Source organism: Salvelinus namaycush, chromosome 26, assembly GCF_016432855.1.
Source record: "Salvelinus namaycush isolate Seneca chromosome 26, SaNama_1.0, whole genome shotgun sequence".
In the NCBI taxonomy this organism is placed as follows: domain Eukaryota; kingdom Metazoa; phylum Chordata; class Actinopteri; order Salmoniformes; family Salmonidae; genus Salvelinus; species Salvelinus namaycush.
The window spans coordinates 6369521-6441609 of NC_052332.1; the positions used below are offsets into that span (position 1 = coordinate 6369521).

Sequence of the window (72089 nt, forward strand, 5' to 3'; positions counted from 1 at the left end):
TACGTAAGTATCAAAAGTAAAAAATCTTTTCAAATTCCTTATATTAAGCAAAGCAGATGGCATCATTTTCTTGTTTGAAAAATGTACTGATAGCCAGGTGCAGACTCCAATTCTCAGACATAATTTACAAAATATGTATTTGTGTTTAGTGAGTCCAATAGATCAGAGGCAGCAGGGATGACATGTTCTCTTTTGATAAGTGCGTGAATTTGACAATTTTCCTGTCCTGCTAAGCATTCAAAATGTTAAGAGTACTTTTGGGTGTCAGGGAAAATGTATGGAGTAAAAAGTAGATTATTTTCATTAGGAATGTAGTGAAGTAAAAAATGACAAAAATACAAATAGTAAAGAACAGATACCAAAGAAAACTTCTTAGGTAGTACTCTAAAGTATTTTTACTTAAGTACTTTACAACACTGCATGTACTCAAACAAAAGTAAAACAAACACACATTTTTCCTATATAAAAACATTTGACTGACAAATAGTGAACCTTCCTTCCTGTAATAATTTTTTGTGCATTGTTTAGATCGGAACAGTAACTGTAAGGCACAGTATACAATTGTACAAAAAAAAACATAATTGTTTCATTGTGATTAAGCTACATATATATAAAAATACATTAGATTAGACAGACACAGGGCAGTTGGGCTACTCAATTAAATGATTTAGGACAAATCTGGATCAATCTTGAAATAAGTGAAAAATGAAAAAATGTGTGGACTGCACACTAAATACTTGTATACCCACAAAGCTAAACTGACAACAGATGTTGAAATGTACACAATGCTTCTGGTGAATGAGTAAGGATTAAAAACAAAGGCAAAATAGATGTACGTTTTAAGGTGGATTTTTCCATGTCTAGATATATCTGTATTGACGACAGATATAAAATACACAATTTATGGGTATCCCGTGCACCACAAATGCACAATATTTCAGTGCTACGTTTTTAATGACAATTAAAAAAGGTGCAATCTGCAAGTTACAGCTGTTCAATTCTTATTTCAATTAACAATATTTACACATTGATTCTTGAAGAATATAACTATCACGTTGATCTCATGGACTGTGTGAGCTCTTGCATCCATAGCACCCTCTCATTTGGAGAGAGTGGCTACACTTCTCTGGCCCTGGCATCCCTAAGATTAACAGCAAACCAAGTGGCAGGGCTGCCGTTTGGTTTCACAAATTATTACAGATTGTAGCCTTAAACCACATTTGTTTCTAATATACAACTAGTTTTCAATTGCCACTGAGTTCATGTGCAGCAGAATTCCCTGAAAAAAATATATATCGTTTTTGTAGATTCTCATTTATAGAATATATAAATTACGATCAAGCACCTTGATTGGATAAAATGTTAACTTTAACACTTCCCTGTTATTTTTTATTTTTTATCTCCTTCAATTCAACCTCCTCTCTCTCAGTAGTCCATTGGTTCATCTTCAGGGAGTGCCATCAGAGAGACCATTGATGTCCTCCACATGGTTGTGTTGACATTGGGAGACCTGAGGGGCAGGTCATCATTCCCTTTCTGGGTTCAGTCACTGACTTCCTCACTCCGACTGGCGGAGATGTTCTCATTAAGAAAGAGCACACAGTAGAGTAGGAGGTAGATAGATACAGTAGCTGTTCCCTCTGAGATCGTCTACATTACCGTCAGCAACTGCAGACCGACTGATCAGACCTACAAACCACCTTTCTTCCTAAATTACCACTCATTATGATTAGATCGATCAGTCTGCAGCCGCCGGCAGCAACGTAGTCGATCTCAAACACGCACTATGTGTAGTAATCTAGCTTGCTGCCGATGGTCTTGCAGCCATTGACGGAGAAGATCTTATCGCTCTTGGGGAAATAGACCAATTCTCTGGCCATCTGGTCGACCACGTCCTGGTCAGGCTCCAGGCCCTTGGCGGACATCTCTGCCATGCCACACAGCAGCACGTGTCTGTACTCCAGAGGCAGGAAAGGGATGAAGAAGTCAACTAGGTTCTTGTCTATCAGACTGGTGTGCCACAACCCACCTGCACAGAAAGGGAGGGAGGGACACAGTCATAAGATGAGCAAGAAGACGCTACCACCAATTCCTCTCAGATGTACACAAGTGCCTCGGGGGTAAGGATAGCCATAAGATAGGCAGGGGCAAGAAAGGCAGATGGACAGAATAGAGAGATGCAACACAGGTCATCTTTGTACTGAAGGACTGAAAATTCTCCAATAACATACCACGTCTTCTAACCCCAGGCTTAGTAACAAAGAGAAAAATCCGAACCTAAGAGAAACATACACTACATGACCAAAAGTATGTGGACACCTGCTCGTCAAACATCTCATTCCAAAAATATGGGCATTAATATGGAGTTGATCCTCCCTTTGCTGCTATAAGAGCCTCCACTCTTCTGGGAAGGCGTTCCATTAGATGTTGGAACCTTGCAGCGGGGACTTGCTTCCAGTCAGCCATGAGCATTAGTGAGGTCGGGCACTGATGTTGGGAGATTAGGCCTGGCTCGCAGCCGGCGTTCCAATTCATCCCAAATGTGTTCGATGGAGTTGAGGTCAGGGCTCTGTGCAGCCCAGTCAAGTTCTTCCACACCAATCTCGACAAACCATTTCTGTATGGACATCGCTTTGTGCACGGGGGCATTGTCATGCTGAAACAGGAAAGGGCCTTCCCCAAACTGATGCCACAAAGTTGGAAGCACACAATCGTCTAGAATGTCATTGTATGCTGTAACGTTACGATTTCCCTATAGTGGAACTAAGGGGCCTAGCCCGAACCATGAAAAACAGCCCCAGACAATTATTCCTCCTCCACAAAACTTTACAGTTGGCACTATGCATTCGGCCAGGTAGCGTTCTCCTGGCATCCGCCAAACCCAGATTCGTCCGTCGCACTGCCAGATGGTGAAGCGTGATTCATCACTCCAGAGAACACTGCTCCAGTGTCCAATGGTGGTGAGCTTTACACCACTCCAGCTGATACTTGGCATTGCGCATGGTGATCTTAGGCTTGTGTGCGGCTGCTCGGCCATGGAAACCCATTTCATGAAGCTTCCGACGAAGTGTTCTTGTGCTGACGTTGCTCCAGAGGCAGTTTGGAACTCGGTAGTGAGTGTTGCAACCGAGGACAAACTATTTTTACGCGCTACGCACTTCAGCATTCGGCGGTCCCGTTCTGTGTGGCCTACCACTTCGCAGCTGAGCCGTTCTTGCTCCTAAGCGTTTCCACTTCACAATAACAGCACTTACAGTTGAACAGGGCATCTCTTGCAGGGCAGAAATTTGACGAACTGACTTGTTGAAAAGGTGGCATCCTATGACAATGCCAGGTTGAAAGTCACTGAGCTCTTCAGTAAGGCCATTTTCCTGCCAATGTTTGTCTATGGAGGATGCATGGCTGTGTGCTCGATTGTATACACCGGTCAGCAACGGGTGTGGCTGAAATGTCCAAATCCAATTATTTGAAGGGGTGTCTACATACTTTTGTACATATAGTGTATGATTTGTTAAATATGGAAAAGGGTTACCAAAAGTGCATAAGTTCGGCTTCAGCCCTAAAGGATGGCAAAGAGGTGGCTTACTCTGCTTGCTGTTGAACACGGACAGGGAGAGAGCTTGTTCTAAGTGTTGCAGCTTGATCTCCTCTCGGTCTCGACCTGCTTTCCAGAAGTCCAGGGCCACCTGCGTGATGTGCTCTCCTCCAGCGTTGCTATGGAGATGAGCAAAACAAACTAATAGATATTAAACGTGGTCCAAAGTGGGGGTTTCTCTTCTTCTCACTGGCCCGGTCGGACCTGTTGGCCAAATATCTACTAGTCCGAACAGAATTTACACTGGTCCGGATATTGGGTAGTTTATAAATGCATTAGGGTCATGTCGGGCCTAGGTCAGGGTTCCCCAATAGGCTTTTATTTGCAAAATCTGAAGTAACTGAACTTTAGTTTTGGGGGGCAGTATCTGATTGACAGCTGACGTTTAGGTAAGTAAAACCATGGTTACTACAACGAGTCGTTAAGTTGTGGGAAAGATGATGGATGACTACTATATTGTATTTGAATGTAAATCCAGTTTAAAAAAATACAAAAGTCTCCAAAAACAACACATGAATTCTTATCACACACTGCTGGTCTGTCTGGCCTACCTGAGGAAGATGAAGATGGCTTGGCGGTACGAGACCCCGTCCAGATTGTCGTAGAAATCCAGGTAGGGCTTTATACAGTCGATCAGGCCAGGGTGCATCTTGTCCATCTCGTCAAAGATGAACATGGAACGTGGGCAGTTGGTGACGTTGCCTTTGACCCACTGCTGCAGCTGAGACTGAGGGATGGTCACAACAGTTTAAAAACATACTTATCTACAGCAGTGAAGACAGTTTACAGCATAGCCGCAAAATACATTGAAAAATTATTTTCAGCTATACATTCTGTATCATATATAATTCAAATCTGGACCTTGAAGCCAGTTCAAATGTCTTTTTCCATTCTTCCCATCTAACCAGGGACTGATTTAGACCTGGGACACCAGGTGGGTGCAATTCATTATCAGGTAGAACAGAAAACCATCAGTACTCTGGAACTCGTAGGGTAAGATTTGAATACCCCAATATAGAATATGCATAATAGTGATTTTATTTTTTAACAGCCTAATTCTCCATTGAAAATTTCCCTGCCACGGTTACAAGGTATTATATTGTATTTCAATATAACAAAATACTTGTTTTACCTTGTAGTTCTCAATCTGACTCGGATGAAGGAAGTGAGCTGTAGACACAAACTGATGGACGAAACTGCTGGCCATGCCCTCCTTGTAGATGTTTTCAGCTATCAACTGGCTGACTAAGTTCTTCCCTGTGCCAGTCCAGCCATGTAGAGAGAGCACCAGGGGCTTTTTAGGATTTTTATTGTTCATGAAACCCGTTACAGCTTTCTGGATGACTCTGGAGGCAACATGTTGACCAAACAGCTTCTGATTTAGGGCCACTTCCAAACCTGATGACAGGGTAGGAGTTGATTATTAAGTGTCAATGAATGGGACGTGCTACGAATACACCACCATTACTTCCATACTAATTATAGGTGGTTATCTTCATAACATGTGATTAGTTATGCATGTAGGGTACAACTGCTAAGTAGTCTAGTGGTGCACGGGTCAGCTGTTTGTTCACCCCCACCCGCCCGCAATTGCTAATAAACGATCAGAAACCGCCAGACTATATGTGATAAAGTGAAAATCTGTGGCCAGCACCCGATCCTAACCTGCTAATATTGAAAATCCGAGAGATGGTGGAAGGATCTTTTGACTGATTTAGGCTTAATTTCTGCTTATAATTTCAGACATTTTGGTAGGCGATTTGTTGATAAACTCCTACAATTAGATAGATGCAGCTTCTCTTCTGTCATATGTTGCCCTGGAAGAATAAACAAACCCTTGCTCACCAGAATGAATGCTTCAATCTAGTTGACATCAGCTAAGTTCTCTCTGTCATCTCTGCCTCTTTCGCGAAGGAAAGGCGTTTAGCTGTGAAAATGACCCAAAATGTTTCTGATACGATTTCAGTTGGGCTTGGATGCATATTTTGTGTGGTTGAAATAGCTTATGATGGCTAATAAAGATAGATACCATCGGTAGAGGTGCTAACTATGCATTCGCATTCTCTCAAGATGCTGAAAGAAATCATTTTTCTCCACTCCTGTTCCCGAGTCAAAACTGTGCCTACATTTGGTGTATAATTTTACTGCAAGCAATGCTTAATTCTGCAGGAGTTACTATTAAGGCTATGTCAGTGGTTATAGACTTACAGTCAGTGTCCAGATTTCAGTTTCCATTCAACCCATCTGAACAGTAGCCTAGGTTACAGTTCCCTTCACGTGCATAGGCCCATTTGAAGTCCCTTTCTTGTAACTGTCAAATTTGTATAGCGCCTCACAATCATCACACATAATAGCCGGCACTACTATCATCCTTTTTTACCACTTCACCAAATATTTCCCAAATATTACTTCTCAGGCCCTCCCTTCCCATTTCACAGTTTTTCTCTTAAGTGAATTAAACTTCGACGTTGTCCTTCTTGCCTCAGTGGATCGATTTTTCTGCCTGTTACCATTTGGCGATTGGCGTGTAGGCTATAGTAGAATAAGTGTGTAAAATAAGGGCTGTGTTTCAGTGAAGGCTTACCCTGGCGTGACGTTTTGATAACCATGTAAATCTCTCTAGGACAAGGTGACTTTTATCAATATATTCACCTGTATACCACCCCCCCCCCCCCCCCCACAAAATGAAATGCTAATTTGCTGCTAATGTGGATATCATAAAGAACTACAAATGCCATGATGATATGGCCAAGACTGCCAAATCAAGGCAAAAGTTAGAATCCCTGGATTAACTATCTAATGTTAGCTTAATGTAGTAATGAATAAATTGGCTAAATTTCTTTAAATAGACAATTCTGTTAACTGTCTTGTGTGGGTTTGAAATTGACAACAGCTGATAGCAAAGGTGTCAGCTAGAGATAATGTGCAGGAGCTTGCAGGGATTTTTTTGTCTGTGTACTTTGATGCTAATTAGCATTTTTGGATCTGTGAGTAAATAGAGCCAATTATATTGATAAGTCACCTTGTCCGAAAGAGATTTACATGGTTATCAAAACGTCACGCCAGGGTAAGCCTACACGAAACACAGTCCTTATTTTCAGTGTTTCTAAAATCCCTTATGGGGAAGAAATGGTAGAAAAACGATTGGAACCATTTCCCTGTTTGACCACTAACTTTAATGGGTATTATGACACCTCCACTTTGGGGCTCTTATTTGGAGCGTGTACAGTTACATGCTGACCAGACCGCTCGTGCGCATGTTGATTTTGCCAAGCATTAAAACATTAAATGGCAAATTAGCTAGCGGTTGCTAGCTAATTTGTCCTGGGATATAAACATTGGGTTGTTATATTACCGGAAATGCACAAGGTCCTCTATCCCAACAATTAATCCACAGATAAAAGGGTAAAAATGTGTTTCTAGTAATCTCTCCTCCTTCAGGCCTCTTCTTTGGACTTTATATGGCAGTTGGCAACCAACTTTAAGGTGCATTACCACTGCCACTGTAGTTGCCAAGCGGCATATAACGTCCAAAGAAGCCTGAAGGAGAGATTACTAGAAACAAACTCTGTTTACCATTTTATCTTTGGAATTAATTGTCGAGTAGAGGACCTTGTGCATTTCAGGCAAAATAACAACCCAATGTTTATAGCAACAGCAAGCTAGATAGCTAAATTGCAATAAATGTTTAATACTTTTCAACCTGTCCCCAAATTAATATAGTTGGTTCAGAGTTCGGTTTGATATTTCAACCTGTGTCCTGATCGCATCTGGTGTGGATGGCAAAATCAACATGCGCAGTGGCTTCAAACGGTCTGGTCATCATGTAATGGTGCGTTCAAAACAACTGGGAACTCTGAAAAGTACGAGGTCAAATCATGACGTCGGTGATCTTCAGGTGGGAAAGTCGAAGTTCTAGAAATAGGCCCGAGTTGGAATTCCGAATTGGATGACCATTAAAATCGACTTTTCCCAGTCTGAGCTAGTTTTTTCCCCCTGAGTTCCCAGTTGTTTTAAACGTACTGAAGTTGGAGCTTTCCGAGTTCCCAGTTGTTTTGAATGCGGCATTAGACCCAAAAGCTTACACACTGACGTCAGAGCCTAAACAAATTAAATACAAACCTCAAAATAGCCTATAGATATACAGTACTAGTCAAAACTTTGGACACACCTACTCATTCAAGGGTTTTTCTTTATTTTTATTATTTTCTACATTGTAGAACAATAGTGAAGACATCAAAACTATGAAATAACACATATGGAATCATGTAGTAACCAAAACAATGTTAAATAAATCTAAATATATTGTATATTTGAGATTCTTCAAAGTAGCCACCCTTTGCCTTGATGACAGCTTTGCACACTTTTGGCATTCTCTCAACCAGCTTCACCTGGAATGCTTTCCCAACTGTCTTAAAGTAGTTCCCACATATGCTGAGCACTTGTTGGCTGCTTTTCCTTCACTCTGCGGTCCAACTCATCCCAAACCATCTCAATTGGGTTGAGGTCGGGTGATTGTGGAGGCCAGGTAATCTGACGCAGCACTCCATCACTCTCCTTCTTGGTCAAATAGCCATTATACAGCCTGGAGGTGTCCCACTAAGCGCAAACCAGATGGGATGGCGTATCAATGGAAAGAATGCTGTGGTAGCCATGCTGGTTAAGTGTGCCTTGAATTCTAAATAAATCGCTGACAGTGTCACCAGCAAAGCACCCCCACACCATCACCACCTCCTCCTCCGTGTTTCACGGTGAGAACTATACATGCGGAGATCATCCGTTCACCTACTCTGCGTCTCAAAGACACGGCGGTTGCAACCAAAAATCTCAAATTTGGACTCATCAGACCAAAGGACAGATTTCCACTGGTCTAATGTCCATTGCTCATGTTTCTTGGCCCAAGTAAGCAAGTCGCCTGAGGTAGAGTATCTCATGATAAGCTGTAGACCACACTATCTACCTGGAGAATTTATATCTATATTCTTCGTAGCTATCTATCTACCACCACACACCGATGCTGGCACTAAGACCGCACTCAATGAGCTGTATACGGTCATAAGCAAACAGGAAAACGCTCATCCAGAGGCAGCGCTCATAGTGGCCGGGGACTTTAATGCAGGGGAACTTAAATCCATTTGACCTAATATCTACCTGCATGTTAATTGTGCAACCAGAAGGGAAAAAGTCTACACCACCTTTACTCCAAACACAGAGATGTGTACAAAGCTCTCCATCCATTTGGCAAATCTGACCATAATACTATCCTCCTGATTCCTGCTTACAAACAAAAACTAAAGCAGGAAACACCAGTGACTCGTTCAATAAAAAAGTGGTAAGATGAAGCAGATGCTAAGCTACAGGACTGTTTTGCTAGCACAGACTGGAATATGTTCCAGGATTATTCCGATGGCTTTGAGGAGTACACCACATCAGTCACTGGCTTCATCAACAAGTGCATCGATGAGGTCATCCCCACAGTGACTGTACGTACATACCCCAACCAGAAACCATGGATTACAGGCAACATCTGCACTGAGCTAAAGGGTAGAGCTGCCAGTTTCAAGGAGCGGGACTCTAACCCGGAAGCTTATAAGAATTCCCGCTATGTCCTCCGACAAACCATCAAACAGGCAAAGCATCAATACAGGACTAAGATCGAATCGTACTACACCGGCTCCGACGCTCGTCGGATATAGCAGGGCTTGCAAACTATTACAGACTACAAAGGGAAGCACAGCCTGAGAACTGCCCAGTGACACAAGCCTACCAGATGAGCTAAATTACTTCTATGCTCGCTTCGAGGCACGTAACACTGAAACATGCATGAGAGCATCAGCTGTTCCAGACGACCGTGTGATCTTGCTAATGTAAGACCTTTAAACAGGTCAACATTCATAAGGCCGCAGGGCCAGACGGATTACCAGGACGTGTACTCCGAACATGCGCTGACCAACTGGCATGTGTCTTCACTGACATTATCAACCTCTCCCTGTCTGAGTCTGTAATACCAACATGTTTCAAGCAGACCACAATAGTCCCTGTACCCAATAACACTAAGGTAATCTGCCAAAATGACCACCGATCCGTAGCACTCACATCTGTAGCCATGAAGTGCTTTGAAAGGCTGGTCATGGCTCACAACACTATTATCCCAGAAACCACCCGAACAGATCCACAGATGATGCAATCTCTATTGAACTCCACAGTGCCCTTTCCCACCTGGACAAAAGGAACACCTATGTGAGAATGCTATTCATTGATTACAGCTCAGCGTTCAACACCATAGTGCCCTCAAAGCTCATCACTAAGCTAAGGACCCTGGGACTAAACACCTCCCTCTGCAACTGGATTCTGGACTTCCTAACGAGCCACCCCAGGTAACAACACATCCGCCACGCTGAACCTCAACAAGGGGCCCCTCAGGGGTGCGTGCTCAGTCCCCTCCTGTACTCCCTGTTCACTCACGGCCAAGCACGACTAAAACGCCATCGTTAAGTTTACCGATGACACAATAGTGGTAGGCCTGATCACCGACAATGACAAGAATGCCTATAGGAAGGAGGTCAGAGACTTGGCAGTGTGGTGCCAGGACAACAACCTCTCCCTCAACGTGATCAAGACAAAGATGATGACATGACGTTTTTATGCTCTAAAGTAGCGGATCGGACTAACACGTAGATCAAGTTGTAGGGTTTTGTTAATATTTGCTGTGTTCTGTGCATGAAAATGTTTAAAATGTGTATTTTGACACGTTTGCCTAATCACTTATACTAGTCTTGATATGTATTATGGATAGTTTTAATGATCTAAGGAAAATAGTTGTATTGAACAAGTGCACCGGTTACTTATCTACCGACTACAGGAAGAGGAGGACCGAGCACGCCCCCATTCTCATGGACGGGGCTGTAGTGAGAGCTTCAAGTTCCTTGGTGTCCACATCACCAACAAACTAACATGGTCCAAGTACACCAAGACAGTCATGAGGACCAAACCTATTTCCCCTCAGGACACTGAAAAGATTTGACATGGGTCCTCAGATCCTCAAAAGGTTCTACAGCTGACTGGTTGCATCACTGCCTGGTATGGCAACTGCTCGGCCTCTGACCGCAAGGCACTAGAGGGTAGTGTGTACGGCCCAGTACATCACTGAGGCCAAGCTTCCTGCCATCCTGGACCTGTATACCAGGCGATGTCAGAGGAAGGCCCTAAAAATAGTCAAAGACTCCAGCCACCCTAGTCATAGACTGTTCTCTCTGCTAGCGCACAGCAAGTGGTACCTGCACGCCAAGTCTAGGTCCAAGAGGCTTCTAAACAGCTTCTACCCCCAAGCCATAAGACTCCTGAAATCTAATCAAATGGCTACCCAGACTATTTGCATTGCTCCCCCCCCCCCCCCCCCCCCCCCCCCGCCCTCTTTTACACTGCTGCTAATCTTTTATTATCTATGCATAGTCACTTTAATAACTCTACCTACATGTACATATTACCTGAAGTACCGCCCTCTGAACAGTTGTTCAGATGTCTCTGTTACTTGAACTCTGATGCATTTATATGGCCTGCAATTTCTGAGGCTGGTAACTCTAATCAACTTATCTTCTGCAGAGGTAACACTAGGTCTTCCTTTCCTGTGGCGGTCCTTATGAGAGCCAGTTTCATCATAGTGAGTGATGGTTTTTTTAGACTGCACTTGAAGAAATTTTAAAAGTTTTTGAAATTTTAAGGATTGACTGAACTTAATGTCAAAGTAATGATGGACTGTCGTATCTCTTTGCTTATTTGAGCTGTTCTTGCCATAATATGGCCTTGGTCTTTTACCAAATAGGGCTATCTTCTGTATACCACCACTACCTTGTCGTAACACAACACAAGAAATTCCACAAATGAACTTTTAACAAGGCACACCTGTGAATTGAAATGCATTCCAGGTGACTACCTCAAGAAGCTGGTTGAGAAAATGCCAAGAGGGTGCAAAGCTGTCATCAAGGCAAAGGGTGGCTACTTTGAAGAATCTCAAATATAAAATACATTTTTATTTGTTTAACACTTTTTCGGTTACTGAATGATTCCATATGCGTTATTTCATAGTTTTGATGTCTTCACTATTATTTTACAATGGAGAAAATAGTAAAATAAAGAAAAACCCTTGAATGACTAGGTGTGTCCAAAATGTTGACTGGTACTGTACATTTCACAAGAATTATACATTTATAGATTTTAGGTATTGTTTTCTTTTTTTAAGCTGCCCGTCACCTTTCCGCCCTTTATCCACACAATATTTCATGACCCACTAAAGTAGGCCAATGGTATATTGGTGGAGATCAATAAGCAATTGGAAGACTAAAACGCAAAAGGACTGACTGTGTCTACATGATCAAATAGCCTAAGTAAACCACGTTAACACAACCATTTAATATGTAGCTGTAGTGTACACATACCTGTTGAATTAAAAGCAACCCATTTTGGCTCGCAACTTTCATGTAAATGATTGTACATTTTCTGCCCCACTGCTGCTAGGCCTAACGTTACTCCCGCACCGACAATTGTGGTTGAGATTGGTTCGAACGCATTCACAAGAACACTCGATATCAAAACATAATATCCGAACAAGATGTATGTTACTCTCATGTTCTCTTAAAATGAAAATGTAGCTACCTAGCTTATCATTTAGGAGTGTTAAAACGGGAGTGCAAATCAGCTACGGTCCTTCCTCCTACGTAATCATTATGCGACAGCAAAAGTCGCGTTCAAACAACTTTATTTTTTGTTTATTATTTTTTATTAAACAGTAACATGCAAAACACAAGAAACACTCGAACATCTACGACTTGAGACTTCATTACGTTCAAGATAACTGGGAACTCGTGGGAAAAAACAAACTCAGACTGGAAAAAATATATTTGAATCAAATCAAATTCTATTTGTCGCATGCGCCGAATACAACAGGTGTAGACTTAACCGTGAAATGCTTACTTACAAGCACTTAACCAACAATTCAGTTGAAGAAATAGAGTTAAGAAAACATTTACTAAATTAACTAAAGTAAAAAAAAAAAAAAAAAAAGTAACACAATGAAATAACAATAACGAGGCTATATACAGGGGGTACAGGTTAGTCGAGGACGGTCATCCAACTCTGGAATTCGGGCCTCTTTCTTGAGCTCCGACCTGAAGATCAATGCCGTCATGATTTGACCTCGTATTTTCCCTAGTTCCCAGTTGTTTTGAACAGGCAACGACTTCCCGACCTGAAGCTCAATGACGTCATGATTTGACGTCGTTTGTTCCCCTTTTTCTTTAAAGTTTTATGGCTACACCTATTGGTGTATTGACGCCACCTACTGCATGGGTCATTGAAACAAAAAATATTCCATTGCGCGATCCCTAAACAGACAGGATTCCTTGTAATGTCTCTGCTGTAAAATCTTTGAGTCCCAAATAACGCTCAGCCGCACTCACAATGATGCCTATTTTCTCTGATTTCCCCTCTGTTTGCGCAGTGCAGTTGATAACCAATGCAATAAATGCTACAAAGTCCACCTTCTTAACATGCAACCCTCTGTTGACAAAAAATATTATCTGGTGTCTCTATGTGTCTCTATTCCTACTACCATTATTTCTTCAACTTCACTCCTTTATTCCTCTCTTCTCAATGCCTCTGCATAGGAGACGTGCTGGACAGCCCTTATTCTTACTGCCTCGGTCTCCTTCGCCCAAACAGGACACTTCAGAAGTTCGGGTGCATGTTCACCACCACAATTGCAGAATTTAGGCTCAGCTGGCATAGATACCCCTCCCGTCATACACTTGACACATGACCAAATATTTTGCATTTATCACACTGCAGGAAGGCTTTTTCCACCACTACTTAAGTACATTTTAACACTCCTGCTCTGTTCCGGTCGAATTGGACCGATTTACAAGTTCTCTCTCTGAAAAATGTAGTTCATTTAATCTGATTGTCATAAGGATCCATGACTTTGTCCACACAGGGCATCTGAACACACAAAATACATTTTGATGATTTTCTTTACATTTTGGGTGTTTTATTTCACTTTTGTACAACTGTGGTGTTCCCGGTCAAAAATGACTGGTCATTAGAAATGAATGGGCGAGACTACAATTAGTGTATAAAATTGAGTTCAGGCACATGCACATTCATCAGAAGGACACACTTCCTCTCCCAGACCCCCACATGCATGTGTATTTGAGCGTGCACACACACACACACACACCTCACTCCCCTTCTTGGCTTCCATGCTAACCCCCACGGGAACTTTTCCCCTATAGAATCTTTCCCCCACAGGAACCACACCTGTTGGCATTCTCATTAACAATCACAATGTTGTTTCAATAAAATATAGAACTTTTCTCACAGCGCTGGTATATAAAGCTTTTTTGAGGCCTTTTCATTCTGTGGCAGCACAATGACCAAACGATATAGCGTATGTGAGGCTCTTGATCATACCTTTAAACATGACACTGGTGAGGAAGAGAGGCCAGGAAACAGACAGTGAAGATGCATTAGAGGAGAAAGTAGTCTGTGATAAATAGCACAATATGTTTCATCTGAGTATTTGTTATAGTCAAAATAATCCTTTGCTTTTACTTCTAGCGACACCCCAAAGATAACACCCTTGATAGGTGCCCTGCTTCGAAGATCCACACACAACACATTCCATTCCGATATATTCTTTTGGCACATAACACGCTCTTTCCGTTCCATAGATACACAACTAAATAAACCCATTTGTCGTTATTTTCATCGGCGCCACCTCATCCTCAATTTTTACAGAGACTTCAATCGGATTTCCCAGTTAACATCTATCCAAAACCCTTACTCTGACCAAAAAAGAATCAGAACTAGGCTTGAATTTACTACATTCCACTACCACTTTACTTCTATGTCCTTTTGTATTCGCCAATGTAATCCAATTCTTCTCACTCTCATCTCCACTTGACATGCCATCTTATTGAAACTTCACTGCCATTTTCTCCTTTCCCAGAGTTCCTTGTTGTCTTGAAAGCACCACATGAGCTAAAACTAGCATGGCTGACTTGTGACCCATGTGACTACACAGCAAGCTAGAGAGGCTGGTGTTAGCAAGACTAGGCTAAAACCACAGGGTTTCTAAACCCAAAGGCGCAACATCACAAGACTTTAAGGAACACTTGCGAAACAGACCAAACAGACCAGGCCGGGGTTTGGGAAGTCAATAAAAGAAGTGAAAAATTCTTCCTTAGTTGTTCATTCTCTCGAAATCTAAAGGCAAACTACACGACCAAAGGTATGCGGACACCTGCTCGTCGAACATTTAATTCCAAAATCATGGGCATTAAAATGGAGTTGGTCGCCCCTTTGCTGCTATTACAGCCCCCACTCTTCTGGGAAGGCTTTCCACTAGACGTTGGAACATTGCTGAGGGGACTTGCTTCCATTCAGCCACAATAGCATTAGTGAGGTCTGGCATTGATGTTGAGCGATTAGGCCTGGCTCAAAGTCGGCGTTCCAATTCATCCCAAAGGTGCTCGATGGGGTTGAGGTCAAGGCTCTGTGCAGGCCAGTCAACTTTTTCCACACCGATCTCGACAAACCATTTCTGTAAACCCAGATTCGTCTGTTGGACCGCCAGATCGTGACGTGTGATTCATCATCTGCCTAGCAGTGTCGTGTTTCGGAGGACGCATGGCTCTCGACATTCGCCTCTCCTGAGTCCGTATACCAATTGGATATCACGAAATTATGGAGAAAAAGGGGTAAAAATGAAAAAATAAAAGGAATGCTTCTCCAATAGAAATCCCAGATCACACTTGTAGGCGATGTTATGGCGACGTTGGCTAGCTAAGTTCATGTATAGAAACACATAATCGGGTCTAACGGTTGTCTTGCACCGAACTGCACATTTGCAGGTCATCAAATCAAAGGCACCCCTTCATTATAAAGTTGTTTTTGACAAAAATGAAAACATGTTAGCTTGTCACTTTCACAAGGTTGGAGTAATAACATGTTGAACTACTGAAGACATTGGCTCGAATCTAGGTTGTGCCTTTTGATTTCGAGAAATTTAACAACTAAGGAAGAATTCTTCACTGGGTTTAGAAACTCTGAGGTAACTGCATACATGGAGTGTGTCGGAAAGTGGTTGTGTCAACAGAAGTGGGTGTATGGAAAGCAAATCAGATAATTGGGCCGATTTTTATCCACTCAAGATCATTTTGCGTGGCTGATTGGGCTGCACGATGAGTCCATTGTCGACAACCATAGCATTTTAGCTAAACCTAAACCTAACCCATAACGCATTTCCTAACCTTAAACTCATTCTCCTAATCTCCTCCTACGTTTGTTCTCTTAACCTGCCGAGTTAATTCTCTTCTATGTTAGTTCTCTTAACCTGCTATATAAACATTAAGCTGACCGCGGGGCACCCCGGCTATGGCTGTCAAGTAATGAAGCACTGATGTTACACCCATCCCTGTTGATCCACCCACTTCTTTTGCAACGCTCACTTTCAGATACACTCCAAGTATGCAGTTACCTGTACCTGCCAAATTGGGCTACTTTGAAAACAATGTATTGGTCAATGTTCTTTTTTTTGTTGGGCTACTTCTAAATTGCACCACAGCCGCCATGGCATTTCTCTTTTGTACAGATGTGAGTGCTAGCGATAGTTATTTAGACAGGGTACCATGGCGTTCTTGTGCACAGGGATTAGAGTGGTCTGCTTGAAACATGTAGGTATTACAGACCATTGGGTTGGGAAGTGAAATTATTTTCCAATCGTTTCATTCTGAACAGAAGCGTAATTTTTTTCATTCCATTCCGCTGTTTGACCAGCAAAATAAAGTTCTGTACTGGTTTGAACACAAAAGAAGTAATGGTTTATATTGTTCCTTTTTAAATCTACTTAAAAAAAAAATATATATTTAGCTCAACATTAAATGAACAATGGATAGAGCAGCTTGCTATGGAGTGGGCAAGCTACAAACATGCATTGGACAGACAAGTGTGGTGTAGTATGCGGGTGAGGAGAGCGTGGGCATGAAGCACTGGGCATCTTGTTTTAATGACATGCATTATCTGAATTAGGTCCACATAATTTTACCTACGGAGTAGCGGCTTCAATGAAGGAACTTTGAATGTCTTTGAAATTCAGAGAGTTGGCTTAACTAACGTTGGTCCACAGCTAGCCGTTGATCCCACTCCTTGAAAGAGGCAGCTCTAGCCTTTAGCTCAGTGCAGATGTTGCCTGTAATCCTTGGCTTCTGGTTGGTCACTGTGGGGATGACATCGTCGATGCACTTATTGATGAAGCCGGTGACTCTTCCATGACATCGGATGGGTCCCGGAACATATTCCAATATGTGCTAGCAAAACAGTTCTGTAGCTTAGCACCCACCTCATCTGACCCATTCTGTATTGTGATCGTACATACAGTGCATTCGGAAAGTATTCAGACCCCTTGACCTTTTCCACATTTTGTTACATTACAGCCTCATTCTAAAATGTATTGAATTCTTTTTTTCTCATCAATCTACACACAATACCCCGAAATGACAAAGCAAAAACAAGTTGTTTTCTTGACATTTTTGCAAATATTAAATTAAAAACGGAAATTTTACATTTACATAAGTACTCAGACCCTTTACTCAGTACTTTGTTGAAGCACCTTAGGCGGCAATTACAGCCTCGAGTCTTCTTGGGTATGACACTACAAGTTTGGCACACCTGTACTTGGGAGTTTCCCCCATTCTTCTCTGCAGATTCTCTCAAGCTCTGTCAGGTTGGATGAGGAGCGTCGCAGCACAGCTATTTTCAGGTCTCTCCAGAAATGTTTGATCGGGTTCAAGTCTGGGCTCTGGCTGGGCCACTCAAGGACATTCAGACACTTGTCCCGAAGCCACTCCTGTGTTGTCTTGGCTGTGTGCTTAGGGTCGTTGTCCTGTTGGAAGGTGACCCTTCGCCCCAGTCCGAGGTCCTGAGTGCTCTGGAGCAGGTTTTCATCAAGTATCTCTCTGTACTCTGCTCCGTTCATCTTTCCCTCAATCCTGACTAGTCTCCCAGTTCTTGCTGCTGAAAAACATCCCCAGAGCACGATGCTGCCACCACCATGCTTAACCGTATTGGTGGCAGGTTTCTTCCAGACGTGACGCTTGGTATTCAGGCCAAAGAAAATTAAATCTTAGTTTCATCAGACCAGAGAATTTTGTTTCTCATGGTCCGAATCCTTGAGGTGCCTTTTGGCAAACTCCAAACAGGCTGTCCTGTGCCTTTTACCGAGGAGTGGCTTCCGTCTGACCGCTCTACCATAAAGGCCTGATTGGTGGAGTGCTGCAGAGATGGTTGTCCTTCTGAAAGGTTCTCCCATCTCCACAGAGGAACTCAGGAGCTCATTGGGTTCTTGGTCACTTCCCTGACCAAGGCCCTTCTCCAATTGCTCAGTTTTACCAGGCTGCCAGCTCTAGGAAGAGTCTTGGTGGTTCCAAATGTCTTCCATTTAAGAATGATGAAGGCCACTGTGTTCTTGGGATCCTTTAACGCTGCAGACATTTTCTGGTACCCTTCCCCAGATCTGTGCCTGACACAATCCTGTCTCGGAGCTCTACGGACAATTCCTTCGACCTCATGGCTTGGTTTTTGCTCTGACATGCACTGTCAACTGTGGGACCTTATATAAACAGATGTGTGCCTTTCCAAATCATGTCCAGTCAATTGAATTTACATCAGGTGGACTCCAATCAAGTTATAGAAACATCTCAAGGATGATCAATGGAAAAAGAATGCACTCGACTTCAATTTCATGTCTCACAGCAAAGGGTCTGAATACTTAGGTAAATAAGGTATTTCTGTTTTTTAATATTAATAGATTTGTTCAAATTTCTAAAAACCTGTTTGCGCTTTGTCATTGTGGGGTATTGTGTAGATTGCCCCAATGGCGGGGGGGGGGGGGGGGTCTCCAGGAGACAGAGGTGTTATGGGGCTACAGCTTCACCATCACAGTACCCAGGAGGCTCCTTCCTTCTCACGTTCACCGGCTCCAACAGAACGCACTCAGCCAGCTGTCAATCACTCTGCTGCCTTCCTCTTCCCTGCTACAGATTACTTCCACCAAAGGAACTACACCTGTGTTCATAAGAAGTACTTTTTCCTGTCAACTTCACTGAGTGAGTTCCACTCCCTCATTGACACAGGTAAACTGAACATGGAACTAACTTTTTGACTTTGTCAATATTGACAGCTTTCCACAGATGCTTAGATTTGGGCCCGTTTTCTTAGTGTCTAAGAGTAGGAGACTGCTAATCTAAGATTAGGTCTCCACTGTCCATGTAATCTTATTCAACACGGTCAAAAAAGCAAAACTGATCCTAGATCAGATTTGCTGATGATCAATCCCCTCATTTTGTGTTTCTATTGAAGCCAATCCTGACAGCTTTCACCATCAGACTAGTCGTAGTGCTGCTGATGTTAGTGATGACCAACGTTATGACGGCCCTCGATCTGATCAAGATCACCAGGAGGCAGAAGAGATAAGGGGTGAAGAGCGTGGAGCTGACCTCCCTGCAGGCCAGGATCCGGGGAGGTGAGAAGAGATGAGAAAGATATTTCACTTCTGGACTAGATCAGATAAGCCTACAACCTGTCCCATTGACTAAAATCCCGGCTAAATTATGGTCTCGCATGAATATAACACCCCAAAAAAGGCTTAAATGAGCAAGCTAGAATGCTTTGAGTGTAAAATGTACAAATATGCCTCCTTTGATGTCCTGACCTAAACGTAGTAGTTCTTACATTATACCTTCAAAAATGTTTGATATTTAATTTACTCAAACGAAACAGATTTTTCCCATGTAAAAACTTTTTAATGAAAAATTGTGAAACTTCCTTCCTGTAATTATTTTGTGCATTGTTTAGACCGGGAACAGTATGCCAACTAAGGCATGGTATACATTTATACATAAAACATACAATTGTTTCATTGTGGTCAAGTTAAATTAAAACAAATTACAATTGGATTTACTTCGTTGCAGACATTTAATCAAGATGGAATGTTGGACTACTCAATTAAATGATTTAGGACAAATCTGGATCAACCTTGAAAAATGTGTCATAAAATTGGTGAACTGAACGAAATACTTGTATACCCACAAAGATAAACTTATAGATTTTGAAATGTATACAATACTTCTGGTGAATGAGTTAGGATTAAAAACAAAGGCAAAATAGATGCAAGTTAAGGCAGATTTTTCTATGTTTAGGTATTGGTAAACTGGGTACTAACAACAGAAACAAAATACACAATTAATGGGTATCCAGTGAACCACATACACAATATTTCAGGTGCTAGATTTTCAATGACAATTAAAGGGGCAAGCTGAAATAGTTACAGCCGTCCAATTTTTATTTCCATTAACAATATGTACTCATTGTTTCTTGAAGAATATAACCGTCACGTTGATCTCATCATGGAATGAGAGTCCTTGCATCCATAGCTCCATCTGCCGTTTGGAGAGTTGTTACATTTGTCGGGCCCCAGCACCCCTCAGATTGAAAGCAAACCAAGTGGCAGGGCTGCCGTTTGGCTGAAAAATGATTTAGAGATTGTAACTTTAAACCACATTTGTTTCTAATACACAACTAATTTTCACTTGCCATAGTTCATGTGCAGCAGAATTCCATGAAAAAGGAAATCATTATTTGGAGATATTCATTCACAGAATACATGTCAGGACCAAGCACCTTGATTGGTTAAAAATTGCATTTCCCCTCAGTGTTTTTTCTCTCTCTCCTTTTAAAATTTGCCCTGCTCTCTCTCAGTAGTCCATCTTCAGGGAGAAGTGACAACAGAAAGAGACCATTGATGTCTTCCACATGGTTGTGTTGACATTGGGAGACCTGATGGGCGGGTCATCATCCTCTTTGAGTTCAGTCACTGACTTCCTCACTCCGACTGGCAGAGATGTTCTCATTAAGAAAGTGCACACAGTAGAGCAGGAGGTAGCTAGACGAAGTAGCTGTTCCCTCTGAGATAGTCTACATTGCCGTCAACAATGCAAACCAACTGATCAGACCTGCGAACCACCTTTCATCCTAAATTACCACTCATTATGATTAGATCAGTCAGTCTGCAGCCGCCGGCAGCAACGTAGTCGATCTCAAACACGCACTACGTGTAGTAATCTAGCTTGCCACCGATGGTCTTGCAGCCCTTGCCGGAGAAGATTTTCTCGCTCTTGGGGAAATAGACCAAGTCTCTGGCCATCTGGTCGACCACGTCCTGGTCAGGCTCCAGGCCCTTGGCGGCCATCTCTGCCATGCCACACAGCAGCACGTGTCTGAACTCCAGAGGCAGGAAGGGGACAAAGAAGTCAACTAGGTTCTTGTCTATCAGACTGGTGTGCCACAACCCACCTACACAGGGAAAGGGAGGGAGGGACACAGTCATGAGATGGGCAAGAAGAAGCTACCACCATTTGCTTACCCAATCCTCTCAGATGTACACAAGTGCCTAGGGAGTAAGGATAGTCATAAAATGGGCAGGGGCAAGAAAGGCAGATGGACAGAATATAGATATCACAGGTAATCTTTGTATTGAAGGTCTGAAAAGTCTCCAATTGCATCCCCAGTCTTCAAACCCCAGCTGTAGTAACAAAGTAGAAAATCCTGACCTTAGAGAAACATGTGATCCGTTTCAGGAAACTAGGCGTATGTCGCAGGTCACTACTTCACATCAGAGCCATTTGAAAGTAATATATTTTTTATTTTATTTATCAAAATGCATTTTTGGGCAGAAATGCCTTCTGGAACATGTGAACTTTCATGTGCCTTAATACATTTTTTTATGCCATCTGTAAATATGAATAAAATTGTTAAATTACGAGTCTAGTTGGTTTAGCCACAGAAAGTGGCAACCTTCCCACTAGCCATGATTGTGTTGCTCTCCACTCTGGAGGACAGAGTTTTGAAATCAATGGAATTAGATTATGATAGCTAAGGAGATGCAGAAAACACCTGTCTCCGGATTACATCTTCTAACTAAGGGCAACCATGGCATCCGTGACAGGGAGAAGTGTCCAACCATGATGTATAAAGGTAAGATAGTCTAGCTAGCTACATTTTCAGACATTGCACGTTTCTAATTTTGACAAAGTCGTTTTCATTTCAAGTTAGTGTACTGTTAGCTAGCTAGCCAACGTTAGCTGGCTGGCTCGCTAGCTAACATGTATGATCTTATTATTTCGTATTTCAGAGCCATTTGCTTGGTTAGTTAGAGCCCAATGTTAGCTAGCTAACATTGAACCTGGTTGGTTAGCTGCCTGCAGATTCATTCAGGATAGTAACGTCATGAGTTGGGATTATGGTTCATTGTTTAGCTAGCTAGCTACATGTCCTAACAAAATAGTCCACTATGCATGTGCCCATTTTAATAAAATGTCACAACTGTTAGCCAGTTAGCTTGGATGCTTGACCGCTGTTAGGACAGAATGCTCAGATCAAACCTTAAAGAGATTGGTGGAGCTAAAGCTTAAGAGGGTGTGAACAATGCTGAATGGGTGTAGACAAAGAAGAACTCTCCAGTATGTACCAAAACATTCCAAGGCCATTTTCTCAAAAGTGAGGTTACAAGTTTATCAACTTTCAAAGCAAAACTACTTTCCCATTGTTCCTCAAATGCAGTGTATGATATACCGTTTTGCAGCTCTGTGTCTCTGCTTTTATCCAATGTAAAAAACACCATGAATAGAGTTACCAAAGTGCATAAGTTAGACTTCAGCCCTAAAGAAGGATGGCAAAGAGGTGGCTTACTCTTCTTGTTGTTGAACACGGACAGGGAGAGAGCTGGTTCTAAGTCATGCAATTGTATCTCCTCTCGGTCTCGACCTGCTTTCCAGAAGTCCAGGGCCACCTGCGTGATGTGCTCTCCTCCAGCGTTGCTATGGACATGAGCAAAACAAACTAGTAGATATTAAAGTTGCCATTTCCTGGTTGCTAAAACGAATAGTTTGCCTAATTTCAGTTGGTCTACACTATACTAGCTTATTTTGTCACAATCATTGTACCCTCTAAACCGCTGTGAAATATATTTTCTACAACTAATAATATTGTAGTTTCAGCTGCTCGAAGCTGGTGTACAAAACCGAAAGTAAGAAACAAAAACAAAACTTGTGAATTGGAAGCATAGAAAGTAATCACATAACAGATCTACTACTTCTTAGACTCGCTTTCAAGTAGAATTATAGGTCTATAACTCACATTTCTATGGATTTGGTCAGGTCGCCCATAAAAGTTGCATATTGCCACTTTAAGCTGGGTCCAACGTTCTTTTTCTTCCTCACTGGTCCGGACATGGGGTAGTTTATAAATGCATTAGGTTCATGTGTGGTGATTTTATTTGCAAAATAAAAAAATCTGAAGTAACTGAAGTTTAGTTTTGGGAGCCGTATCTGATTGACAGCTGACGTTTAGGTAAGTAAAACCATGGTTACTACAACGAGTCGTTAAGTTGTGGGAAAGATAGGATGATGGATGTCTAATATATTTGGACTGTAAATCCAGTTTAAAAAAATACAAAAGTCTCCAAAAACAACACATGAATTCTTATCACACACTGCTGGTCTGTCTGGCCTACCTGAGGAAGATGAAGATGGCTTGGCGGTACGAGACCCCGTCGAGATTTTCGTAGTAATCCAAGTAGGGCTTTATACAGTCGATCAGGCCAGGGTGCATCTTGTCCATCTCGTCAAAGATGAACATGGAACGTGGGCAGTTGGTGACGTTGCCTTTGACCCACTGCTGCAGCTGAGACTGGGGGATGGTCACAACAGTTTGAACAGACTTATCTACAGCAGTGAAGATATATTTTGCAGCTACGCTGTAAGCTATTTCTAAAACATTTTTTTTTTTAAACACAGACATGCAGTACCAGTCAAAAGTTTAGACACACCTACTCATTCAAGACTTTTCTTTATTTTTTACTGTTTCCTATATTGTAGAATAATAGTGAAGACATCAAAACTATGAATTAACAGATATGGAATCATGCAGTAACCAAAAAAAGTGTTTTAAAAAAAAGTTTAAATATAGTTTATATATTTGAGATTCTTCAAAGTAGCCACCCTTCGCCTTGATGACAGCTTTGCACACTCTTGGAATTATCTCGACCAGCTTCTTGAGGTAGTTACCTGGAATGCATTTCAATTAACCTGTTTGGGCTGCAAGCCCGACACCGCCCACACTATGACAACATCCAGCTCAAAGTGCAGGGCGCGACATTCAAAAGCTAGTTTTTAAAAATATTTAACTTTCACACATTAACAAGTCCAAGACACCAGATGAAAGATAAACTTCTTGTGAATCAAACCAACATGTCCGATTTTTAAAATGTTTTACAGGGAAGACAAAATATGTAAATCTATTAGCTAACCACGTTAGCAAATGACACCACTTTTCTAACTGCATCAGTTTCTTACTCCATCAGGTGCTATCACAAATTCGACCAAATAAAGATATAAATAGCCACTAACCAAGAAACAAATTCATCAGATGACAGTCTGATAACATATTTATTGTATAGCATATTTTTTTTCGAAAAATGTGCATATTTCAGGTATAAATCATATTTTACATTTCAGCTACAAATCAGAAAGTGCACCGAAAGCAGCCATAATATTTACAGACACCAACAGACACCAACGTCAAATAGCTTATTACTCATCATAAAACATTTCCGAAAAATATATAGTTTGCAGCAATTGAAAGATAGGCAACTTGTGATTCCAAACAAAATTTCCGATTTATTAAATGTTTTACAGCGAAAACAAAATGTATCGCTATATTAGCGTAGCCACAATAGAGAGACACATTTGGGCGCCCACGACCCGTTCACATGCACGACAGATATATGAAATTACATCATAAAATGAGTCTTACTTTGGCTGATCTTTCATCAGAATGTTGAAACAGGCGTCCTCTGTCCAGATGAGTCGTTGTTTCGTTTCAGAATGAGAAATATCCCTGTTAATTTACCATTTCCAGTAGCCGTGGCCCAACGTAAACACTGTCATACGACGGAACACAGCAAAACTCCCGAATAAAGTTTCAATAATCTGATTAAACTATATTGAAAAAACATACATTACGATGATATGGTCACATATATCCAAAAAAATTCGAGCCGGAGACGTTAGCCGTTCGTTAGGAAGGCAAAACAGAAGTCCATCCCACTTCCTTCAGAATACCGGAAGTTGGCGCTCAGGTCAAAGAAATAGGTTTTTTTCCACCACAGACCAAGAGGAGCAAAAAAATTTCTTCTCTGACATCCTCTTTACACCAATAGGAAGGCGTATAGACTGTCAGCAGACTCGTAGGTGTTAAGACCATGTATAGGCATCAGATTGAAAAGAGCATAGATTTCTGACATTTCACTTCCTGGTCAGGAAAAGTGCTGCAGAAGGACTTGTGTTTCACTCAGAGAAATAATTCCAACTGTTTTAGAAACTAGAAAGTGTTTTCTATCCAAAAAGAATAATAATATTCATATTGTAGAAGCAAGATTTGAGTAGGAGGCCGTTTGAAATGGGCACGATTTCACTGGCTACTCAACACTTTGCCTTGCAGCCATAAGAAGTTTTTTAACAGGTGTGCCTTGATAAAAGTAAATGTCTTTCCTTCTTAATGTGTTTGACCCAATCAGTTGTGTTGTGACAAGGTAGGGGTGGTATACAGAAGATGGTCTTTTACCAAATTGGGCTAAGTCCATATTATGGCAAGAACAGCTCAAATACGAAAAGAGAAACAGTCCATCATTAGTTAAAGACATGAAGGTCAGTAAATCCGGAAAATGTCAAGAACTTTGAAAGTTTCTTCAAGTGCGGTCGCAAAAACCATCAAGCGCTATGATGGAACTGGCTCTCATAAAGACCGCCACAGGAAAGGAAGACCCAGAGTTACCTCTGCTGCAGAGGATCATTTCATTATAGTTACTAGCCTCAGAAATTGCAGCCCAAATAAATGCATCAAACTTCAAGTAACCGACACATCAACAGTTCAGAGGACACTGCGTGAATCAGGCCTTCATGGTCGATTTGCTGCAAAGAAACCACTACTAAAGGACACCAATAATAATAAGAGACTTGCTTGGTCTAAGAAACACGAGCAATAGACATTAGGCCGGTGGAAATCTGTCCTTTGGTCTGCTGAATCGAAATTAGAGATTTTTGGTTCCAACCGCCGTGTCTTTGTGAGACGCAGTGGGTGAACGGATGATCTCTGCATGTGCGGTTCCCACCGTGAAGCATGGAGATGGTGGTGTGGGGGTGCTTTTCTGGTGACACTGTCAGTGAGGGCTATTTGACCAAAGAGAGTGATGAAATGATGCATTAGATGACCTGGCCTCCACAATAATCTGACCTCAACCCAAATGAGATGGTTTGGGAAGAGTTAGACCGCAGAGTGAAGAAAAAGTAGCCAACAAGTGCTCAGGATATGTGGGAACTCCTTCAAGACTGTTGAAAAATCATTCCAGGTGAAGCTGGTTGAGAGGATGCCAAGTGTGCAAAGCATGCCAAGTGTGCAAAGCTGTCAAATGCAAATGGTGTCTACTTTGAAGAATCTAAAATATGTTTAGATTTTCTTAACACTTTTTTGGTTACTACATGATTCCATGTGTAATTTCATAGTTTTTATGTCTTTACTATTATTCTACAACGTAGAAAATAGTAAAAAATAAAGTAAAACCCTTGAAAGAGTAGGTAGCCCAACTTTTGAATGGTACTGTACATCCTGTATCATATAGAACCCTCCTTCATTCTTCCCATCTAACCAGGGACCGATTTAGACCTGGGACACCAGGTGGGTGCAATTCATTATCAGGTAGAACAGAAAACCAGTAGTATTCCGGACCTCGTAGGGTAAGATTTGAATACCACTTATATAGAATATGCATTAGAGCGATTTTTTTTTTTTACAGCCTAATTCTCCATTGATAACTTCCCTGCCACGGTTACTGGGGATTACATTTCAATATAACAAAATACTTGTCTTACCTTGTAGTCCTCAATCTGACTCAGATGAGGGAAATGAGCTGTAGAAACAAACTGATGGATGAAACTGCTGGCCATGCCCTCCTTGTAGACGTTTTCAGCTATCAACTGGCTGACGAAGTTCTTCCCTGTGCCAGTCCAGCCATGTAGAGAGAGCACCAGGGGCTTTTTAGGGTTTTTATTGTTCATGAAACCCGTTACAGCTTTCTGGACGACTCTGGAGGCAACATGTTGACCAAACAGCTTCCGATCTAGGGCCACTTCCAAACCTGATGACAGGGAAGGAGTTGATTATTAAGTGTCAATGAATGGGATGTGCTACGAATACACTACCATTAATTCTATACAAATTATAGGTGGTTATCTTAATAACATGATTAGTTACACATGTAGGACACAGCTGCTAAGCAGGCTAGTGGTGCACGGGTCAGCTGCTTGTTGTAGGCTACAGTCAGATGACGGAACGATCTTTTGTCAGGTGTTGTAGGATATTTTTTTGCCTGATTTAGATGGGCTGTTTCTACTTATGATTTCCAACATTTTGGTAGGTGATCTGTTAGTCAACTTCTGGGCCTATAACTAGATACTTGCAGCTTCTTCTCTTCTGTCATTATATGTTGCCCTGAAAGACTAAACAAACCCTTGCTCACCAGAATAATGTCATAAATTGACATAATGAATGCTTTAAATTTAGTTGACATCAGTAAAGTTCTCGATCATCTCTGATTCTTACTTGGAGCAAATATGTTTAGGGACCGGGAATAAGATGTAATAATAAAAATAAAAAAAATGTAAGACTATATGTTTCAAATTTCAGTTTGACCGTTGTAAGGAAATAGAAAGCTGTGAAAACAACCCAACATGTTTCTGATAAGATTTCAGTTCGGCTTGGATGCATATTTTATGTGGTTGAAATACTTATAGCTTTTCTGATGCTGATAAAGATAGATACTGTGTGTAGAGGTGCTAACTGCGCATTCTCTCAAGATGCTGAATGAAAGAAATCATATTTCTCCACTCCTGTTCCTGAGTCAAAATTGTGCCTACATTTGGTGTATCATTTTACTGCAAAAAATGCTTAATTCTGTAGGAGTTACTATTAAAGCTATGTGAGAGGTTACACACTTAGTGTCCAGATTTTAGTTTCCATTCTACCCATCTGAACAATAGCCTAGACTACAGTTCCCTTGACGTGCATAGGCCTATTTGAAGTCCCTGTCTTGTACCTGTCAAATGTGTATACTGCCTCACAATCATAAAATAGAAATCAATCGTCCTCTTTTACCAATTCAAATCTTCAGCAAACATGACTTTTCAGGCCCTCCCTTATTATTTCACAGATTTTCTCGTATTGAATTAAACTCAGACAATTGTACGGTTACATACATACAATAATTGTGGATTATTGTGGATAGTTAGATTAATATAATAGATTGATTGAAAAGTTTACATGCTTTGCAAGAAGGATTTCCCTAATAATCCTGTTTACATGGACATCTGAAATTGGGGTACATGATAAATACAGAAAAATCAAAAAAAATATTCTACCATGTTATTTTTTTGGAAGCATATTGGATACGGAGTTTGGACATATGTTTGTATGTGAAACAGGGGCGCAACTTTCACTTGGGACGGGTGCGTTTTTGGTATAGCCTACTGTATGACAAAAGGGGTCTGTATTGAATTTTTTATTTTAGTCGAGCAGTCACAAATAGATTTATTTTTCTTTCATGGCACAAGAGACACGTGTGATTTGTGCCCGTCTCAGTGGACTAATCCATTGACGAGGCCGCGGGATGCGACGGTCCAAGAATATGGGTATTGTGGCTCAGATGCAGATCTCTCTTCCGCCATTTCGTGGGTATTCATTGTTTCGTAACTTCATTGTGTGCATTGTTTGCTGTGCCTATCAATTCCCCATTACATACATCACCAGTAGTAGCCCACATTTACCATTAATTCCCAAAATGTCTAATCTGCAATGTTTGTTTGGTTATGGTAATTTCTGTTAATGCATCCAATATATTTGTATTAGTCATTTACCATTAATTCTCATTGTCGGAGTGGACATGTGTTTTGCAGAACTCACAACCTATGCTACACTTGTGAGAAACAAGTTTGGTTGATTTCATTACATTTATGAGTTGTGTCAATTTATTAATCGTCTTTTGTTTGTAACGCACCCATTTGTTTGTAACGTGCCCATTTGGGGATGTCTGATAGTATTTCTGATTGTCTTAGCTTACCTCCACTAATGAGCTGTGGAGCTTCTCAAAGTAATTTCTCTTCACCTTCAAACAGCAAGTAAACAAAGTCTTTTGACAATCAATTGTGAATGACAACAGGTCCTCAAAGTATTTCAACAATATTTCCAGCTCTCCCTTTAGATAACCAAAGCAAAAAATGTAATGCTCTGATCCAGTGGAAACATCATAAAATACCTGATTACTTCTTATCCCTTGCACAAGAAGCCTAGAGATGTGTCTGTCCCGAGATCACTGGCACTGGAAACTGAGGGCCCAGAATATTTTATACAATGTCTCAAGTTTGCTAGCACAAGTTGAGGCGACCCAGTTGATAGTTGATACAATGTTTCAAGATCGTTGCAGACAGGCCATGCAATTTATATGATATTTATTTTTAATTTCTACCTGCAGGCTGCAATGTTATATTGGCTTTATGTAGGTCATTATTACATAGTTGGCAAATGGCAATAAAAGTAACTTTTAGACTTGTATAATTTTTATTAGATAGAATGTAGATTAACCACAGACAATGATTGAGACAAAGACTATTATAAACTAAATTAAACTGTTCCACAAAAATGTGCATATGTAAGTCAAAGCTGGCACGCAAATTGGTAGAAATGGTAAGAAATTGGCATGTTGATCTCCGGCTCCCTTTGAGTCATTTGTGTGTCTTTTTTTAATCAAACAGCGTGCTTAAAGCATCTGACTAGTTCAGTAAATACAGTTGATTATGGAAAAAGTTTTAAAATGTTGATTAATCTATTGGTTGAAAGAAAAGACTACTCTTGGTTGACCAAGATTTTTATTGTCAGGGACAGCCCTAGTAGAATGAGCTTTAGATCCACACAAAAAACTGAGGGAGGACCCCCTGCCAGGTTATGTCCCCCTCACTTCTGCTCCTGATGTGAACTACTTCTAAGAGGCATAGATAACTGTCCAGGCTGTTACAGAACCGGCCGTGATCGGGAGTCCCATAGGGCGGCGCACAATTGGCCCAGCTTTGTCCAGGTTTGGCCGGTGTAGGCCGTCATTGTAAATAATAATAAGTTCCTAACTGACTTGCCGAGTTAAATAAAAGTAATATATATAATTACTCACTTCACTCGTTCCAAACTGGTAAACTTGCGCTAACGGTGAGGATACATGCGCAGATCAAACACATTTGGAACGCCAATTTAGGCGTTTAGATGTCCTTATAATTCTAAAGATTGTTCAGGAAACTAGGTGTTTATTTCGGTTTTAAGAATATTAAAATAAGCAGAGTAAGGTGTTTACATTACTATTGCATAATCTGACTACTGCCGTAATCCGTTTAATATCAAATTATTTTCATCCATGTAAACGTAGCCTACTAGTTCTTATTGGCTACATCGAATAATTTTTCTGACCGTTCCCATTTGGCGATTAGGTTGTAGGCTATTTGGCGCGGGTACAATTAGGCCTTAAAGCTTGGGTTTATGCACCAACACAAAATAGCCTAAAATAAATGACAAACTTCTATGTAGCCTATAGATATAAACTGCACAAGGCTGCTACATTTATGGGTTTAAGGTATCGTTTTCTCAAGCCGCCCACCCAATATTTAAACGACCCAAGTCAGCCCTCGTTTTAGTAGGCCAACGGTATACTGGTGGAGATCGATAAGCAATTGCAAGATTAAAACGAAAAAGGACTGACTGTGTCTACATGATCAAATAGCCTAAGTAAACCACGTTAACACATGAACAATTTAATATTTAGCTGTACACATACCTGTTGAATTAAAAGCAATCCATTTTGAATCGCAATTTTCATATACATAATTGTATATTTTCCGCCCCACTGCTGCAACTCCCAAACCGACCATAAATGTGGTTGAGATTGGTTCGAACGCATTCACAAAAACACTCGATATCAACACATAATATACGAAGTAGGTTTTGTATGTTGCTTTCATTTTAACTTCAAATAAACATTTAGCTACCAAGTTTATAAGTTAGAAACGCAAAGACGTAAACAGTCCAAGTCAGCTATTTCCTCCTACGTAATCATTATGCGACAACACAGGAAACGCAAATCTGTAGCAAAAGGGTCGTCACCAGGTATACTAGTCGCAACTATGAAACTCGGACATTTCCGATTTGCTAACTAGTATTAGTTATACACGTGCAGTGTTCAACGAAACATAAAATCGGGCATTTCCGAGTTTCCTAGTTCCGAATAGCAGATGAACGCGGCCTAATAAATGGCTAAACCCCGCATATTTATACAATTTATATTCTTACAATCGGATTTTAAACACAACCCTAAGTACACCACTAACCTGAAACGAAGACCAAAAAGCTACATTTTAGGTTAATGAATTTTTACGATATAGCCCATTTTGACTTTGCTGGTTGTCACTCGTTCCCACAGCCACAAAAGGGATCGCATTCAACATCGGCTACGTTCGGCCATGGTTTTTCACATGGATGTCATTCAGCATTTCAGAATTGTAAAGTTAAAACTGCAAATTATATTCAGAAAGCCTACAATGTTAAGGGCCAGAGGTGTTCCGACTGAGCCAAAAATATGCAAGTAGCTAAGGACCACAATACCTTTACTTAATAGAAATTAGGGTATGTTCAAAAAAACTAAAGTTGCAACGCCGTTAATTGGAAATGCCCCCCAAAAGAAACGTTAACACACCGGTACTAAATGTTCAACGTACCTGAGCTGTTGAAGGAGATCCACTCTGGTCTACAACATTCGTGAAAATAGTAAAACACGTTCTGGTAGGTTGCGAGAAAGCCGGTGAGAGCCGCAGCCATACCAACCGCTATGCTGGTACTGATGGGCTCAATCGCCGCCGTCGCAGTGATGTTCGACAACAGAAGCCCCAACAGAAAAAACGGTCGCATTTTTGGCAGTGTTTACTAGCTAGCTAGCTGTGTATATTTACCTAAACAAACTTGATTGCAGACTGTTAAATAAAATGAGATACAAAATTGTATTATAGAGTATAGCCAAAACACCGCCTGAGCGAGCCTCAACTCTGTGGTCTGAGCTTCTAACTCTTCTATGACATAATGGCGGTCCGCAAACCAAAATTAAAGGTGCATGCTGCCACCTACTGTGCATTAGTGTGTGGTCAATCACGGTTTAGAACATTTCTAAATCCCCCTTCCTAACTCAGTATATAAATGGCGGGCCTTGGGCTCAGAGTTCCATCTCTTCTGCCACACATCTATCAAAATGGCTCTGATTTTACATTTCGCCTCACCTCTACCCAGTGGAACATTAATATCAATTATATCTTGTTTCAAAGCTCTTTTGGCTAATTGGTCTTCAATTTTATTCCCTTCCAAACCCGAATGTGCTGGGACCCAGCAGAATCTCACTAATACACCCATTCTCTCAATTCTCCATAATAACATTAATACCTCCAACTCCTATTAGATTTACCTGATGATGAACAACTCAACACAGAATCTGAGCATACTATAATTCTAACAGGTTGTACGTTCTCCACCCACTGGAGGGCAACTATTATTGGCTACAGTTCAAATGAGTACACTGAAAGTTAATCTGTTAGTCTTCTACATATCAGCACATCAAATTCAGGAATGTAAACGCCTGCCCACTATCTGGGTCCTTGGATCTATCTGTGAAAAGCGGTAAAAAAAAAAAGCATAAAAACCAGTTTCCCTATTCACTGACTTCTGACCAATATTTCCTTTTCTCTACCAAGGTTAGATCAACAACAGGATCTGTGAGTAACCATGGAGGAACATCCCCTATCACCACAGAAGGGCCAACCTCCAACTCCCTCAAACCACTCTCATGAGCAAGCTTTCCAACTGTCCAACCAAAACCACTACTTTGTCTACTAGTGTATTCACAACAGTCATCTAAAACAGCTAATGACAATTTTGTACGCCGTATATCCAAAGGCATCTCACCTGCCTCCACTAGTAAGGCACATACAGATGTTGATTTAAATGCACCAATACATATCCTTAAAGCTATATACTGGATTCTTTCCAGCTTCTGAAGCCAAATCTTCAGTGCTATTCCATAAACTATACACCTGTAATCAATTGTCCTGATCAGAGCTCTATAAATATCCATCAAATCAAAGTTTATTTGTCTCGTGCGCCGAATACAACAGGTGTAGACCTTACAGTGAAATGCTTACTTACAGGCTCTAACCAATAGTGCAAAAAAGGTACTAGGTGAAGAATAGGTAGGTAAAGAAATAAAACAACAGTAAAAAGACAGGCTATATACAGTAGCGAGGCTATAAAAGTAGCGAGGCTACATACAGACACCGGTTAGTCAGGCTGATTGAGGTAGTATGTACATGTAGATATGGTTAAAGTGACTATGTATATATGATGAACAGAGAGTAGCAGTAGCGTAAAAGAGGGGTTGGCGGGTGGTGTGTGGGACACAATGCAGATAGCCCAGTTAGCCAATGTGTGGGAGCACTGGTTGGTCGGCCCAATTGAGGTAGTATGTACATGAATGTACAGTTAAAGTGACGATGCATACATGCTAAACAGAGAATAGCAGCAGCGTAAAAAGAGGGGTGGGGTGGGGGGTGGGGGGGCACACAATGCAAATAGTCCGGGTAGCCATTTGATTACCTGTTCAGGAGTCTTATGGCTTGGGGGTAAAAACTGTTGAGAAGCCTTTTTGTCTTAGACTTGGCACTCCGGTACCGCTTGCCATGCGGTAGTAGAGAGAACAGTCTATGACTGGGGTGGCTGGGGTCGTTGACAATTTTTAGGGCCTTCCTCTGACACTGCCTGGTGTAGAGGTCCTGGATGGCAGGCAGGCAGCTTAGCCCCAGTGATGTACTGGGCCGTACACACTACCCTCTGTAGTGCCTTGCGGTCAGAGGCCAAGCAATTGCCATACCAGGCAGTGATGCAACCGGTCAGGATGCTCTATGTTGCAGCTGTAGAACCTTTTGAGAATCTCAGGAACCATGCCAAATCTTTTTAGTTTCCTGAGGGGGAATAGGCTTTGTCGTGCCCTCTTCAAGATGTCTTGGTGTGTTTGGACCATTCTAGCGCATAAGAGCGCATAAGATTCACCACCTTACACTTTGTTTCAACATTTATGACATGATCTTTCCATTTATATCGCTCATTGAACCACAGACCCAAATATTTGTACTTAGAAACCCTCCCCATAGGCTGTCCATACTGAAACAACTGTATATTATCAGCAACTTTATTCTTTGAGAAGAACTTATAACAAGTCTTCTCCACTGACAATTTAAAACCCCAGTCAATCGATCATCGTTCAACATGGACTATAGCTTGTTAACCTGTTGAGGACAGAGGGCGCTGTTTTCACTTTGGGGGAAAATCGTGCCCAATTTAAACGGCCTCGTACTCAATTCTTGCTCGTACAATATGCATATTATTATTACTATTGGATAGAAAACACTCTCTAGTTTCTAAAACCGTTTGAATTATATCTGTGAGTAAAACACATCTGTGAGTAAAACACTTCCTGACAGGAAGTGGAAAATCTGAAATCGATGCTCTGTTCTAGGGCCTGCCTATTAATGTCCTTGATATTTATTAGTATAGATGCACTTCATACATCTTCCACTAGATGTCGACAGGCAGTGAGAGAAGAAATGGAGTGTGTAACTTGATCTGGGGTCGAATAAAAGCTCTCGGCATGACGTGTCACCAGTTTCCTGTTTTCTGGAGAGCGCGTGAAGGGACCTGGATTTGCCTTCTGATAAGCTGTCGTTATGGACGACTAATATCTCCGGCTTTGATTTTATTTGATACATGTGACAATATCATCGTAAAGTATGTTTTTTCAATATAGTTTTATTAGATTATTGAAATTTATTCGGGACGTTAGGCGTGTTGCGTTGTGTGCCTTTGTTCAGGAAGGAGAGCTTAGCGCCACTTTGCTAGCTTTCCGTGCTAATTGACTGGAGAAGAGGACATTCTAAATCCAAACAACGATTGTTCCCGACAAAGGACCCCTTGTACAACATTCTGATGAAAGATCATCAAAAGTAGGACCCATTTTATGATGCTATTTCATATATCTGTCGAACATGTGAAATAGTCGTTTGCGCCCAGAGTTTGGGCACTCTCTCACTATACCTAAGCTGGATGTCGTAATGAAGTTATTTTTAGAATTCTAACACGGCGATTGCATTAAGAAGTAGTGTATCTATCATTTCCTATACAACATGTATTTTCTAGTAACGTTTATGAATAGTTATTTGGTCAGAATAGTTGGAGTGTCATAAAAATATCCGCACATTCTGGGAAAAAGATGCTACGTTAGCACAATGTATAACCACTGATTTCAGCTCTAAATATGCACATTTTCGAACAAAACATAAGTGTATGTATAACCTGATGTTATAGGACTGTCATCTGATGAAGGTTTATGAAGGTTAGTGAAAATTAATATCTTTTGCTGGTTTATTCCCTATCGCTAACGTGCCTATTGCTATCGCTAACGTGCCTTGATGAATGAATGCGGTAGTGTGGTAGGCTATTGTAGTAAGCTAATATAATGCTATATTGTGTTTTCGCTGTAAAACACGTAAAAAATCGGAAATATTGGCTGGATTCACAAGATGTTTCTCTTTAATTTGCTGTACACCATCGATTTTTCAGAAATGTTTTATGATGAGTATTTAGGTATTTGACGTTGGTGTCTGAAATTACTCTGGCTGCTTCGGTTCTATTTCTGACGGTAGCTGTGATGGTAGCTGCAATGTAAAACTGATTTATACCTCAAATATGCACATTTTTCGAACAAAACATAGATTTATTGTATAACATGTTATAAGACTGTCATCTGATTAAGTTGTTTCTTGGTTAGTTTGGTTGGTTCTTGGTTAGTTAGGTTGGCTTTGTGCATGCTACCTGTGCTGTGAAAAATGTCTGTCCTTTTTTGTATTTGGTGGTGAGCTAACATAAATATATGTGGTGTTTTCGCTGTAAAACATTTTAAAAATCGGACATGTTGACTGGATTCACAAGATGTGTATCTTTCATTTGCTGTATTGGACTTGTTAATGTGTGAAAGTTAAATATTTCTAAAAAATATATTTTGAATTTCGCGCTCTGCCTTTTCAGTGGAATGTGGGAGGAGTTCCGCTAGCGGAACGCCAGAGCCAGACAGGTAAAAAAATAAAAATAAATGTTGAACATAATAGGACTGATAGCACTGCCTTGAGGAATACCATTGACAACTCCATAGGCATCAAATAAAATGTATCCTATTTTTACTCGAAAAGAGTGATTAAATAAGGCCGTAACCCAGTTATATAATCTCCCACCAATACCAAGTCTTTCCATCTTAATCAGTATGCCTTCTCTCCACATAGTGTCATAAGCCTTTTTAATGTAGAAAAAGACAGCCATTATTTCTTTCATGACCAGTTTTTTCAACTTCATTGTTCACCTTTACTAATGCATCCAAAGTAGACCTACCTTTACGGAATCCACTTTGACATTGACTCAATGTTCTTGGAAATATGACTATCATCTTTTCCATCAGTTTACACAGGTTAGAGGTCAGTGCTATTGGTCTATAACTATCAGCACATGAAAGGTCCTTACCAGGCATGTTTCCAACCAGAAGGTATAACCCCCTCACTCCAAATCTTATTAAATAATCCCAGGAGAACATGTATGACCTTATCAGGTATGCTTAAACATTACATAGCACAACTGATCATGACCTGGGGCTGTATATCCACAGCCTTTTAAGGCTGAACCCATCTCATGTATGGTAAAGACAGCATCTAAAGAAGAGTCAACGGTATCTCTTTTCTTATACACATTAACATGACCTTTTAAAATCTCACACCTGCGTTACTTATATACTTCATCCAAAGTAACCCCACTATGCACCCTAGCAAATGTGTTCCCCAACAAGTCAGCTTTTTCTTTATCAGTTACGGACGTTTGACCCACAACCAAAACTGGAATTCGAGAAGACTTGCTTCTTCCAGTCATCTTATTCAAGCCTATTGTAGAGCAGAACTGTCTCCATCCATTTCTCTTGACAGACTTAATGACCCTACGTACTAAAGCTCTCTTCCTTTGGAAATCAACTAGATTCTCAGGAGTCATATTCCTACGCAACACTCTGTAAGTCCTATTTTTTCTTGAATTGCCACAGTGCACTCTTCAGTCCACCAAGGAACCACCTTCATTTTCTCACCCACTTCACTCATTGGTACATATAGATTCGCAGCACTCAATATCAGAGATCACAGAGGGAGCACATACATCTACCAGCCTCTCTAAAGACAACTGTCCAATAGACTTTAAGCAATGATCTCAACTTTTCTCAGTCTGCTTCATGAAAGCCTCATCTTCTGAATGGTACCCTATCTGGAATAGTAACAAAGTTTATGGTACACCGAATCTGGAAATGATCACGTCTAACAGTAAAATCATTCATTACATTCACACATAGATGCAATATAGTTAGAAGCTGTTATGAGGTCCAGGCAGGATGTAACCCCTCTAACAACATCAACTCTTGTACCACATCCATTGTTAAGACATACTAATGCTGTGGTTTCTATCATATCTTCCACAATGTACCATTACGCTGCATCGGCAAGATAGAACAGCTGCCTCCGGTAAGACAAGGTGTGGCAGTCTGTGTATATTTGTAAACAACAGCTGGAGCACGAAATCTAATATTAAGGAAGTCTCAAGGTTTTGCTCGCCTGAGGTAGAGTATCTCATGATAAGCTGTAGACCACACTATTTATCAAGTTTTAATTTAGAATTTTCGTACCTGTCTATTTACCACCACAAACCGATGCTGGCACTAAATTGAACCTTTATTTATCTGGGCAAGCCAGTTAAGAACAAATTCTTATTTACAATGATGACCTACCCCGGTGAAACCCAGCGTCATGCTGGTCCAATTATGCGTCACCCTATGGGACTCCCAATCACAGCCGGATGTGTATAAGGCCATAAACAGGAAAACGCTCATCCAGAGGCAGTGCTCATAGTGGTTGGGGACTTTAATGCAGGGAAACTTAAATCCATTTTACATCGTTTCTACCAGCATGTTAAATGTGCAAGCAGAGGGGGAAAAAACTCTAGAACACCTTTACTCCACCCACAGAGATGCATACAAAGCTCTCCCTCACCCTCCATTTGGCAAATCTGATCATAATTCTATCCTCCTGATTCCTGCTTACAAGCAAAAACTAAAGCAGGACGCACCAGTGACTCGTTCAATAAAGAAGTGGTCAGATGACACAGATGCTAAGCTACAGGACTGTTTTGCTAGCACAGACTGGAATATGTTCTGGGATTCTTCCGATGGCATTGAGGAGTACACCACATCAGTCACTGGCTTCATCAATAAGTGCATTGATGACGTCGTCCCCACAGTGACCGTACGTACAGAGGAATGCTAACTTGTGTCACTGGCATAGGGGGCGTTGGCGGAGCAGCCTGTCCCCCGTGCTCCGTGTTGGCCTCGGAGCCTCTGGGGACTGTGTGCCATGCTGTACCAGAGGGGCAGATTGGGAAAGAAAGGCAGACAGGTCAGGTCCATGTGGAGGGGTGGTCAGGTCCATGTGGAGGGGTGGTCAGGTCAACTCCCTGTTCGTTCCTCTCCAGGAAGGATGAGACCATTCGTGCCTCCTCAAATTCCCTTCTTGCTTGACGGTGCCGTCGCTGCTGTGCCAGGTCCTTGGCAATGAATTCCCGTTACTGTAGAGCTCTACGGGCCTGCACATCCAATAGGTGATATCGTTCGTCAGCCTGTCGTTCCTCCTCAATCTGAAGCTCAATTTCCTCCAACGCTAGTAGGACAGCGGTCTGTGAATCGCTGAGGGCTAGTGAATGGCGGCTGCCATGGCCACTTCGAAAGGGGTATCCACTGGTCGAACTCTCACTCCGTCTAGAGTGCCTCGACGATTTCCCATTAGTTAAGGGGTGAGCGGAGCCTGCCTCAGGAAGCTGGTCGACCTGTGCGGTGGGTGTTACCTCCTCCATAGGTTCTTCCTGTAGACCACTTTCCCGTCCCAAAGCAGTTTCCGGTCCCTGGCTCGGAGGGGATGGTTGATGGCTGAAACGTACAGTTGATCCATCACCACTTTGAGCTCTGGTGGGCTTGCCCTTTGATGTGGGAAACTCGACCACATAATCCTTAAGATAACCAGGTGCTTGTCTGGTTCTTCTGGTGGTTGAGGATGAAACCAGGTGCTTGTCTGGTTCTTCTGGTGGTTGAGGATGAAACCAGGTGCTTGTCTGGTTCTTCTGGTGGTTGAGGATGAAACCAGGTGCTTGTCTGGTTCTTCTGGTGGTTGAGGATGAAACCAGGTGCTTGTCTGGTTCTTCTGGTGGTTGAGGATGAAGCCTTCCTTGTTGCTTTAGGCTTTGCTCCTGGATCTTTTATTTGTTCCAAGACTTTTCCCTCAGCTGCTTTCTTCCTCTCTCCTTCCTTCCAGTGGAGACAATTCTTCCTTCTCCATTTCCTTTTCACCTGTCTTTGGTTCAGTCATGATCCTGCTCAAAGGACCATTGAAAGATTAGTGGAATCTGTGTGGGGAGGAATGGATGAGACTGAGGCAGGAATTCCTTTAACCATAAAGTGGTATATTTACTGGGTAGTCTGTGCTGCATAACAAAGGAAACAGAATAACATGTATCCAATCAGATTGATAACATGTATACAATCAAATTCATAATCACAAAGATCAAATCATAACAATCATTCATTATTAACATAATTAGGGAATTCAACAAACCAGTTCATTAAGAAGTCAATAGGAATCATCCTTGAGTCATTTATGCACGTAACTATATATCATAATCATGAGAAGAATAATACAAACAGTGATCGGTTATTCAATCTATAATCCCCATTAGTTTGATATCAGAATGGATCAGTTCAGCAAACGATGACGTTTCATATTTCACCCTTTCAAGTGTCTTCAGATGTACATGTAATTTCATTATGTAATTTCATTACATATTAACCATATATCGATGGCATAATTAGCCTGTGATGATCTGTAGGGCCGTGATCATTGACCATTCACATTACACAATAGGTTTGAAGTGTGCGCTCCAAGCCGCTCTCCGCAGTAATAACTATAAACAATAACTGAAGGCCCACTCTCCCGATCGCAACAGATAGTTCAGATGAAAGGTAACAGATTCGGTGGACTTACGAGGATTCATGGACACACAGAACTTCTGGATTAGACGAAGTTAAGGACGAGAAAGCAGCAAGATCGGGCGATGGAGACTTCCCCCTTTTATGGAGTTGAGATCTGTCGGACATTTCCACCTGACCTAATTAAAGCGCCCCTGGCCAAGCTGAGTAAGTGGCCATGAATGAAAGGATTCTTCCACCAACTCCATGGGCCTTTTCTACAGTATTTCAGATTGTAACTTTAAACCACATTTCTTTCTAATACACAACTAATTTTCACCTGCCACAGTTCATGTGCAGCAGAATTCCATGAAAAAGGAAATCATTATTTGGAGATAATCATTTACAGAATAAACAAATCAGGAACAAGCACCTTGATTGGTTAAAAAGAATAGCGTTTACCCTCAGTGTTTTAAATATATTTTTGTATCTCTTCTTAAATCCACCCTCCTCCCTCTCAGTAATCCATCTTCAGGGAGAAGTGACACCATCAGAACAAGACCGTTGATGTTCTCCATGGTTGTGTTGACGGTGAGAGGCCTGAGGGGCGGGTCATCAGTCACGGACTTCCTCACTCCAACTGGCGGAGATGTTCTCATTAAGAAAGAGCACACAGTAGAGTAAGAGGTAGATAGATACAGTAGCTGTTCCCTCTGAGATCGTCTACATTACCGTCAGCAACTGCAGACCGACTGATCAGACCTACAAACCACCTTTCTTCCTAAATTACTACTCATTATGATTAGATCGGTCAGTCTGCAGCCGCCGGCAGCAACGTAGTTGGCCTCAAACATGCACTATGTGAAGTAATCTAGCCTTGCGTTGATGGTCTTGCAGCCCTTGACGGAGAAGATATTCTCGCTCTTGGGGAAATAGACCATGTCTCTGGCCATCTTGTCGACCACATCCTGGTTGGGCTCCAGGCCCTTGGCAGACATATCTGCCATGACACACAGCAGCACGTGTCTGTACTCCAGAGGCAGGAAGGGGACAATGGAGTCAACTAGGTTCCTGTCCATCAGACTCGAGGGCCACAACCCACCTACACAGAGAAAGGGAGGGAGGGACACAGTCATGAGATGGGCAAGAAGAAGCTACCACCAATTGCTTACCCAATCCTCTCAGATGTACACAAGTGCCTAGGGGGTAAGGATAGTCATAAGATGGGCAGGGGCAAGAAAGGCAGATGGACAGAATATAGACAGAATATAGATATCACAGGTAATCTTTGTATTGAAGGTCTGAAAAGACTCCAATAACATCCCCAGTCTTCTAACCCCAGGCTTAGTAACATAAAGGAGAGAATCCTGACCTTAGAGAAACATGTGCATGATTTGTTAAATATAAAAAATAGTTACCAAAAGTGCATAAATTAGGCTTCAGCCCTAAAGAAGGACAGCAAAGTGGCTTACTCTTCTTGTTGTTGAACAAGGACAGGGAGAGAGCTGGTTCTAAGTCATGCAACTTTATCTCCTCTCGGTCTCGACCTGCTTTCCGGAAGTCCAGGGCCACCTGTGTTATGTGCTGTACTCCAGTGTTGCTTTGGAGATGAGCAAAACAAACTAGTAGATATTAAAGTTGCACTATGCAGAAATGTCCTGGTTGCTAAAACTAATAGTTTGCACAATTTCAATTTGTGACACAAAATAAGCTAGAGAATCACTGTACCATCTAAACCAATTTGTAAGTCGCTCTGGATAAGAGCGTCTGCTAAATGACTTAAATGTAAATGTAAAACGCTTTGAAATATATTTTCTACAACTAATAATATTGTTGTTTCAGCTGTTTGAAGCTGGTGTAAAAAAAATGAGTAAAAGTAAAAAGACAAAAACAAAACTTAAGAATGGGAGGCATAGAAATTGAGCACATAACTGATCTACTCCTTCTTAGACTTGCTTTCAAGTAGAATGATGGATCTACTACACACATTTCTATGTGAGTTTAGTCAGGTCGCCCATAAATATTGCCACTTTAAGCTGGGTCCAACGTTCTTTTTCTTCCTCACTGGTCCGGACATGGGGTAGTTTATAAATGCATTAGGTTCTAGAGGCCGACCGATTAATCGGAATGGCCGATTAATTAGGGCCGATTTCAAGTTTTCATAACAATCGGAAATCGGTATTTTTGGGCGCCGATTTAGCGATAAAAAAATAACAAAAAAATTATACCTTTATTTAACTAGGCAAGTCAGTTAAGAACACATTCTTATTTTCAATGACGGCCTAGGAACGGTGGGTTAACTGCCTTGTTCAGGGGCAGAACGACAGATTTTCACCTTGTCAGCTCGAGGGATCCAATCTTGCAACCTTACAGTTAACTAGTCCAACGCAATAACGACCTGCCTCTCTCTCGTTGCACTCCACAAGGAGACTGCCTGTTACGCGAATGCAGTAAGCCAAGGTAAATTGCTAGCTAGCATTAAACTTATCTTATAAAAAAAACAATCAATCATAACCACTAGTTAACTACACATGGTTGATGATATTACATCTTATAAAAAAAACAATCAATCATAACCACTAGTTAACTACACATGGTTGATGATATTACTAGATATTATCTAGCGTGTCCTGTGTTGCATATAATCTGACTGAGCATACAAGTATCTAAGTATCTGACAGCGGTGGTAAACAGAAGCAGGCGCGTAAACATTCATTCAAACAGCACTTTCGTGCGGTTTGCCAGCAGCTCTTCGTTGTGCGTCAAGCATTGCGCTGTTTATGACTTCAAGCCTATCAACTCCGGAGATGAGGCTGGTGTAACCGAAGTGAAATGGCTGGCTAGTTAGCGCGCGCTAATAGCGTTTCAAACATCACTCGCTCTGAGCTTTCTAGTAGTTGTTCCACTTGCTCTGCATGGGTAACGCTGCTTCGATGGTGGCTGTTGTCGTTGTGTTGCTTGTTCGAGCCCAGGGAGGAGCGAGGAGAGGGACGGAAACTATACTGTTACACTTGCAATACTAAAGTGCCTATAAGAACATCCAATAGTCAAAGGTATATGAAATACAAATGGTATAGAGGGAAATAGTCCTATAATTCCTATAATAACTACAACCTAAAACTTCTTACCTGGGAATATTGAAGACTCATGTTAAAAGGAACCACCAGCTTTCATATGTTCTCATGTTCTGAGCAAGGAACTGAAACGTTAGCTTTCTTACATAGCACATATTGCACTTTTACTTTCTTCTCCAACACTTTGTTTTTGCACCATTTAAACCAAATTGAACATGTTTCATTATTTACTTGAGGCTAAATATTTTTTATTGATGTATTATATTAAGTTAAAATAAGTGTTTATTCAATATTGTTGTAATTGTCATTATAAAAAAAAATATATATATATTTTTTTATAAATTTGCCGATTTAACGGTATCGGCTTTTTTGATCCTCCAATAATCGGTATCGGTATCGGCGTTGAAAAATCATAATCGGTCGACCTCTATTAGGTTCATGTGTAGTGATTTTATTTGCAAAATAAAAAATCTGAAGTGACTGAAGTTTAGTTTTGGGAGCCGTATCTGATTGACAGCTGACGTTTAGGTAAGTAAAACCATGGTTACTACAACGAGTCGTTAAATTGTGGGAAAGATAGGATGATGTATGTCTAATAAATTTGACTGTAAAAAAAAAAAATCTAAAGTATCCAAAAACACATGAATTCTTATCACACACTGCTGGTCTGTCTGGCCTACCTGAGGAAGATGAAGATGGCTTGGCGGTATGAGACCCCATTCAGATATTCGTAGTAACCCAGGTAGGGCTTTATACAGTCAATTAGGCCAGGGTGCATCCCGTCAAAGATGAACATGGAACGTGGGCAGTTGGTGACGTTGCCTTTGATCCACTGCTGCAGCTGAGACTGAGGGATGGTCACAGCAGTAAAAACACAGACTTATCTACAGCAGTGAAGATCGCTCACAACATAGGCACAAAAATCTGATATACATCCTGTATCATATAGAACCCTCAAATTCAAATCTTTGACCTTGAAGCCAGTTCCACTGCTTTTTTGTTCTTCATTCTTCCCATTCAACCAGGGATCGATTTAGACCTGGGACACCAGGTGGGTGCAATTAATTCTCAGGTAGAACAGAAAACCAGTAGTATTCCGGACCTCGTAGGGTAAGATTTGAATTTCACTGATAATGAACATGCATAAGTGTTTATTTTTTTTACAGCCTAATTCTCCATTGAAATTTCCCTGCCAGTTACTGGGGATTATATAACAACATATTTGTTTTACCTTGTAGTTCTCAAGCTGACTCGAATGAAGTAAGTGAGTAGAAGTCACAAACAGATGGACAAACTTGCTGGCCATGCCCTTCTTGTAGATGTTTTCAGCTATCAACTGGCTGACTAAGTTCTTCCCTGTGCCACTCCAGCCATGTAGAGAGAGCACCAGGGGCTTTATAGGGTTTTTATCGTTCATGAAACCCGTTACAGCTTTCTGGACGACTCTGGAGGCAACATGTTGACCAAACAGCTTCTGATCTAGGGCCACTTCCAAACCTGATGACAGGGCAGGAGTTGATTATTAAGTGTCAATGAATGGGACGTGCTACGAATACGCCATTATTTCTATACAAATTATAGGTGGTTATCTTAATAACATGATTAGTTACACATGTAGCACACAGCTGCTAAGTAGGCTAGTGGTGCACGGGTCAGCTGCTCGTTCACTCGTACCCGGCCGCAATTGCTAATAACCCTTCCACCACCACCCGACTTTATGTGATAAATTGAAAATCTGAGGCCCGCACTCAACCCTAACCTGCTAATATAGAAAATGTGCTGTAGGCTACAGTCAGATGGTGGAACAATTTTTTGTCAGGGGTTGCAGGATATTTTTTTGCCTGATTTAGATATGTTGGAAATCATAAGCAGAAACAGCCTTTTGGTAGGTGATTTGTTCGTCAACCTCAAGGCCTATAATTAGATACATGCAGCTTCTTCTCTTCTGTCATTATATGTTGCCCTGAAAGACTAAACAAACCCTTGCTCACCAGAATAATGTCATAATTAAAGGGTTCAGCCTATCAATGTTAGTTGACATCAGTAAAGTTCTATTTCGTGGAGCAAATATGTTTAGGGACCGGGGAGTAAATGCAATAACAAAAAATAAAAAATGTAAGACTATATGTTTCAAATTTCAGTTTGACCGTTGTAAGGAAATAGAAAGCTGTGAAAACAACCCAACATGTTTCTGATAAGATTTCAGTTCGGCTTGGATGCATATTTTATTTGGTTGAAATACTTTTAGCTTTTCTGATGCTGATAAAGATAGATACTGTCTGTAGAGGTGCTAACTGCGCATTCTCTCAAGATGCTGAATGAAAGAAATCATATTTCTCCACTCCTGTTCCTGAGTCAAAATTGTGCCTACATTTGGTGTATCATTTTACTGCAAGAAATGCTTAATTCTGTAGGAGTTACTATTAAGGCTATGTGAGAGGTTATACACTTAGTGTCCTGATTTCAGTTTCCATTTTACCCATCTGAACAGTAGCCTAGACTACAGTTCCTTTGACATGCATAGGCCTATTTGAAGTCCCTGTCAAATGTGTATAGTGCCTCACAATCACACATAACATAGCAATCTATCATCCATTTTTACCAATTCCCCAAATCTTTCCCAAACATTACTTTTCAGGCCCTCCCTTATTATTTTGCAGATTTTCTCTTATTGAATTAAACTCAGACAATTGTACGGTTACATACATACAATGTGATTGTGGATAGTTAATGTTAATATAATAGTTTGATTATAAAGTTCAAATGCTTTGCAAGAAGAACGATTTCCCTAATAATCCTGTTTACGTCGGCATCTGAAATTGAGCTACCTGATAGCACACTCATACAGAAAATTGTCTATCAAAATAAATATTCTACCATGTTATTTTTTGGAAGCATATTTGATTCTGAGTTTGGACATGTTTGTATGTGAAACAGGGGCACAACTTTCACTTGGGATGGGTGCTTTTTTTGGTATAGCCTACTGTATGACAAAAGGGGTCTGTATTGCATTTTTTTATTTAGTCGCAGTCACAAATATATATATATTTTTCATGGCACAAGAGATACGTGTGATTTGTGTCTGTCTCAGTGGACTAATCCATTGGCGAGGCCACGGTTCAAGAATATGGGTATTGTGGCTCAGATGCACATCTCTCTCCAGAATGCACTCTTCTGCCATTTCGTGGGTATTCATTGTGTGAATTGTTTGCTGTGTCTATCAATTCCCCATTACATACTACTGGTGATGTAACTTACATTTACCATTGATTCCCAAATTTTCAAATCTGAAATGTTTGGTTATGGTAATTTCTGTTAATGCATTCAATATATTTTTATTACAGTCATTTACCATTAGTTCTCATTGTCGGAGTGGACATGTGTTTTGCAGAACTCACAACCTATGCTACACTTGAGAAACAAGTTTGGTTGATTTCATTACATTTACGAGTTGTCAATTAATTAATCATCTTTAGTTTGTAACGAGCCCATTTGGGGGATGTCTGATAGTTATGACAATCAGAAATACTCACCCCCACTAATGAGCTGCGGAGCTTCTCAAAGTAATTTTTTCTTCACCTTCATACAGCAAGTAAACAAAGTATTTTGACAATCAATTGTGAATGACAACAGGCCCTCAAAGAATTTGAACAATATTTTCAGCTCTCCCTTTCGATGACCAAAGCAAAAATTGTAATGCTCTGATCCAGTGGAAACGTCATAAAATACCTGATTACTTCTTATCCCGTGCACAAAAAGCCTACAGCTGTGTCTGTCCCGAGATCACTGGCAATGGAAACTGAGGGCCCAGAATATTTTATACAATGTCTCAAGTTTGCTAGCACGAGTTTTGGGGCGACCCAGTTGATAGTTGATACAATGTTTCAAGATCGATGCAGACAGGCCATGCGTAGCCAATGTAATTTATATGATATTTATTTTCTACCTGCAATGTTGTGTTGGCTTTATGTAGGTCATTATTACATAGTTGGCAAATGGCAATAAAAGTAACTTTTAGATTTGTATACATTTTATTAGATAGAATGTTGATTAATCACAGACAATGATCGAGACAAAGACTATCATCAATTCAATTAAACTGTTCCACAAAAATGTGTGCATATGGAAATCATAAATGGCACGCAAATTGTTAGAAATTGGCACTCCAGATGGAGAAGGTTTCCTACCGCTGGTGTAGCCTATTACCGGCAACTTCAGGAGCATACCAGCAGAATCTGTGAAGGCCAGCAGCAGCAGAAGGAGGGTCGGGAACAGGTTTTATTTCTTCTGGTTAGGCTAAATTGACCTCTGGCTCCCTTTTGAGTCATTTGTGTCATTTTTTTAATCAAACGTGCTTAAAGCATCTGACTAGTTTAGTACATACAGTTGATTATGGAAAAAGTTCAAATTTTGATTAGTCAAAAAAAAAAGGCTACTCTTGGTTGACCAAGATGTTTTTTTGATCAAGGACAGCCCTAGTATAATAAGCTTTAGATCCACACAAAAAAACTGAGGGAGGCCCCCTGCCAGGTTATGTCCCCCTCACTTCTGCTCCCCTGATGTGAACTACTTCTAAGAGGCATAGATAACTGTCCAGGCTGTTACACAACCGGCCGTGATCGGGAGTCCCATAGGGCGGCGCACAATTGGCCCAGCATTGTCCGGGTTTGGCCGGTGTAGGCCGTCATTGTAAATAAGATTGTTCTTAACTGACTTGCCTAGTTAAATAAAGGAAAATATATATATATATATAGACACAATTACTCACTTCCCTCGTGCCAAACTGGTAGGCTTGCGCTAACGGTGAGGATACATGCACAAATCAAACCCATTTGGAACGCCAATTAAGGTGTTTAGATGTCCTTATAATTCTAAAGATTGCTCAGAAAACGAGGTGTTAACCTTAGATTTTACGACGATTAAGACAAGCAGAGTAAGGTGTTTACATGGCTGTTGCATAATCTGCCTACTGCCGTAATCAGTTTAATATCAAATTATTTCCGTCCATGTAAACGTAGCCTACTAGTTCTTATTGGCTACGTCGATTGATTTTTCTGCCCGTTCCCATTTGGCGAAAGGATGTTGGCTACTTGGCGCGCACTCAAATGATTGGCATCTTACCATTCAAACAATGAATCCTGATCTAGGATAACTTTTAAAACATGAAATTATTTGGCTTGCTCTAAAAGGATTTGGCTAAAAGCAAATCTACCCGCTAACTGGGCAGAAAAATAATGTTGCGGTATGATTGTTTTGTAAAGCATAAACGGAATTTCAATCTTACCCAGTTACATTTGAGGACTTTGTAGCATTCAGCCACTAAAGTATCAACAACAATTACATGAACTAACAAGTCACTGAACATCAAACATCATGGTCCAATCCACTAGGACAGAGATCTCTCTATGATCTCTCTGTGTTTAAAGTCCTGGCCTTAAAGCTTGGGTTTATGCACCAACACCAAATAGCCTAAAATAAATGACAAACTTCTATGTAGCCTATAGATATAAACTGCACAAGACTGCTACATTCATGGATTTAAGGTATCGTTTTCTCAAGCCGCCCGCCCGCACAATATTTAAACGACCCTAAAGTCAACCCTTGTTGTCTAAAGTAGGCCAACGTTATATTGGTGGCGATCGATAAACAATTTTAAGATTAAAACGCAAAAGGACTGACTGTGTCTACATGATCAAATAGCCTAAGTGAACCACGTTAGCACAACCATTTAATATGTAGCTGTACACATACCTGTTGAATTAAAAGCAATCCATTTTGAATTGCAACTCTCATATACATAATTGTAAATTTTCCGCCCCACTGCTGCTAAACCAACTCCCGCACCGACCACAAATGTGGTTGAGATTGGTTCGAACGCATTCACAAAACCACTCGATATCAACACATAATATACGAAATAGGTTGCGTATGTTGCTTTCATTTTAACTTCAAATAAACATTTAGCTACCAAGTTTATAATTTAGAAACGCAAAGACGTTAAGAGTCCAAATCAGCTATTTCCTCCTCCGTAATCATTATGCGACAGCAAAAGCAAATCTGTAGCAAAAGGTTCGTCACCAGGTATACTAGCCGCAACTATGAAACTCGGATATTTCCGATTTGCTAACTAATATTCGTTAACACGTGCAGTGTTCAACGAAACATCAATTCAGGCATTTCCGAGTTTCCTAGTTCCGAATAGCAGATGAACGCGGCATAATAAATGGCTAAACCCCGCATATTTATACAATGTACGTTCTTACACCCGGATTTTAAACAACCCTAACTACACCACCAACCTGAAATGAAGACCAAAAAGCTACATTTATGTTCATTAATTTTTACGATATAGCCCATTTTGACTTTGCTGGTTGTCACTCGTTACCACAGCCACAAAAGGGATCGCATTCAACATCGGCTACGTTCGGCCATGGTTTTTCACATGGATGTCATTCAGCATTTCAGAATTTTAACGGTAAAACTGCAAATTATATTCAAAAAGCCTACAATGTTAAGGGCCAGAGGTGTTCTGAGTGAGCCTGAGAAATGTAAGTAGCCAAGGACCACAATGCCTTTACGTACTACAAATGAGAATGTTTTTTTTTTTATTAAGTTGCAACACCGTTAATCTTAAATGCCCCCCAATAGTAACGTTATAGCCAAAACACCGCATGAGCGAGCCACAACTCTGGTCTGAACTTCTTCTACCTCCATGACATAGTGGCTGTCCGCAAACCAAAATTAAAGGTGCAAATTAATGGCCACATCCGTTCCCTCAGAGGGTCTTCTCGAAAACGGGACAAATAATTACTGAGAGAAGAACCCGCATCAGCCCCTCGAAAGTGAGGCAGCTTGCATTTCTGAATGCAAATCTCACAAAAGCAAAATATGTTCAGCATTGCTGTGTGCTGCTGGTTATAACATGGTAATAAAGGAGAAAAGAGGGACCAGTTTAATGTTTAAAGTGGGATGCTGCAGTTTTGCACATTGCTATTTATTTCTTTGATATGGTGCCATATTCTATTCGTTTTTAATTGTTACATTCATATACATTAAGTTTAAAAGCATTCTTTTTAATAACAAACCAATGCATTTTTAAATACATTGTGGTTAAGGTAGAGTATGATTTCATTTAATGGTGTTAAAACAATTCTAAATATACTAATCATAGTCAAACTAACACAAACGGTTTGACTTGAAAAAATACACCAAAAAAATGTAAAGAGCCGTTTGGGAGCCAAAAGAGCCGGCTCTTTTTGGTGAGCTGAGCCGAACGAGCAGGCTCACTGAGAAGAGCCGGAATGCCCATCACTATTCTGTGGTCTGAGCTTCTTCTATGACATAATGGCTGTCTGCAAACCAACATTAAAGGTGCATGCTGCCACTTACTGTGCTTTAGTGTGTGGTCAATCACGGTTTACAACCTTTCTAAATCCCCCTTCCTAACTCAGTACTTCTGAGAATATACAGAAGAGCCCTACTAACTTCTAATAGTCCCTCCCCAATCCCCAAAATCCCCCCCAGCCCTGTCCAACCTCAATGACCCTACATTTCAAGCTTTCCCTCACTTGAACATACTTACAACAATATAACACATGATCCACTGTTTCATCAACCATACACCAGACACAAACCATTCACATGCTTGCCAACCAGATGTAATGACAAGTTCAATATACAATGTCCTAAGCGCAATCGAGCAAACACCACCTCTTCCTTCCCAGTCTTTCTTTGGAGAGCATATAAAGGCCGACCCTTGGGCTCAGAGTTCCATCTCTTCTGCCACACATCTATCAAAATGGCTCTGATTTTATATTTGGCCTCACCTCTACCCAGTGGAACATTTATATCAATTATATCTTGTTTCAAAGCTCTTTTGGCTAATTGGTCTTAATTTTTATTCCCTTCCAAACCTGAATGTGCTGGGACCCAGCAGAATCTCACTAATACACCCATTCTCTCAATTCTCCATAATAACATTAATACCTCCAACTCCTATTAGATTTACCTGATGATGAACAACTCAACACAGAATCTGAACATACTATAATTCTAACAGGTTGTACGTTCTCCACCCACTGGAGGGCAACTATTATTGGCTACGGTTCAACTGAGTACACTGAAAGTTGATGTGTTAGTCTTCTACATATCTGCACATCAAATTCAGGAATGTAAACGCCTGCCCACTATCTGGGTCCTTGGATCCATCTGTGAAAAGCGGTAAAAAAGCACAAGAACTTCTGCCAATGTAATTGTCAACCAGTTTCCCTATATCACTGACTTCTGACCAATATTTCCTTTTCTCTACCAAGGTTAGATCAACAACAGGATCTGGGAGTAACCATGGAGGAACATCCCCTATCACCACAGAAGGGCCAACCTCCAACTCCCTCAAACCACTCTGATGAGCAAGCTTTCCAACCAAAACCACTACCTTGTCTACTAGTATATTCCCAACAGTCATCTAAAACAGTAGCAGTGGGATGCTCAACCTCACTTAACCCAATAAGCTAATGACAATTTTGTACACCGTATATCCAAAAGGCATCTCACCTGCTTCCACTAGTAAGGCACATACAGGTGTTGATTTAAATGCACCAATACATATCCTTAAAGCTATATACTGGATTCTGTCCAGCTTCTGAAGTCAAATCTTCAGCGCTATTCCATAAACTATACACCTGTAATCAATTGTCGTCCTGATCAGAGCTCTATAAATATCCATAAACAATTGTCTGTCAGCACCCCCATAACCAGAGACCGAGCGCATAAGATTCACCACCTTCTTACACTTTGTTTATGACATGATCTTTCCATTTAAATCGCTCATTGAACAACATTTGCTCATTGACAACTCCATAGGCATTAAATCAAATTGATCCAATTAACTCGAAAAGAGCGATTTAAATAAGAAGGCCGTAACCCAGTTATATAATCTCCCACCAATACCAATTCTTTCCATCTTATTCAGTAGGCCTTCTCTCCACATAGTGTCATAAGCCTTTTCAATGTAAAAAAAGACAGTAGCCATTACTTCTTTCATGACCAGTTTTTTCAACTTCATTGTTCACCTTTACTAATGCATTCAAAGTAGATCTACCTTTACGGAATCCACTTTGACATTGACTCAATAAACCTCAATGTTCCTGGAAATATGACTATAATCTTTTCCATCAGTTTACAATGGTTAGAGGTCAGTGCTATTGGTCTATAACTATGAGCACATGAAAGGTCCTTACCAGGCATGTTTCCAACCAGAAGGTATAACCCCCCCACTCCAAATCTTATTAAATAATCCCAGGAGAACATGTATGACCTTATCAGGTAGATGATTAAACATTACATAGCACAACTGACCTGGGGCTGTATATCCACAGCCTTTTAAGGCTGAACCCATCTCATGTACGGTAAAAACAGCATCTAAAGAAGAGTCAACAGTGTCCCGTTTCTTATACACATTCACGTGACCTTTTAAAATCTCACACCTGCGTTACTTATATACTTCATCCAAAGTAATCCCACCATGTACCCTAGCAAATGTGTTCCCCAACAAGTCAGCTTTTTCTTTATCAGTTATGGACGTTTGACCCACAACCAAAACTGGAATTCGAGAAGACTTGCTTCTTCCAGTCATCTTATTCAAGCCTATTGTAGAGCAGAACTGTCTCCATCCATTTCTCTTGACAGACTTAATGTAACGGCTGTCCTCCTCCTCTTCAGAAGAAGAGGAGGAGTAGGGATTGGACCAAAGCGCAGCGTGGAATGTAGACATAATTAAGTTTATTAAAGTAAAGACGAAAACCGAAAACACTTCTACAAAATAACAAACGAATCGTAGACAGACCTGAACTATGTGAACTTACATATAACACGAAGAACGCACGAACAGGTACAGACTACAACAAACGAACGAACAAACCGAAACAGTCCCGTGTGGTGCAACATACACAGACACAGAAGACAATCACCCACAAACAAACAGTGTGAACAGCCTACCTTTATATGGTTCTCAATCAGAGGAAACGTCAAACACCTGTCCCTGATTGAGAACCATATAAGGCTAATTACCACTAACCTAAACATAGAAACACAAAACATAGAATGCCCACCCAAACTCACGCCCTGACCAACTAAACACATACAAAAATAACAGAAAACAGGTCAGGAACGTGACAGAACCCCCCCCTCAAGGTGCGAACTCCGGACGCACCACCAAAAGTCTAGGGGAGGGTCTGGGTGGGCATCTGTCCACGGTGGCGGCTCAGGCTCTGGGCGTGGTCCCAATCCCACCATAGTCAATTCCCGCTTTCGTATCCCCCTCTCAATGACCACCCTCCAAATTAACCCCACTGGATTAAGGGGCAACACCGGACTGAGGGGCAGCTCCTGGCTGGCTGGCTCTGGCGGATCCTGGCTGGCTGGCTCTGGCGGGTCATGGCTCGCTGACGGCTCTGGCTGGTCATGGCTCGCTGACGGCTCTGGCTGGTCATGGCTCGCTGACGGCTCTGGCTGGTCATGGCTCGCTGACGGCTCTGGCTGGTCATGGCTGGCTGACGGCTCTGGCTGGTCATGGCTGGCTGACGGCTCTGGCTGGTCATGGCTGGCTGACGGCTCTGGCTGGTCATGGCTGGCTGACGGCTCTGGCTGGTCATGGCTGGCTGACGGCTCTGGCTGGTCATGGCTGGCTGACGGCTCTGGCTGGTCATGGCTGGCTGACGGCTCTGGCTGGTCATGGCTGGCTGACGGCTCTGGCTGGTCATGGCTGGCTGACGGCTCTGGCTGGTCATGGCTGGCTGACGGCTCTGGCTGGTCATGGCTGGCTGACGGCTCTGGCTGGTCATGGCTGGCTGACGGCTCTGGCTGGTCATGGCTGGCTGACGGCTCTGGCTGGTCATGGCTGGCTGACGGCTCTGGCTGGTCATGGCTGGCTGACGGCTCTGGCTGGTCATGGCTGGCTGACGGCTCTGGCTGGTCATGGCTGGCTGACGGCTCTGGCTGGTCATGGCTGGCTGACGGCTCTGGCTGGTCATGGCTGGCTGACGGCTCTGGCTGGTCATGGCTGGCGGAAGGCTCTGGCTGGTCATGGCTGGCGGAAGGCTCTGGCTGATCCTGTCTGGCGGAAGGCTCTGGCTGATCCTGTCTGGCGGAAGGCTCTGGCTGATCCTGTCTGGCTGAAGGCTCTGGCTGATCCTGTCTGGCGGAAGGCTCTGGCTGATCCTGTCTGGCGGAAGGCTCTGGCTGATCCTGTCTGGCGGAAGGCTCTGGCTGATCCTGTCTGGCGGAAGGCTCTGGCTGATCCTGTCTGGCGGAAGGCTCTGGCTGATCCTGTCTGGCGGAAGGCTCTGGCTGATCCTGTCTGGCGGAAGGCTCTGGCTGATCCTGTCTGGCGGAAGGCTCTGGCTGATCCTGTCTGGCGGAAGGCTCTAGCGGCTCCTGTCTGGCGGAAGGCTCTAGCGGCTCCTGTCTGGCGGAAGGCTCTAGCGGCTCCTGTCTGGCGGAAGGCTCTAGCGGCTCCTGTCTGGCGGACGGCTCTGAAGGCTCATGGCAGACGGGCGGCTTTGCAGGCTCATGGCAGACGGGCGGCTTTGAAGGCTCAGTACCGACGGGCAGTTCATGCGGCGCTTGGCAGACGGACAGTTCAGACGGCGTTGGGCAGACGGGCAGTTCAGGCGCCGTTGGGCAGACGGGCAGTTCAGGCGCCGTTGGGCAGACTGCAGACTCTGGCCGGCTGAGACGCACTGTAGGCCTGGTGCGTGGTACCGGAACTGGAGGTACCGGGCTAAGGACACGCACCATCAGGCTAGTGCGGGGAACAACAACAGGGCACACTGGACTCTCAAGGCGTACTATAGGCCTGGTGCGTGGTACCGGCACTGGTGTTACTGGGCTGAGGGCACGCACATCAGGGCGAGTACGGGGAGAAGGAACAGTGCGTACAGGGCTCGAGACGCACAGGAGGCTTGGTGCATGGTGTAGGCACTGGTGGTACTGGGCTGGAGACACGCACCATAGGGCTAGTGCGTGGAGGAGGAACAGGGCTCTGGAGACGCACAGGAAACCTGGTGCGTGGTGTAGGCACAGGTGGTACTGGGCTGGAGCGGGGAGGTGGCGCCGGAAATACCGGACCGTGCAGGCGTACTGGCTCCCTTGAGCACTGAGCCTGCCCAACCTTACCTGGTTATATGCTCCCCGTAGCCCGACCAGTGCGGGGAGGTGGAATAACCCGCACCGGGCTATGTAGGCGAACTGGGGACACCATGCGTAAGGCTGGTGCCATGTAAGCCGGCCCGAGGAGACGCACTGGTGGCCAGATGTGTAGAGCCGGCTTCATGGCACTTGGCTCAATGCTCAATCTGGCCCGGCCAATACGAGGAGCTGGTATGTACCGCACCGGGCTGTGCACACGTACAGGAGACACCATGCGCTCTACTGCGTAACACAGTGTCTGCCCGTACTCTCGCTCTCCACGGTAAGTACAGGGAGTGGGCGCAGGTCTCCTACCTGACTTCGCCACTCTCCCTTTTAGCCCCCCCCCCCCCCAAGACATTTTTGGGGTTTACTCACAGGCTTCCAGCCACGTCTCCTTGCTGCCTCCTCAAACCACCGCTCCTGGGCTTTAGCTGCCTCCCTCTCTTCAACAGAGCGGCGATATTCCCCTGTCTGAGCCCAGGGTCCTTTTCCGTCCAATATTTCCTCCCAAGTCCACGAGTCCTGGTTCTTTGGCCGCTGCTGCTGGTTCCTCTCACGCTGCTTGCTCCATGGTTGGTGGGTGATTCTGTAACGGCTGTCCTCCTCCTCTTCAGAAGAAGAGGAGGAGTAGGGATTGGACCAAAGCGCAGCGTGGAATGTAGACATAATTAAGTTTATTAAAGTAAAGACGAAAACCGAAAACACTTCTACAAAATAACAAACGAATCGTAGACAGACCTGAACTATGTGAACTTACATATAACACGAAGAACGCACGAACAGGTACAGACTACAACAAACGAACCGAAACAGTCCCGTGTGGTGCAACATACACAGACACAGAAGACAATCACCCACAAACAAACAGTGTGAACAGCCTACCTTTATATGGTTCTCAATCAGAGGAAACGTCAAACACCTGTCCCTGATTGAGAACCATATAAGGCTAATTACCACTAACCTAAACATAGAAACACAAAACATAGAATGCCCACCCAAACTCACGCCCTGACCAACTAAACACATACAAAAATAACAGAAAACAGGTCAGGAACGTGACACTTAATGACCCTACGTACTAAAGCTCTCTTCCTTTGGAAATCAACTAGATTCTCAGGAGTCATATTCCTACGCAACACTCTGTAAGTCCTATTTTTTTATTGAATTGCCACAGTGCACTCTTCAGTCCACCAAGGAACCACCTTCATTTTCTCACCCACTTCACTCATTGGTACATATAGATTCGCAGCACTCAATATCAGAGATCACAGAGGGAGCACATACATCTACCAGCCTCTCTAAAGACAACTGTCCAATAGACTTTAAGCAATGATCTCAACTTTTCTCAGTCTGCTTCATGAAAGCCCCATCTTCTGAATGGTACCCTATCTGGAATAGTAACATCAAAGTTTATGGTACACCAAATCTGGAAATGATCACGTCTAACAGTAAAATCATTCATTACATTACATTCACACATCGATGCAATATAGTTAGAAGCTGTTATGAGGTCCAGGCAGGATGTAACCCCTCTAACAATGTCAACTCTTGTACCACATCCATTGTTAAGACATGCTAATGCTGTGGTTTCTATCATATCTTCCACAATGTACCATTACGCTGCATCGGCAAGATAGAACAGCTGCCTCCGGTAAGACAAGGTGTGGCAGTCTGTGTATATTTGTAAACACCAGCTGGAGCACGAAATCTAATATTAAGGAAGTCTCAAGGTTTTGCTCGCCTGAGGTAGAGTATCTCATGATAAGCTGTAGACCACACTATTTATCAAGTTTTAATTTAGAATTTTCGTACCTGTCTATTTACCACCACAAACCGATGCTGGCACTAAATTGAACCTTTATTTAACTAGGCAAGCCAGTTAAGAACAAATTCTTATTTACAATGATGACCTACCCCGGTGAAACCCAGCGTCATGCTGGTCCAATTATGCGTCACCCTATGGGATTCCCAATCACAGCCGGATGTGTATAAGGCCATAAACAGGAAAACGCTCATCCAGAGGCAGTGCTCATAGTGGTTGGGGACTTTAATGCAGGGAAACTTAAATCCATTTTACATCGTTTCTACCAGCATGTTAAATGTGCAAGCAGAGGGGGAAAAAAAAACTCTGGAACACCTTTACTCCACACACAGAGATGCGTACAAAGCTCTCCCCCGCCCTCCATATGGCAAATCTGATCATAATTCTATCCTCCTGATTCCTGCTTACAAGCAAAAACTAAAGCAGGACGCACCAGTGACTCGTTCAATAAAGAAGTGGTCAGATGACGCAGATGCTAAACTACAGGACTGTTTTGCTAGCACAGACTGGAATATGTTCTGGGACTCTTCCGATGGCATTGAGGAGTACACCACATCAGTCACTGGCTTCATCAATAAGTGCATCGATGACGTCGTCCCCACAGTGACCGTACGTACAGAGGAATGCTAACTTGTGTCACTGGCATAGAGGGCGTTGGCGGAGCAGCCTGTCCCCCGTGCTCCGTGTTGGCCTCGGAGCCTCTCGGGACTGTGTGCCATGCTGTACCAGAGGGGCAGATTGGGAAAGAAAGGCAGACAGGTCAGGTCCATGTGGAGGGGTGGTCAGGTCAACTCCCTGTTCGTTCCTCTCCAGGAAGGATGAGACCATTCGTGCCTCCTCAAATTCCCTTCTTGCTTGACGGTGCCGTCGCTGCTGTGCCAGGTTCTTGGCAATGAATTCCCATTACTGTAGAGCTCTACGGGCCTGCTCATCCAATAGGTGATATTGTTCGTCAGCCTGTCGTTCCTCCTCAATCTGAAGCTCAATTTCCTCCAACGCTAGTAGGACAGCGGTCTGTGAATCGCTGAGGGCTAGTGAATGGCGGCTGCCATGGCCACTTCGAAAGGGGTATCCACTGGTCGAACTCACTCCGTCTAGAGTGCCTCGTCGATTTCCCATTAGTTAAGGGGTGAGCGGAGCCTGCCTCAGGAAGCTGGTCGACCTGTGCGGTGGGTGTTACCTCCTCCATAGGTTCTTCCTGTAGACCACTTTCCCGTCCCAAAGCAGTTTCCGGTCCTTGGCACGGAGGGGATGGTTGATGGCTGAAACGTACAGTTGATCGATCACCACTTTGAGCTCTGGTGGGCTTGCTCTTTGATGTGGGAAACTCGACCACATAATCCTTAAGATAACCAGGTGCTTGTCTGGTTCTTCTGGTGGTTGAGGATGAAACCAGGTGCTTGTCTGGTTCTTCTGGTGGTTGAGGATGAAACCAGGTGCTTGTCTGGTTCTTCTGGTGGTTGAGGATGAAACCAGGTGCTTGTCTGGTTCTTCTGGTGGTTGAGGATGAAACCAGGTGCTTGTCTGGTTCTTCTGGTGGTTGAGGATGAAACCAGGTGCTTGTCTGGTTCTTCTGGTGGTTGAGGATGAAGCCTTCCTTGTTGCTTTAGGCTTTGCTCCTGGATCTTTTATTTGTTCCAAGACTTTTCCCTCAGCTGCTTTCTTCCTCTCTCCTTCCTTCCAGTGGAGACAATTCTTCCTTCTCCATTTCCTTTTCACCTGTCTTTGGTTCAGTCATGATCCTGCTCAAAGGACCATTGAAAGATCAGTGGAATCTGTGTGGGGAGGAATGGATGAGACTGAGGCAGGAATTCCTTTAACCATAAAGTGGTATATTTACTGGGTAGTCTGTGCTGCATAACAAAGGAAACAGAATAACATGTATCCAATCAAATTGATAACATGTATACAATCAAATTCATAATCACAAAGATCAAATCATAACAATCATTCATTATTAACATAATTAGGGAATTCAACAAACCAGTTCATTAAGAAGTCAATAGGAATCATCCTTGAGTCATTTATGCACGTAACTATATATCATAATCATGAGAAGAATAATACAAACAGTGATCGGTTATTCAATCTATAATCCCCATTAGTTTCGTATCAGAATCGATCAGTTCAGCAAACGATGACGTTTCATATTTCACCCTTTCAAGTGTCTTCATATGTACATGTCATTACATATTAACCATATATCGATGGCATAACTGGCCTGTGATGATCCGTAGGGCCGTGATCATTGACCTTAGGTTTGAAGTGTGCGCTCCAAGCCGCTCTCCGCAGTAATAACTATAAACAATAACTGATGGTCCACTCTCCCGATCGCAAAAGATAGTTCAGATGAAAGGTAACAGATTTGGTGGACTTACGTGGATTCATGGACACACAGATCTTCTGGATTAGACGGAGTTAAGGAAGAGAAAGCAGCGAGATCGGGCGATGGAGATTTCCTTCTTTTATGGAGTTGAGATCTGTCGGACATTTCCACCTGACCTAATTAAAGCGCCCCTGGCCAAGCTGAGTAAGTGGCCATGAATTAAAGGATTCTTCCACCAACTCCATGGGCCTTTTCTACAGTATTTCAGATTGTAACTTTAAACCACATTTGTTTCTAATACACAACTAATTTTCACCTGCCACAGTTCATGTGCAGCAGAATTCCATGAAAAAGGAAATCATTATTTGGAGATAATCATTTACAGAATAAACAAAATCAGGAACAAGCACTTTGATTGGTTAAAAAGAATAGCGTTTACCCTCAGTGTTTTAAATATATTTTTGTATCTCTTCTTAAATCCACCCTCCTCTCAGTAATCCATCTTCAGGGAGAAGTGACACCATAAGAACAAGACCGTTGATGTTCTCCATGGTTGTGTTGACGGTGGGAGGCCTGAGGGGCGGGTCATCAGTCACGGACTTCCTCACTCCAACTGGCGGAGATGTTCTCATTAAGAAAGAGCACACAGTAGAGTAGGAGGTAGATAGATACAGTAGCTGTTCCCTCTGAGATCGTCTACATTACCGTCAGCAACTGCAGACCAACTGATCAGACCTACAAACCACGTTTCTTCCTAAATTACTACTCATTATGATTAGATCGGTCAGTCTGCAGCTGCCGGCAGCAACGTAGTTGGCCTCAAACACGCACTACGTGAAGTAATCTAGCTTGCTGCCGATGGTCTTGCAGCCCTTGACGGAGAAGATCTTCTCGCTCTTTGGGAAATAGAGCAAGTCTCTGGCCATCTTGTCGACCACGTCCTGGTTGGGCTCCAGGCCCTTGGCGGACATCTCTGCCATGCCACACAGCAGCACGTGTCTGTACTCCAGAGGCAGGAAGGGGACAAAGAAGTCAACTAGGTTCTTCTCTATCAGACTAGAGTGCCACAACCCACCTACACAGAGAAAGGGAGGGAGGGACACAGTCATGAGATGGGCAAAAATAAGCTACCACCAATTGCTTACCTAATCCTCTCAGATGTACACAAGTGCCTAGGGGATAAGGATAGTCATAAGATGGGCAGGGGCAAGAAAGGCAGATGGACAGAATATAGATATCACAGGTAATCTTTGTATTGAAGGTCTGAAAAGACTCCAATAACATCCCCAGTCTTCTAACCCCAGGCTTGGTAGCATAAAGGAGAGAATCTTGACCTTAGAGAAACATGTGCATGATTTGTTAAATATAAAAAAGAGTTACCAAAGTTCATAAGTTAAGCTTCAGCCCTAAAGAAGGACAGCAAAGAGGTGGCTTACTCTTCTTGTTGTTGAACAAGGACAGGGAGAGATCTGGTTCTAAGTCATGCAATTGTATCTCCTCTCTGTCTCGACCTGCTTTCCAGAATTCCAGGGCCACCTGTGCGAAGTTCTCTATTCCAGCGTTGCTATGGAGATGAGCAAAACAAACTAGTAGATATTAAAGTTTCACTATGCAGAAATGTCCTTGTTGCTAAAACTCTAATAGTTTGTCTAATTTCAGTTTATGTGACAAAATAAGCTAGTAGATAATCACTGTACCATCTAAACTACTGTGAAATATATTTTCTTCAACTAATAATATTGTTGTTTCAGCTGTTTGAAGCTGGTGTAAAAAAAATGAGTAAAAGTAAAAAGACAAAAACAAAACTTAAGAATGGGAAGCATAGAAATTGAGCACATAACTGACCTACTCCTTCTTAGACTTGGTTTCAAGTAGAATGATGGCTCTATTACTCACATTTCTATGTGAATTTGGTCAGGTTGCCCATAAAAATTGTGTATTGCCATTTTAAGCTGGGTTCAACTTTCTTTTTCTTCCTCACTGGTCCGGACATGGGGTAGTTTCTAAATGCATTAGGTTCATGTGTGGTGATTTTATTTGCTAAATAAAAAATCTGAAGTAATTGAACTTTAGTTTTGGGAGCCATAGCTAAAAGTCAGCTGTCAATCAAATAAGTAAAACCATGGTCACTACAACGAGTCGTTAAGTTGTGAGAAAGATAAGATCATGGATGACTACTATATTTGACTGTAAATCCAGAATTTAAAAAATACAAAAGTCTCCAAAAGTAACACATGAATTCTTATCACACAGTGCTGGTCTGTCTGGCCTACCTGAGGAAGATGAAGATGGCTTGGCGGTATGAGACCCCATCCAGATATTCGTAGTAATCCAGGTAGGGCTTTATACAGTCAATCAGGCCAGGGATCATCTTTTCCATCTCGTCAAAGATGAACATGGAACGTGGGCAGTTGGTGACGTTGCCTTTGACCCACTGCTGCAGCTGAGACTGGGGGATGGTCACAGCAGTAAAAACACAGGCTTATCTACAGCAGTGAAGATAGCTTACAGGAAAGCCACAAAATATATATTTTTTAATTCAGATATACATTACCAGTCAAAAGTTTGGACACACCCACTCATTCCACGTTTTTCATTTCTTTACTATTTTCTACATTGTAAAATAATAGTGAAGACTATGAAAACTATGAAATAACACATATGGAATCATGTGGTAACCAAAATAGTGTTAACCTCTCTTGGGTAGGGGGCAGTATTTTGACGTCCGGATGAAAAGCGTGCCCAACGTAAACTGCCTGTTACTCAGGCCCGGAAGCTGGGATATGCATATAATTGCTAGATTTGGATAGAAAACACTCTAAAGTTTCTAAAACTGTTAGAATTGTGTCTGTGAGTATAACAGAACTGATATGGAAGGCGAAACCCCCAGGACAAACTATCCCTCCCCCAAAACAAATTCATCCTACCACTATTTTCAACGGCTATCACTTTTATTATAAGGCCAAGTTCTCCCAGATTGCAGTTCCTAGGGCTTCCACTAGATGTCAACAGTCTTTAGAAAGAGTTTCAGGCTGGTTTTTGGAAAAATGAGCAAGAAATTGTAGTTTTTCTAGGTGGCTCCCATTTTGGCTGTAGTGTTTCCATGCGCGTGGAAGAGAGCGCCTTTGGTATTTTTCTCCAGTAATAACAATAACGATTCTCCGTCTTAAATTTTAACGTTTATTTACGTATTAGGGTACCTAAGGTTTGATTATAAAAGTTGTTTGACTTGTTTGGAAAAGTTTATTAGTAACGTTTGGGATTAATTTTGTATGCATTTTGATGGAGCGAAACTGGGTGGATTATTGACTGAAGCACACCCGCTAAACTGAGTTTTTATGTATATAAAGGACATTATCGAACCAGGACCTTTTGAAGTGCCAACAGAAGAAGATCATCAAAGGTAAGGCATTTTCTATATCGCTATTTCTGACTTTCGTGTCGCACCTGCCTGGATGAAATATGTTTTTCATGGTTTTGTATGCGGGGCGCTGTCCTCAGATAATCGCATGGTGTGCTTTCGCCGTAAAGCCTTTTTGAAATCTGACACAGTGGCTGGATTAACAAGAAGTTAAGCTTTATTTTGATGACGTTACCGTCCCACCTGCCCATAAGAAGTTAAACAAATCCAAATATATTTTATATTTGAGATTCTTCAAAAGAAGCCACCATTTGCCTTGACAGCTTTGCACACTCTTGGCATTCTCTCAACCAGCTTCACTTGGAATGCGTTTCCAACAGTCTTCGAGTTCCTACATATGCTGAGCACTTGTTGATTGCTTTATCTTCACTCTGCGGTCCAACTCATCCCAAACCATCTCAATTGATTTGAGGATGGGTGATTGTGGAGGCCAGGTCATCTGATGCAGCACTCCATCACGATCCTTCTTGGTCAAATAGCCCATATCGCTGCAGAATGCTGTGGTAGCCATGCTGGTTGTGTGCCTTGAATTCAAAATATATCACAACAGTGTCACCAGCAAAGCACCCCCAGACCATCACACCTCCTCCATGCTTCACGGTGGGAACTACACATACAGATATCATCCATTCACCTACTCTGCATCTCACAAAGACATCTCACATTGCTTGTGTTTCTTGGCCCAAGCAAGTCTCTTCTCATTTTTGTCCTTTGGTCGTGGTTTCTTTGCAGAAATTTGACCACGAAGGCCTGATTCACGCAGTCTCCTCTGAACAGTTGACGTTGAGATGTGTCTGTTACTTGAACTCTGTGAAGCATTTATTTGGGCTGCAATTTCTGTGGCTGGTAACTCTAATGAACTTATCCTCTGCAGCAGAGGTAACTCTGGGTCTTCCATTCCGGTGGCGGTCCTCATGAGAGCCAGTTTCATCATCGCGCTTGATGTATTTTGCGACTGCACTTGAAGAAACTTTCAAAGTTCTGGAAATGTTCCGTATTGACTGACCTTCATGTCTTAAAGTAATGACGGACTGTCGTTTCTCTTTGCTTATTTGAGCTGTTCTTTTTAACAAAGTTTATTTAGATTTGTTTAACACATTGGTTACTACATGATTCCATTTTATTTCATAGTTTTGATGTCTTCACTATTATTCTACAATATAGAAAATAGTTGTTTTTAAAAAACGTGGAATGAGTAGGTGTGTCCAAACTTTTGACTGATACTGTACATTCCCTATCATATAGAACCCTCAAATCCAAATCTGGACCTTGAAGCCAGTTCCACTGCTTTTTCTTTTTCATTCTTCCCATCTAACCAGGGACTGATTTAGACCTGGGACACCATGTGGGTGCAATTAATTACCAGGTAGATCAGAAAACCAACAGTACTCCAGACCTTGTAGGGTAAGATTTGAATTCCACAGGTTCTTTTTTTTTTTTTACAGCCTAATTCTCCATTGAGAATTTCCCTGCCACGGTTACTGGGGAATACATTTCAATATAACAAAATACTTAAAAAAGAAGGACCAAGGCACTCTTCATATAATGGCCAAGGCACTCTTCATTTGTATGGCATGTTCAATAGAAACAAGGTTTAAAAAATCCGACGCGTCTCGGCTGCATGGCCTTCGTCAGGGAGTACAAAGAAATAATAGAATGTCCTCTTTTGAACAGCTTTTCCAATTAACCCTAATTTGAAGAGGGAGTGGTTACAGAATTGATTGGACACACCTAGTATGCAATACTATACACATTAAAAAGTGAAATACTGTACTTGTTTAACCTTGTAGTTCTCAAGCTGACCCCGATGAGGGAAGTGACGTGTAAAGTCAAGCTGATGGACGAAACTGCTGGCCATGCCCTCCTTGTAGACGTTTTCAGCTATCAACTGGCTGACTAAGTTCTTCCCTGTGCCACTCCAGCCATGTAGAGAGAGCACCAGGGGCTTTTTAGGATTTTTATTGTTCATGAAACCCGTTACAGCTTTCTGGATGACTCTGGAGGCAACATGTTGACCAAACAGCTTCTGATCTAGGGCCACTTCCAAACCTGATGACAGGGAAGGAGTTGATTATTAGTGTCAATCAATGGGACATGTGCTACGAATGCACCACCATTATTTCTATACTAATTATAGGTGGTTATCTTAATAAAGTGATTAGTTATGCATGTATGGCACAGCTGCTAAGTAGGCTAGCGGTGCACGAGTTAGCTGTTTGTTCACTCGCACCCGCCCGCCCGCAATTGCTAATAACCCATGCACAACCACCCGACTGTCATGACTTTCCCTCATGGGTGAGGATCAAAGATGGCAGACCCCCCCCCCCCCACCACCAGAGAGGAAGAAGAGGGGGAGTGGGGCCGGTTGTATGACTTTAACGACTGGTCGAAAACTCTCTCCCTCTTACACTGCAGTATGGAGAAGTCAAAAATCCTTTGTGTGTAGACACTCTTGCCAAAACTTCAAACATCAAAAGATTGGACAATGGAACATTAGCTTTAATATTCAAACGTCTGGAATGGTTGATGTGGACCCAAACAATAATTCTATCATATCCTTTGTTGTTTTGTAATATCATTAAGGAGGGTAAAACTAAATAACGGTATCTCTAAAGGGTGTACACATTCCAGTTAGATTTACATCTGTTGTAAAACATATGATTAAATATGAAACTATTTCTGAGAAGATAAAATGTGATTTTAGCCTTCTAAATTAGATAATTGTTTTTCATATAAACTTTGCCAAGTCAGTAACCACGCCCACGTGAGCACAGACATTATGCCAAAAGGATGGAACGCCCCTTTTGCCAGAGTGCTTATAAAGTAGTCCTAACGAAATTTACATTAGACCAAGCCGGCGGACGGTGTAAACCGGATGTCACGTAATGGTTAAAACTACAAGACCAGTATACGAAGGTGAAGACGAGACTACACATTCACAGTCAGCAGCTGAAGTCAGAAGTTTACATAGACTTAGGTTGGAGTCATTAAAACTAGTTTTTCAACCACTCCACACATTTCTTGTTAACAAACTAGTTTTGGCAAGTCGGTTAGGACATCTACTTTGTGCATGACACAAGTAATTATTTACAGAGATTGTTTCACTGTGTTACAATTCCAGGGGGTCAGAAGTTTACATACACTAAGTTGACTGTGCCTTTAAACAGCTTGGAAAATTCCAGAAAATTATGACATGGCTTTAGAAGCTTCTGATAGGCTAATTGACATAATTTGAGTCAATTGGAGGTGTACCTGTGGATGTACTTCAAGGCCAACCTTCAAACTCGATGTCAAGCAGAGGCACCATGGGAACATCAAAAGAAATCAGCCAAGACTTCAGAAAAAAAATTGTAGACATCCACAAGTCTGGTTCATCATTGGGAGCAATTTCCAAGGTACCACGTTCATCTATACAAACAATAGTACGCAAGTATAAACACCATGGGACCATGCAGCCGTCATACTGCTCAGGAAGGAGAAGCGTTCTGTCTCCTAGAGATGAACGTACTTTGGTGCGAAAAGTGCAAATCAATTACAGAACAGCAAAGGACCTTGTGAAGATGCAGGAGGAAACAGGAACCAAAGTATCTATATCCACAGTAAAACAAGTCCTATATCAACATAACCTGAAAGGCCACTCAGCAAGGAAGAAGCCACTGCTCCAAAACTGCCATAAAAAAGCCAGACTACGATTTGCAACTGCACACGAGGACAAAGATCGTACTTTTTGGAGAAATGTCCTCTGGTGTGATGAAACAAAAATAGAACTGTTAGGCCATAATGGCCATCGTTATGTTTGGAGGAAAAAGGTGGAGGCTTGCAAGCCGAAGAACACCATCCCAACCGTGAAGCACGGGGATGGCAGCATCATGTTGTGGGGGTGCATTGCTGCAGGAGGGACAGATGCACTTCACAAAATAGATGGCATCATGAGGCAGGAAAATTATGTGGATATATGGAAGCAACATCAAGACATCAGTTAGGAAGTTAAAGCTTGGTCGCAAATGGGTCTTCCAAATGGACAATAACCCCAAGCATACTACCAAAGTTGTGGCAAAATGGCTTAAGGACAACACTGTCAAGGTATTGGAGTGGCCATCACAAAGCCCTGACCTCAATCCTATAGAAAATTTGTGGGCAGAACTGAAAAAGCATGTGCGAGCAAGGAGGCCTACAAACCTGACTCAGTTACACCAGCTCTCTCAGGAGGAATGGGCCAAAATTCATCTAACTTATTGTGGGAAGCTTGTGGAAGGCTACCCGAAACGTTTGACCCAAGTTAAACAACTTAAAGGCAATGCTACCAAATACTAATTGAGTGTATGTAAACTTCTGACCCACTGGGAATGTAATAAAGCTGAAATAAATCACTCTCCGATTATTCTGACATTTCACATTCTTCAAACAAAGTGGTGATCCTAACTGACCTAAGACAGGGAATTTTTACTAGGATTAAAAATGTCAGGAATTGTGAAAAACTGAGTTTAAATGTATTTGGCTAAGGTGTATGTAAACTTCCGACTTCAACTATATATGTAAAATAGTCTAGGAAATTCAACCGTAGACAAGAACACCTCGTGGTACAGTTTTGTAGTATACATTCTAACTAACACTTCCAGAACAAAAGCCGACTACAACTACAAAGGACGTTGCGAACACTGGTGGACAACCAGAGACTTACACGACCAGAGTCTTACATCCCTCGAAAACCTCTCACAGAACATCGAGTTCTACAAAGGGATGACAGAGAAAGACATAGGCGTAAATATGTACATTGCAATTCTTGTCGAATGAGCGGTCGTTCATGTGCAAAGTATTCATATTCCCATGAGCATAGCTTACAAACGTCCCGATAGTTGAATTCCTTTGCCTCTCCCTTTCCCTCTCTTTTGAATCCGCCATATTGTGTTACAAGCCATCATATCGGTTTAGTCCACTAGGAACCTATCATTGCATTGTGTTAGTAACCAATAACTATGCTCTGTGTGTGTGTTTATGTATTTCTGTGTGATTTAGTTAGTAAATAAATAATTAAGCCAATTTGTATATCGCCGATTCATCATTTATGTTAGCGTTTGTGCAGATTTGAAGTCAACGACGTTCAAAATGAGACTAAAGTAAAAGTATAATTAATGACTAATATAATATCGAAATTCTGATATTCTAGAGTTAATTCGGGAAACAGTAACTCATTAAACAAACTTTTCCCGTGGTGCCCCGCGTTACTAATGAGTTAATTGTTGCATGATTAATATAATCAAGTAATAATTAAACGTTAGGTAATCGATTTGATAAAACAGCATGTCATCACAATGATAGTCACGACACGTGATAACGTGAAAATCTGAGGCCCGCACCCAACCCTAACATAGAAGCTGCGCTGTAGGCTACAGTCAGATGGTGGAACAATTTTTGTCAGGGGGTGCAGGATATTTTTTTGGCCTGATTTAGATAGTATGGGTATTCGAACACAGCTATAGCTAACATACTGTATACTACAATGAGTATATACACTACATACTATTAGTTCATTTTAGTATACTGTAAACGAACTGTATCCTTTCAGTTGAGTGTACTAGCTCTTTGCTTGTCTACCGGAAGTAGTTGTTGCTATGCAACCTCTTGCTAGCTAGTTGGCATAAAGTATTAGTTAGGCATTTTACGACGTCGGTGTGTTCTTCAATTCAATTTGGAGTTCCAGAGTGCCCATAAAATCAGAGCATTGTCAGCTTGTCCGTCTGTAAATTCTGACCGTTTCTCTCTCAGAGCGCACACTGGAAGCTTGGGCCGAAGAGTAGGGTTGATTTGAGCGTTCTGGCCTTACATCGGCAGTCAAGCACCCAAGCTAACGTTGGCTAGCTTGCTAGCTACTTCCAGACACAAATGAGACCACTCGGACCATTTTACTCGCCCTAGCAGAGCTGGTTAGGAAGTTGTCATGTTATCCATTGGTGACTAACTGTGCTCCTGGAAACAATTTATTTACGCTTTTTTACCAACGTTTACTGGCACCGCCCGTAAATTCATTATTCTGCGCTCTGGTACACTCAGATGAGAGTGCTCTGAAATCAGAGTAGATAGCTAGAGCGAATTCACGAAAGCACCCGAATGTCCATTGAGAACGCACAACAACTATACCATTTAGCTAAGAATGAGGGAACAATCAAGTCAATAAATGTTGGGTAGTTAGTTAGATAGCCTATAGTTAATATACTGGCAAGTTTGATGTATAAGTAGCCAACTAATGTTAGGTAGCTAGCTAACATACCAGTACATACTGCTGTAATGATATGCTATGTGGTTCGTAAGGACAGCGTAGCTAACAAATTGTCAGCCAACATAACATGTTAGGTAACTTATTTGAAAAGTCATTACATTGCTCAACATTTTCTTAACATTTGTCATAATTAGTTAAAGCAACAAATTTGTATCCGCTCTCGTTTTGCTTCAGCTGCATATTTTCCGCCATTTTCTTCAAATCTGAAAACGATGTGAAGCCACGCCCATTTCCTGAAGAATTGCATTATGGGCCCTAAAGTACAGAAAACGTGTCCTCTGCGTGTATACTTCATATTTTGGCAAATTTATTACGACATCCGGGAACTTTTGGCATAGTCGTACAGAGGCCCATTATCAGCAACCATCACTCCTGTGTTCCAATGGCACATTGTGTTAGCCTTTTAAAATCATAAACTTGGATTAGCCAACACAACGTGCCATTGGAACACAGGTGTGATGGTTGCTGATAATGGGCCTCTGTACGCCCATGTAGATATTCAATTAAAAATCAGCCATTTCCAGCTACAATAGTCATTTACAACAATAACAATGTGTACACTGTATTTCTGATCAATTTGATGTTATTTTAATGGACAACAAATATGTGCTTTTCTTTCAAAAACAAGGACATTTCTAAGTGACCCCAAACTTTTGAACGGTAGTGTAGCTAGCTAGCTACTACAGCCAGCTCATCTCAAGTCTCTAGCTACAGAGTCTGTTGTGTGTATGGAAATGTTTTGTAGCCTTTTTGTCCCGTTTCAAACTAACTTGGCTAGTTTTCGCCAGTTGATGTACCATTAGCTAGCCAAAAGTTGGCTAACTTTACCTGGCTAGCTCACAAACTTTAGATATTATTTGTCTCAATCACACTAGACCTGAATTAAACGATGAAACCAGCGGCCAAACGATTTTAGACTATTTTTATTAGAGTCAGTTTAGCAATGTAACATTATTGATCTGTCAGTTTCCCTAGCTAATTCCCTACTTTTCAAACAGACACGGTATGAACAGACTACACTGTCATCGTGAACGGTCAGTGATGATGATGAATGGATAAAGATATCTTTGAATGCACAGTCATGTTCATATAATCTCAGACATAAATTACTAAAGTTTAAAATCATCCACAGAACATCCTACATGCCAATGAAACTGAATATCATGTAATTGCTCTGCTGGATGTGGAAAACACAAAAGGGGACATATTTGCATATGTTACGATCTTGTGAAGGCTGGCTATATTCTGGCAAAGAGTATATTATTTTATCTCGGCATGTCGACAGATTCTCCCTTATCCCTGGTTTTGTTTGCTTGGAAATGTTGATACTGGAGACTTATCAGAAGAAACTGTAACCTAGCATTTATAGCGGCTAAGAAACGCGTCGCCATTCATTGGAAGGTTGGTTATCCTACCAGAATGTCACAATGGATGGCAAATGTCAAGATGTATCACTAGATTTGATTTATTACAAGATTAAGGGTCTACTGTGCAACATTCATAAGGTCTGGGTGCCTTATATGGAATAGCCTACTGTATGACAAAAGGGCTCCATTTAATTTACTTTAGTCGAGCAGTCATAAATAGATACATTTTTTTCATGGCCCAAGAGACACCTGTGTGATTTGCGAATGCCTCAGTGGACTAATCCATTGACGAGGCCGCGAGGATGCCACGGTTCAAGAATATGGGGATTGTGGCTCAGATGCACAAGGCACGTCTCTCTCCAGAATGCACTCTCTTCTGCCATTTTGTGGGCATTCATTGTTTCGTAACTTCATTGTGTGCATTGTTTGCTGTGTATCAATTCCCCATTACATAAACTCAGCAAAAAAAGAAACGTCCTCTCACTGTCAACTGCGTTTATTTTCAGCAAACTTAACATGTGTAAATATTTGTATGAACATAAGATTCAACAGACAAACTGAACAAGTTCCACAGACATGTGACTAACAGAAATGGAATAACGTGTCCCTAAACAAAGGGGGGGGGGGGGTCAAAATCTAAAGTAACAGTCAGTATCTGGTGTGGCCACCAGCTGCATTAACCTCTTGAAGCTAAGGGGCAGTATTTTTATGTTTGGAAAAATAAGGTTCCCAAAGTAAACGGCCTATTTCTCAGGCCCAGATGCTAGAATATGCATATAATTGACAGATTAGGATAGAAAACACTAAAGTTTCCAAAACTGTCAAAATATTGTCTGTGAGTATAACAGAACTGATTTTGCAGGCGAAAACCTGAGGAAATCAACCAGGAAGTGCCTTTTATTTGGAAAAATCCCTGTTCCATTGCCTGCCTTTCCTCCATTTAAAGGGATATCAACCAGATTCATTTTCCCAAGGCTTCCACAGGGTGTGACCAGTCTTTAGACATAGTTTCAAGCTTTTATTCTGAAAAATGAGCGAGATTTATCAAATCGAGTCAGTGGAATGCCAGATGTCCTTTGATTAGTTCATGCGCGCGAAGTGGTAGCTCGATATTTCCTTTCTCTCTTGTATTTAATAGTTTACCGTCCGGTTTAAATATTATCGATTATTTATGTTAAAAACAACCTGAGGATTGATTATAAAAAACATTTGACATGTTTCTACGAACTTTACAGAAACTATTTGGAATTTGTGTCTGCCCTTCATGACTAGCACGAGCCTGTGGATTACTGAACATAACGCGCCAACCAAATGGAGGTTTTTGGATATAAAAATAATCTTTATCAAACAAAAGGAACATTTATTGTTTAACTGGGACTCTCGTGAGTGCAAACATCTGAAGATCATCAAAGGTAAGCGATTAATTGTATTGCTTTTCTGACCAATCTACATTGCTGCTAGCTGTTTGTAATGTTTTGTCTAGTGATCGATAAACTCACACAAATGCTTGGATTGCTTTCGCTGTAAAGTGTAACGGATGTGAAATGGCTAGCTAGTTAGCGGGTACGCGCTAGTAGCGTTTCAATCAGTTACGTCACTTGCTCTGAAAACCTAGATATAGTGTTGCCCCTTGCTCTGC

The 72089-nt window shown here is 41.8% G+C and overlaps 4 protein-coding genes across 6 annotated transcripts in view; all 4 read right to left on the reverse strand.

Moving 5' to 3' along the window:
* Positions 1–377: 377 nt before the first annotated feature.
* Positions 378–12298, reverse strand: LOC120021678 (torsin-1A-like). Its single transcript, XM_038965508.1, has 5 exons — positions 12031–12298; positions 4728–4993; positions 4147–4322; positions 3587–3714; positions 378–2029 (listed from the first exon to the last, which is right to left on the reverse strand). The coding sequence occupies exons 1-5, from the start codon at positions 12218–12220 to the stop codon at positions 1785–1787; spliced, it is 1005 nt and encodes a 334-aa protein (XP_038821436.1). The 5' UTR covers positions 12221–12298; the 3' UTR covers positions 378–1784.
* Positions 12299–19602: 7304 nt separating this feature from the next.
* LOC120020938 (torsin-1A-like) lies at positions 19603–31909 on the reverse strand. Of its 2 annotated transcripts, none has more exons than XM_038964581.1 (5): positions 31567–31909; positions 26632–26897; positions 23217–23392; positions 22394–22521; positions 19603–20998 (listed from the first exon to the last, which is right to left on the reverse strand). In XM_038964581.1, the coding sequence occupies exons 1-5, from the start codon at positions 31754–31756 to the stop codon at positions 20754–20756; spliced, it is 1005 nt and encodes a 334-aa protein (XP_038820509.1). In that variant the 5' UTR covers positions 31757–31909; the 3' UTR covers positions 19603–20753. The 2 variants fall into 2 exon arrangements, with proteins under 2 accessions (XP_038820509.1, XP_038820511.1); XM_038964583.1 differs by lacking the exon at positions 31567–31909 and adding an exon at positions 30630–30904.
* An 8419-nt stretch (positions 31910–40328) lies between these two features.
* On the reverse strand, positions 40329–49079 carry LOC120020939 (torsin-1A-like). The gene is made up of 5 exons (XM_038964584.1): positions 48800–49079; positions 44280–44545; positions 43729–43895; positions 41447–41574; positions 40329–41076 (listed from the first exon to the last, which is right to left on the reverse strand). Exons 1-5 carry the CDS (start codon positions 48987–48989, stop codon positions 40832–40834), a joined length of 996 nt encoding a protein of 331 aa, XP_038820512.1. The 5' UTR covers positions 48990–49079; the 3' UTR covers positions 40329–40831.
* Positions 49080–58969: 9890 nt separating this feature from the next.
* Positions 58970–72089, reverse strand: part of LOC120021805 (torsin-1A-like) — an 18462-nt gene continuing 5342 nt past the window's right edge. Inside the window, exons 2-5 of one of the 2 annotated variants that reach the window (XM_038965659.1) lie at positions 64590–64855; positions 61659–61834; positions 60822–60949; positions 58970–60460 (exon numbers count right to left, since the gene is read on the reverse strand). In XM_038965659.1, the coding sequence (XP_038821587.1) occupies positions 60216–60460; positions 60822–60949; positions 61659–61834; positions 64590–64855 (815 nt within the window). In that variant the 3' untranslated portion in view covers positions 58970–60215. Of the gene's footprint in view, positions 60461–60821; positions 60950–61658; positions 61835–64580; positions 64856–72089 lie in introns of both variants that reach the window. The other variant, XM_038965658.1, reaches the window with a different exon arrangement.

Excerpts from the sequence above, each read along its gene's own strand:
- LOC120021678 (XM_038965508.1), bottom strand. The coding sequence starts at position 12,220 with ATGAGAGTAACATACATCTTGTTCGGATATTATGTTTTGATATCGAGT. Across the intron at positions 4,994-12,030 it reads GGTTGCTTTTAATTCAACAG|GTTTGGAAGTGGCCCTAAAT; the intron begins GTATGTGTACAC and ends CCCTGTCATCAG. Across the intron at positions 2,030-3,586 it reads CGTGTTCAACAGCAAGCAGA|GTGGGTTGTGGCACACCAGT; the intron begins GTAAGCCACCTC and ends CTTTCTGTGCAG.
- LOC120020938 (XM_038964581.1), bottom strand. The coding sequence starts at position 31,756 with ATGCGACCGTTTTTTCTGTTGGGGCTTCTGTTGTCGAACATCACTGCG. Across the intron at positions 26,898-31,566 it reads GATCTCCTTCAACAGCTCAG|GTTTGGAAGTGGCCCTAGAT; the intron begins GTACGTTGAACA and ends CCCTGTCATCAG. Across the intron at positions 23,393-26,631 it reads GTCAGATTGAGGACTACAAG|TCTCAGCTGCAGCAGTGGGT; the intron begins GTAAGACAAGTA and ends ACCATCCCCCAG.
- LOC120020939 (XM_038964584.1), bottom strand. The coding sequence starts at position 48,989 with ATGAAAGCAACATACGCAACCTATTTCGTATATTATGTGTTGATATCG. Across the intron at positions 41,575-43,728 it reads GCCATCTTCATCTTCCTCAG|CAACACTGGAGTACAGCACA; the intron begins GTAGGCCAGACA and ends TCATCTCCAAAG. Across the intron at positions 41,077-41,446 it reads CTTGTTCAACAACAAGAAGA|GTGGGTTGTGGCCCTCGAGT; the intron begins GTAAGCCACTTT and ends TTCTCTGTGTAG.